Source organism: Perissodus microlepis, chromosome 19 (assembly GCF_051167445.1).
Source record: "Perissodus microlepis isolate ML-2025 ecotype Zambia chromosome 19, ASM5116744v1, whole genome shotgun sequence".
In the NCBI taxonomy this organism is placed as follows: domain Eukaryota; kingdom Metazoa; phylum Chordata; class Actinopteri; order Cichliformes; family Cichlidae; genus Perissodus; species Perissodus microlepis.
Window position 1 is genome coordinate 17,885,394 of NC_140479.1, and position 70,281 is coordinate 17,955,674.

The following is a 70,281-nucleotide window of genomic DNA, read 5'->3' on the forward strand; positions in this document are numbered from 1 at the left end:
CCACCCCAACGTGTTTCAGCCCTATTCTTGAAAAATGCAGTAGCCTTGGTAAATAGATTTTGTAGAAACTACATCCGTATCACTGTACAGATTTTATACTGTTTTATACAAAAACAAAAATCGACACAGAGAAGTCTCCTGTGATCTTCAAGAATTCTTTACAGGGAAATGCCAAACTCTTTCAAAACTCATGTGGGGAGCAAAGCAGGGATTGTAGAGGGGATTGGCAAAGGTTTTATGAGCCATTCCACAGTGCTCCGAACCTGTTTATCCAGACAGTGAAGCAGCTGGATTCCTGGTTGACTTTGAGTGGAGATGAACCAGTTTCAAATTATTAGAGATTTGATAGAGTTCTGGGATAGAGGGCTTGCCTTGTAAGTCAGGGTAAACAGTACTCTAGGCACACACACATAGGGTACATACATCAGCAGTGGGGTATGGTCAAACACAGAAAGTACGTTTATGTAACTTTGGGACCCATTTCTCAAAACAGCATGAGATGGGGAGAGAAGAGATCAAAGCATTAGTGTGAACCATGTGCTTTTATTGAAACTGCATGGGATTAACTGTGCCTGTGTGTGAAAAAGCTGAGTAAAAATATAGAGCTATCTTCAGCTTTTAGTGCCATACATACGGTAAGGGCGATATCACACTGTAAAAACACAAAAATGTTTATAAAAGTGAATCAGAGCTGCATCACCCTGGTACAAAACAAAGTCTAAAGGAGCACTAGTGGGTGTAAATGTTCATGTTAGATTAAAAACTACCCAGCTACGACTAATCTTATCATACAAGGCAACCACTATGCTGAAACAGGCTTTCAAGTTCAAAAAACTACCTAGTCTATGCAACAGACCATTTCAGTTGAGCCGACACAGATTTGCATCTAACCAATGAATAAATGAATAAATCAAAATCACCGAGACACATGGTAGTGTCAGGTGAGATGCTTACCTTAGATTTTTAAAGTGTGTTTCATCCATTAAAGCTGAAAAGTCAAGTTGAAGTTATGTTGCACTGGTTCTTTTATTCATAGAAGATCACATAAACACTGCTGGAAGTCCTTACAGGAATATTAAACATGGCACGGAGGCAGGCAGGCATAAAAAGATCAAAGAGCAAAAATCTCTTTATTAAAATGTATCAATAAATAATCTAGGAGGTGAAAAAGTGCTATCAGAAACTGAATGGCAATGGTTAAATGCAACACAACATTAATAAGTTGAAAATCACTTCCCAAACACCATCTCATCTTTGTATCTGGAAAAGAAATAACACCTGAAGTTTTTTAAACTACTGCAGATAAATATGACTTCTCCAACTTAAACATGTAAAAACAGTAAAGGTTTAGCATAATTAATTAGTATTAATAACTTTATATTTTGTATTTATTCATTTACAGATAATGTGACTTGTTTTAAAGTGTGTTATATATTACTTTTTATGTTTTTAGCATGTGGTAGTTGTGAAGTGTTTTTGAAAATAAGGAAAGTTTTACTGCAGGCTCCAGATTATGAAGTAAGGAAAGAACTGAGTGAAGGAACACTTTATCTAAGGATCTGAAGTCCATAAGAAGGTAATTGTTCTCCTTTTAGCTCCTCAGTCCTAAAACGTGAGAAACGGCAGGTAAGGTTTCTGTACAGCTGTGGTGTCTGAGTTTGTGTGTGCAGCCATCTTTGCAAAAATACAGTTAAAAGTACTACAATATAATGAAGTGACCATCTCTTCTTAAATTAATAGAGTATTTTCTTTTGTTAGGAAAAGCAGTGACTGTGGAGATGGTAATGTACATCAGTTGGCCTCCCATATTTCTCAACAAGTCTTGGATGGATTGCAATTTCATTTTGGACACATGTTCCTGAACCACAAAGGATAAGTCCTAATGACTTTGTTAATTCCCTGACTTTTTCTAGTCTGGCTCTGAGGCTGGATTAATTTTTCTTTGTATTTATTGAAGCAGATAATGAGACTAGAACAGAGACTGGACAACTAGAGGCATCAGCTTTCAATTCGAGACTTCATCTCTTATGTGCTATTTGGTGTCAGATGTTCGTGGGGGAAAATCTGTGATTTTGAGCTCTGCAGTGAGCCTTTCCACATTTGTAAGGAGCTGCGATTAATACTAGAAGGGCAAGGGAGTGTTTTTTCTTCAGGAATAGTTATGCTAACAGATGTGTTCATCTGAGAATCAAGCTCACAGCATGTACCTTCTATTTTAGCTGACACCCTTCTGTACACTCATACTGCTGAGAAGACCCATCTGTTTTTGAAAAAGAACAACTTCCATGGAAGAATTAGTCAGTGACTTCATACGCAAAATAATCACAGTAGTCTTGTTTTTATGGAATGAAAGATTGAATCTTTGTGTTTCTTCTCATCAATGGACTACAAGCACATGCTGTTCACAAACCACCAAAACAAATAAATGACTAAACACAAACTATTTTATTGTTCTTCTTATGCTCAAACTGTGATTGAACTTCCAGGACCTAGTAGGCCGCTCACAAGCTGTTTCTCAACTATAACACAACTCTCACCTGACAAAACTCGCACATATTCACAAGTGTAAAAACAAACATGCATCCAACAATTTCAAGATAGAAAAGGAAATTACACTAAATGGCATTACTTTCATTACATTGGCACATCCTCACATTATGCATAAGTATAGTAAATGCTAACAAAAAAGAGCCTCTGGCCTTCAACTTTTGGCAAAGTATATTCAGGTCTGGTGTCTCTCAGTGTGTTTACAATGTTTCTACATTTATTAGGAGAGACACAGTATACATATGGAAACAGATATACACATACTGTGTTAAATTGCTAAATAAATGCTAAGTTTTGAGAATTTATACATGCAGTGCGAAGATGTCTGTGAGCACTGAAATAAATATTTATTATGTACAAAATAACTAACCTAATGTACATTACATATAGTCAGTAGTTTTAGTATATATACATGCTTGCCTGCATGAACAGATATTTGGCATTGACATGCATTTGAAAGTGACAGGAAAGTTTGCTGTTAGGGTAGCAGTGAGAGGAAAAACAGATTTCCTTTGGTGTTTTGGTGTGTGTGTGTGTATGTGTGGTGGTCTGCAATGATTTTCTCTTCTTGTTTCCTGATTGTCTTTGCGCTAGTCATGAATGATGGACAAGTTCGTACCAATAATTGCTTCTGCAAACCTGACCCTGTATCCATCAATAACAACAATAACAAAATAAAAGCATATATGGATTTATGTGCAACAATTTTACAATTACGTGGGGTTACTTCAGAATAACAATAGAATTTCTGTTTTCTGCAATTCCTTTCTTTGGACGATTAGACTTTCAATATTCAGACTGCAGGCTTTAGAACTGTTTAAATGCAGTGTGTTGTTTCTGGCCACCTGCTCCCCTCTGGCACAGCTTTGAACTTCCTTGTGTGTGTGCAACCTACAAAGTATGTGTGTATATTTGTAAGGGCAGTTAGCAGACTAGTAGTAGGAATGTTGAAAGGTTTCGTCCAACATCTGGAGGTTGACTCCTGCAGCAAAGAAGAGTAGGTGGGTTGGGTGCGTCATTATTCAAACCAGATGAGAATAACTTTTCATAGCCGAAGAATAAAAACACTGCCTTTCTGTACATTAGGTTGAATTTATTTGAAGTATATTTATTTTCATTTTGACACCATTTACTTTATTACCAGATAATTCATTTTCAAGATTGTTTTTACATAATTTTGCATCTTTACCTTGCAGTACTTTGTATCCAGGGATCATTTTACTCAATTATATACTTTGAAGAGTCTAACACACAGAAATCTAAATCACCTTTTCAATATCAAAACTTACGTCTTGTTTTTTCATAACCTAGTATGAAAAGTTTTAGGGTAGGGGACATCCGTGTCTGTGTCCAGGGACGGAAGTCTCATAATCTGTATGTGACTGGGTTTTTTTAGATAAAAAACAGCAGCAATGTATTGATATAACATTATTCAAAGTTGCTGATTTGTTACTGTATGTATAATGTATTTTTGTTAAAGAACAAGATGTTTGTCTTCTAGTTTTATTTGTCCTACCACTAACAGGGTTACATAACTTAGCACCAAAGACATACCGGCTGTTCTTTCCTGCAAAATCTCTGATTTATTTTTCCCTTTAAAGGTTCTGGTTTCAGATTACTGGAATCAGCTGAATTTATGGGAAAAAAAAGCTGGTACACAACATGTGTCAAGGTGAAAATAATGCTGACTGTCAGCAACTTCTGTCTTAAATGTTTCTGTTTGTGCTATTACTCATTCTCAATTACTAAGGGAGATGGAGTAAAGGGATATTATGGGAGGCAGAAAAGAAATTAGGCGATGCTATCATACTAATAAACAGATGTCCATTCACTCTCCTCAAACTCTTATCAATCCCCAGGCCATAGCTAGAGCCACCACACAGCTGCTCATTGAGTATGTTATATAAGATGAAACTAACACAGCACCATGGTGACATCAATTGGAGTGGATGTCTGGCTATAAAGTGGTTTCAGAGATTGTCAAGTGACCAACGAGGCTTATGTTTGGCATAAAAATGCCAAGGTTGAGATTTTGAGAGGGGTACCATTATACTGGTATCTAGAAAAAAAGAAAAAATAATGATCCAAAGAAAGCAAAGATTGATATTTAAAGTGCATTGTCAGCTATGTGCTTCAAAGCTCTCATGTGGAGAGATAAGGGGCTTAAGATGTGTGTAATATTTGTTTGAACCAAAAATAAAGTGAACTTTGTGTCCTTAAATTGCTCCAACTTCTGTCTGAATGTATGAACGTTATCTGTTCACAGTGCCCTGGAAACAATCTCAAGGACATGCAGACAGAGCCACTTTGCCAGTATGTTGTGTTCCCTGCCGATGCAGATATCCTATCTCTTTTCATCGAAGTGACTAGCACTATATAGTGATCCACATATGCACACATCCACAGCAGCTGTGCATTGCACTGTTGCTGAACCGACTTGATACTGATGAAGAAACTTGATAATGCTATACAGACACACACATGCACATGGGTCTGTTATACAGTGCACTATTAAATATCTGCCTTATTAGCTTAAATTTCCTGGAATTAATAGCGGTTGACCCCAAAACACTAATGTAGCAAGAAAGTCTGTGAAGCTTTCCACATTTGTATGTTTGTAGACCCTGTCAATGTGAATGTGTGTGCATGAGTATGTAATGTGCTACATATGTTCTGTGGTTCTGTGTGTTTGTGGACTGAGGACTGGGAGTGGTTATGAAAACAGTGTTACCCAGAGTACAGTTCTCCTGGATCACAGGTTACAGCCCCAGGGGATTGTGGGATAGGCTGGGACACTGTAGGGAGCGGATAAACCTCTCAAAGAGTTAGTGTGTGTGAGTCCGTGCGTTTTTCAAACCCCCAAAAAGCGGGACGAGGAGACTGATGTAAGTGACATCATGCTAAAACAGAACAAGCTGTTTTCAGCTTAACGTTATATTCACCACTGACAGTCGGATGTGTATGTGCAGGTACGTGAGTGAGCGTGGTGTGTCCAAACCAAACCATATGTCACTGAAATGCATACCTAGGCAAAGCTGTAGTTGGAAATATGTCATTTAGAATTAGTAATAGTTTTAAGAATCTTAAGTATCCCATAACTGTCCCATTTTATTTAACAGCTATTCAACATGAGGTCACAATGAATTATAATAAAAATGTTCTGTTGACACTATAAGCCTAGAAAGTGCATGTGAACATCACTTATTGTAAATTTTAGAATAGTAGTCCTATCCAAGTAGATACAACTACAATGTTATAAAATGGTAGATATGCCGTCTTGTTTTCATACACCAGGTGGTGCCAAAGTGTCTAAGAAACAGGTAAAGATGTAGCACACCGCCACCCATCTGTTATTGTTTTAAAGTTAAAAGGGGAAGTTCTGAAATACTAACAGCATGAAAAAACACAAAAAGCACCACAACAACTATGAATGTCAATCTGTATATGCCGATTCATGCAACAAGCTGTATAATTGGAAAATAATAGGAAAACACCAGGAAAAATAGGTCATTTTTTTGTCATGAGTACACTTTGCAATACAATACAGAAATGTATTTTCCCTGCACTTTTGTGGAATTTACTTAGCTCGTGATTCACTCGGAAAATCCACAATATGCCCCCAAACTGACCTTTATGACTGAGCTTCCACCTGCAGTTTCACTTTTCTTTTTCTTCACCATACAAAACGTTTTGTCCTTATTTTCATAAATCCACTGTACTCTGCCTCATTGTTTCGCTTGTCTTCTGTTTTTTTTTTTTCCTTTTTTCTCCAAGACCTCTAGTAGAATCACAGTTCCTCACATCTGGGATGCACCTGTCACGGTGAGAAGTCAGTTTTCCCATGAGAATCCAGTTCTTGTGAAGTTAAAAATTCTACCAAGCCTACTTGGATGACTTATAATGATTAGGGTCTAGAGCTGTGGTTTCATTTCAGTCTTAGGTTTTTATTATCCCAGAAGAGAAAAATTGGTGTAGAACAGTGTGGACACATTTTATTTTGCTAAAAGGATATGAAAAGAAAAATAAACCCTTTCGCACAAAAGAATAAAACTATAACCCCTTCTATCCCATCCCTCAGCAGAATTTGTGGCTTTGATACATGAATGTAAACATTCAGTATGTAAGTCTCAGAAATATATAAAGCTTCACAATTCCAATTGGTGGTGCTTTTTCATTTTTTTGCGTCTGTTGTCAGAAGTCCAACTGCTGCTATATAAAACATTTGTAAGATGAGATCGGTTAAGGCAGGGATGTCAAGCTCATTTTATACTGTAGGCCACATACAGGCTACTTTGATCTTAAGGAAGCCAGACCAGTAAAACTTTCCCTTTTGTGTTTATAAAGAACTTTAACTACAAGTTTAATAAAAAAGAAGTAAAAAAAGAAGTAAAATTTAAACAATATGCCTCAGTTTTTTCTCCATGATAAAGAAATGCTGCTGTAGTAAACAAAAGATGCCAGTCAGCACAACTGTAAGAAATAACATTTCACTTGCTGGGCCCACGTCCTCTTTTTAGGTTTGACAGCATTTTAGTAGGTAAAGGTGAATGCTTGGACATGAACTGAGCTGCGGTTTGGGGAAGGCCTCGAATGGGACTGGCGACGGCTCCCGGGCCTGGCAGATCCCCATGTATTAAATAGAAGTGAAGAAGTTAAAGAATTGAGAACAAGGAGGGAGGGAGGGTGGGGCACGTAAACGAGAATGAACAGCTTGCAGAACTGGGGGAACCTATATAGATGACAACCGGAAGGAGCGTGTTTGGAGGCGTGGTCCCGCTCCTGAAATTCTGATACATAACCTCCAATATAAAACAGTCATTTCTATAGGAATCATTAAATTGTTTATCTACTACTTATTTACTTTGACGTAGTATGAATGGGCATGGGGAGGTCTTTATGTGTAAGAGAAGCCGCAAAATACAGTTAAAAGTCCAAGGTTTTCATCCTCCTTCTCATTTCTCTTGTTGAGCCAAATCTGACCTTATGATTGACACCCATGAATTAAGGACTTCTTATTTAAGAGAGCCCAATGTCTTGCAAAGCCATGCTCCCTACTACATGACCTTTTCTGCATTTGTGACTGTAAACAGCTGGCTACTTTATGGTTGGCACCAGCTTGTGGTCTTCAAGTTGAAGTGAGAGGAGATGTGAGCAACACTGGGAACTAGGAAATTCCCAAATGTTAGCAAGCATAAAATAGGAATGCAAAACTGAATTTCAGGTTTATAACTATACAGCCTTAGTCTGGTTATTTTTTTTTCCATGTGTATAATTGATAATTGTTGCTGTACATTTCTGCAGAATCGTCTGCGTTATGCTTCCCTCCGTATGGCATTATCATTACTATCGGCTTTGTATTTTTTTCTGTGTATCAGGTAAAATGATACACAGTGTGCAGTGAGTGTTTATAATGTATTCCAGCACATGTGGATGGGAGACTTGGCTGCTTTCTGTGTGTTAGGCTGGATCATCCTTAGAGCGGCTCAGAATCATTGTTTCCAAACCTGTTGCCGTGGCAGCAAGAAGACTTAGGGATCTGACCAACACAAGACCACATAAATCTGCACTTAAAAGGAAGCTGCCCCATGGCTCCTCTTTCTATGTAATTGTGTGTGTGCGCATATATGGGTTCAGAAACCAGCCTTAAATACAATGTCTACACTGTGTGAGTGGTGCCAGTGAACTGATAAAGAACCGTTTGTGTTCTTTATCAGTTCAAACTTCTTTTCATCTCAAATAATTTCATGGCATATAGCTTCAGAACATGCTGTAAATCTGACAACAATGAAAACAGAGTGGGTCAAATGGGGAGGGGCAGGTGCAACAACTTGTTTCTATTAAGTCAGGATTGGACCGTTGTTCTCTGAAAGGAAAGATCCAACACAAGATGCCATATTGATGAGCAAACTCTCCCATGTCCATTTTTTTCTTTGTGTGTGTGTTTGTTTGTAAGGGCATGTGTTTTTGTGCATGTGCTTGCATTCACCTGTGTCCTAATTAAAAAAAAAAAAAAGCAATACTCTGTGATCACAATGGAAAAGGTGGAAGTTACACATTGATTGAAAATGTGCTCTCTGCCCTCTCTATTGTCTAACTGCCAATCAGTCTGCATTTAATAATAAACACCAGAGTGTGTGTCTCTGGGTGAACTGGAGGTCATTAAGCAGCTTCTCCTCCTCGGTGTTCAATAATAAACATTAAAGAATGTGCTCTAACAATTCAAGACACAAAGACATGACACATGTTCAAAGTTCAGCGTTCTGTGCCATTTTGCCATTTTCCCACCACCCTCAGTGCTGGAAAACTGGAACTGGGACATGGTTGAACTCACTGAACAAACTGGATAAACATGCTTACATCATCATGACTATGTCAACAGTTTCATACTGTATCTTGTCCTTCAGGGTAAATGATGTCGTTTATGAACAACTTTGGCCCGACAGCATACATAAAGTATAGAGCTGGATTTCTGCTCACTTGTTGACCATGTGTCAAGCTTAAAATGGGACATGCTGAATGAATCTTCACAATCCTCAAGATGTTATTAGATGATGATGTGGAAAGGCCTACGGTTCAAAGGGGGAAATAGGAAGTGTGTTACAATGATGCCAAACTAATTTAATATTGTAGTTCCATAAAACTGGGATGCTCACAAGGGACAGATTTAAAAAACCTTGTAAAAATACAAATGAGAACAAAGGCCGTGTTTTTTTTTTCTCTGACAGAAAAACAGTTATTTAGTACATAGTTTTTCAAACAACGTATAAAAGACCAAATCAGTCTTTTCATTTTAAGAGGTTTCATATTTTGCAATATTTACCAATTTTGTAACCCAACAATAGTAAGGTATATGGGTTGAAATGCTGTCTGTAAAGAGGGACAGCTGCACATGAGGCCTTAAATATCAGTTCATGATCCTTGGCAACTTAAACAAGTTTATTCTGGATTTCTTTCTAATCCACACAGGGATAAAAGTGCATATACAGCCTTAAATATATGCATAAGTGGGTTAAATGTCCCTTAGCAAGTTGCACCTCGACCAGACAGTTTTGGCAGCAATCAACAAGCTTCTGACATAATCCTGTCTGGATATTTGACCATTCGTCTTGCCACACTTGGTAGATTTCATTTAAATGGGTTGGTTTCCTGGCATGGAGCCAGTTTTAAGTGTAAGCAACAGATTTTCAATTTTAGGTCGAGGGTTTGGGAAGGCCATTCTAGAAGCACAATGTTGGCCTGCTTCATTCATTTCATACCACACAATTTGAGAATCGGAGGTAGACATCCTCCAGTCAATATTCCAACTATTTTGTGCAATACCACTGTCAACTGGCTGCAACTTTACTCCTCAAAACATACGTCTTATAAATGTGACCAACAAATTCTAGTTTTGTCTTTTTTCACCACAAGGCTTTTGATTTGTCCACATGGGCCACAAATAACAGCAACAAATAGCACCAATCATTGGTGTTGATATTGCTTTTAATATAACTTGCATCATAAAACATTTTGCCCAGAGATTCACTCTTACATTTCCTTCTGAAATAGAAAGTGGGAAAGATATGCAATGCAGCTAGAAGAAACTGGATGAATTATAACAGCTCTTTCATGAGCTTGATCCTCTCATGGCTGCAGTTAATTTTTTTATCTTCTGCTTTGGAGGCATTTTCTCCTACTGTTCTAATGTTGGATCATCAAAGTGCTCACTGAATTTTACTGGGAGATGAGGCGTGAGAGAAGACCATATCCCAAACAATGTGAGGGATTTAGTATGACCAAGATAAAATGGGTAGGGCGGTGAAAGAGAGCGCTGAGACGTGAGAGTGGGAGTCTGAAGGATGAAAGAATGTCAAAGGGCTTGACTCGTGGTGTGTGAGAAACCTAATTGAGTTAATAGACATCAGACATATAAGAAGTAGAAATGCAAGAGACAATACCACTCACTTTCTGTTATGAGACTGCTCTACTTTTGAAAGATGGTACTTACAAAGTATACTCTTCAAAATGTAAATAAAGAAGGAATCTGATGGCTTGCAAATGTCACAAGTCCATAATAGTAAAATGTAAAATTCAAAACCTCATTTTGAATTTGATAGCAGTAACATGTCTAAGAAGAAAGTTGGGCAAGGGCAACAAAAGGCTGAAAAAATAAATGGTACTAAAAAGAAACAGCTCGGAGAACATTTTGCAGCTAATTGGGTTAACTGGCAAAAGGTCAGTAACATGATCGTTCATAGAAAGAACATCTTAGACAAGCAGGAATTTCAGTGTAATGAGTATTAATATCTCTTCATCTGCAGTACATAATATGATCAAAAATAATCTGAGAATCTGGAGAAACGCAAATGTGCAAATGACAAGGTCAGAAATCAAGACTGTATACCAGTGAGCTTCAGGCCCTCAAGACACATTAAAAAAACGAATTCTTCCATAAAATCCCTGCATGGACTCAGGAACTCAGAATTGTGAGCACAGTGTATGATGCCATCCATGAATGCAGTTTAAAGCTCTATCGTTCAAAGAATAAGCCTTATGTGAACAAGATTCAGAAACACTGCATTCTTCTCTGAGCCAAAGCGCATTTAAAATGGCAAAGTGGAAAAATCTTCTGTGATGAGAAAAATTGATATTTGAAATTTCTTTTGATAAAGCTACATCCCTGAGACTAAAGAGGAGAGGGCTTAGATAAAAAGGTTTCATCTTTGATCGTAGGGGAAACATTAGTGGTTATGGAATTGGTAGCTTGTGCATCTTCAATGGCACCATCAATGCTCAAAGGTACTATACACAGGTTTAAGAGCAACATATGTCTCATCCAGATGATATTTTTCAGGGAAGGCTTTGCATATTTCAGGATGATAATGTTAAGGTTTGATGCTAAACCACACATACAACAGCATAAATTCCTTTCCTTTCTTTTTCCAAAAGTCCAACAACTGGCCTCCTCAGTTCATAGATGATTACAGACTGTTGTAAAAGGAGAGGGAATGCTACAAAGTTTAAAGATGGCCCTTTTTTGTGGTGTGTTTCTCCCATCAAAGCTTTTTTACATCAGAATGGTATTATTATCTACATTTAAACATTTGATATGTTTTCTATGTTATATTATGAATAAATGATGGGTTAATGAGATTTGAAAATTATTGCATTCTGTTGCTTTTTTCATTTTACAGTGCATCCCAGCTTTTTTGGAATTGGGGTTGTATTTTTCACTAGGTGTAGCAATTAAATGCTAAATGATAGAATTTAGAGCAGGGATACATACTTTTTCTTTTCAAAGTATTTGCATTGCCAGGCACAGAGTCAAATATATCAACACTTTAACAGAAAAGCAGAAGATATGTTAGACTGATTAGATTTTTAAGTTTAAGTGGACATGTAGAAGAACTATAAAAACTGTGGACAAAACAAAGCAATTTGGCTGTAGACCATCACTAATATAAAAATGTTTTTGTTTGAAGAACAGCGCACTGCACCAGGATTTGGAGCCCTGCTCACAGCATCCATTTCAGGGATTTTATTTGTGGATCAGAGCTATCGCTGTGTGTGTATGTTAGTGGAACAGCGTGTACGTGCATGCGCATGTGTGCTTATCTTAACATTCTCACTATGAACATACTGTAACAATCCAAAACATGTTTTCCACTACTGTGTACAGGACACACAATAAAGACAGGGACAGAAAGCACACACTTTTGCACACTCCCACACACACGCACACACTATGGATGTTGGTTAGATCATAAACCAATAGTTCTGCTTACTTTGGCCCCCATGTCTTTTTCTCTCTCCATTCCTTCACTTGGTCCATCTTCTCTCTTTACCCAATGTCTTGCTGCATGATCAAAGACAGACCTCCTTCCTAAGAACACTCATTTTCTCACACCATTTTGCCACCAAACATTTGCAGGCAATTAGTCATAGAACACTCAATCCTTTATTTTGAGTATGTTTTGTAATGTACCGTCTAGCTCTACAGCTTCAATCAGCAGACAGAGTGATGATTCCCTGGAGAGTAAAAAATTGTCTTCAAATGATCATTTTTGTACTTTGTCCATCTTTTTTTCCAAGTAGCCAGCCTTGAGCTTAGACCTATGTCGGACTCACTATATGAAACCAAAACCTTTTGGCTAGTCAAATCCTCACCATCTGTTCTGCAATCCCTTCAAAATTTCCAACCTTGCCATGTTTCACTATCCCTGGTGATGTGATGAAAGTAGTGTACCACACTTGCACAATAACTAAGGATGTCTTTTCTGCAGTGCAGGCCTGTGAGGAAATATAAAGATGATTTAGTTCCTCACATTGCTGGTGCAGCTATAATTTTTAATCCAAGCGGCTGACACACAACACACAAAATTCAGACTTCAAAGTTAAAGCGTAAAATGTATCACTGGATTTTCTTCACACTGACACTTAGTCTGTGTTCCAGTGTGTCCACAAGGCCTTGCATATACACTAAATGCATATATGCATTAAAATGTTCTAATCAATATAACCTATTTAAGCTGATACTTTGGAGTCGTTTTGTCCATTTAATTAGTTTCAGCTTAAATGCTCTTAGCCACCTTGATTCAATGAAAGGATTAAAAACCTGCTGCCCTGAGCAGGTGGTATACAGGAAAGTGAATCCATTGCAGATCTCTATAGCTTAGTTTTAACACAGAACAAAATACCACCTACTCAGTGGTCATTCATCAAGTACATGCTATCCACTGCTCTGAATGTGTGAGCAGCAACATGAAACAGGGGCTGAATTTCTTGGAAAAACACCATAAAAACTGGTCAAATGTTATGTTTTATTGAGTAGATAGATAGATAGATAGATAGATAGATAGATAGATAGATAGATAGATAGATAGATAGATAGATGTGAAAGGATAAAGACATTCATAGGAATTTGGAGGAACATTAAAATACTAAAATTAGTTGAGCCCTATTAATCTAATTTAGTGTAATATTTTAAGTTGCTACAGGTCATAAGCCAGGGTACTTCTGGTGCAGTCAGGGTGAATAGCAGAGCAGGAGATTGATATCTAGCCCTGCTTTTCTTAAATTATTGTTTTCTTATTATTTGTGCTGTCCTATTATTAGCATGTCATTCATGTGTGAACCACTTTAAATTCCACTGAACTGCACAAACAGTGCTGTACAGGAAATGTTTTGTCCAGTTTTCCCAATGTGAGGCTTAGCACAGAAATCTGTTAAAGTCAAAATTCTAGTCTCATAACTACTGAAATAAATATTTTAAAAAAGCTATATTTGTATAATGTAAAAACCATGAAAAGAGGATATATACTTTAAATAAACCAAAAGATTGCAAAAAAATCAAGTTATGAGAATGGGTACATAGTTTTAAAGCAGTGTTTTTCAACAAAAAGCAGCTCAGATTCTTACTTATGTGCTACCAGATTGTCTTGCTTGGATGTGCACTTTGTCTATGAGACACAGTATATGAGTTTCCATAACCAGCACCTCTCCACAGTCCAGTATGTGCAGCTGCAGAAATGACTTTTCTTCTTAATCAGATACACTTCGTACCCGAGTTTAAATAAACCAACCACATTCTAATCAGACTGAGCAATCATAGCGCTGAGGCAGACAGGTATGTGCTAACACAGCAGTGAATCTGAGAAGACATGTAAAAGCGTATTCTCCCATAATTACTGCGTATCATTTTCATATGGTTAATGCACTCACTGCAGATGAAGAAATTAAGAAAAAAGCATGACACTCATGTTCACATGTACCTGCTTTAACTTGTGCTTGTGTTCTCTGCATGTTCCCTAAACACAACTGTGCTTTACTAGCTCTAAACCCAACGACAAAACTAAAATAAAGGACTACAGCTCCTTATTCCACTATCACGTAGTAAATGTTGGGTGGTTTCATAAGCTTTCTTTAGGGAAACTTCTGGTGAAACGTGCTGAAAGTTGAGACAGCTTGACTCGCGGCCAAGGTGTTACAAGAGCAGGAATAGTGAAGCGAACAATTTGAACTTAACACAGTAAATGATGCCATGATCCTGATAAGCAATCATGAGATCGAGTGCTTTGCTGCAGTTTAATAAAGCTCCTTTTGTCTGAAGCTTGTGTGTGAAGAATCTAGCACTCAGTAGCTGTGATAGCATCTAAACTTGGCAGTGTCTTTCTTGGTGTCATAGCCATGCAAGTGTAGTTTAATGATTTTTATCCATTTATATATTAGTCTAAGTGTGCATTTTGCTTCAGGAGACAGCATATAAATAATTCATGTCCCCCCCCCCCCCCTTTGGCATGTGGGTGTATGTGCATATCAAGTGTGTGTGGTTATGTTGGCAGGATGTGCGCTGTGCTAGTCTGGGCTCAGTGGTTTTACGATGTATATCAGGCAACTGCTTGGTCTAGCATCTAAAAGATCAAAAATAAAAGCTGTTAGTCTAGAAAAATGGCAACTGTGAGATACTATTTCACAATCGGACACCCACATAAATGTGGGTGTTGTACATACAAGTACACACCAGCGGTCGCTTCTGTTTCCAACCCCTTTTCCTGGCATTCCTAAGCCTGTGTTGACCTTTAAACTGGGAGGTCAGATAACATCTCAGGAGATGTACTCTACCGGCTGAATTGTTGACTTAGCAACAGTAATTGATTTGAATTGAACTTCATGGAGGCATTTCAGGGAAAGGTATTCACCACAGATATTTCTGGCTTTGAGGCTTGGGGGGATTTTACTTCCCCATATTTTGGATTTATTCACTGCCTCAGGCTTTCTAAAGGAGGAATAACATACCTTATATTCATGAAAATTTAGAATTAGTTATATGAAGTGTGTGATAAGTCCTGTGACCTAGGTCCGTCTGTTTGCTTTTAGAGATAAATTCAAATCAGTGGAGAACCCTTTTTTCTCCTTTATTTCTTTGAGGAAATAAACACATACTGTGAATTTTATCCAGAAAAAGCAATATTTTGCAAACAGGGCAAAGAGAGAGACACTCATACGTGGACACATTCACACTGGGCTGCAAGTCATGTCTCAATCAATGTAAGCTGATCCTTGTCATCTGGTTCTGGTTTAGATAGACCCCATTTCGAGACTGATTTGATCTAAGTTCACCCTCTGGTGTTTCTGTTCTTCCAAGTGACTCATTCAGTCATTGCTTTTCTAGCTGTACATCACACACATGCACACGCACAAGCACCCATACACACATTGCTTGCACCGGTAGTGAGAGAAAAAGATATTTCCTGCACAGTCTTCTCACTTGACCCTGTGTTCCAATATGTTAATCATTTCCTGCTGTATAATCCAATGAAACGGTTGAATCCACTGACTTATTAGATTAGTCAAACTGGTTTCTACATTGGAGAAGCAGCGGCATAACTGGATCTGGACTCACTTGAGTGTGATTTTATTACAAAGACTTTTTGTATGATTCATAAAACATAAAGCATTCTTTCTGCTGGCTTTAAAAATTCTGATGTACTGTTTTCAAATCTTTCCAAAGTGGTGTTATTGGTGTGGTGGTGTTTCTATTACAACATGATTAATATAAGATAACGGTAATGGTCCCAGTGAAGTGTATAGTCATAGTGAAAGAAAAACCCTAGTCATAGGAAATGAATGCATAAAAGGATTTTTTATAGCAATATTGAGACTAAAACTAGACAAAAATGTTGGGGATTTATAAGGAATGTAGCCCATGAGACAATCAAAATACTGAAAAACAAGAAAATACTGATGGTACAAAATTCAATGCAAAAAAATTCTATGGGGGGAGTAAAGAGTCCAACGTCAGCAGAGTAATGGAAACCTTCATATCCAAGTTCAGATGCTTCTAATTTAACTTTTGACCCCCAAAGCGCCTTCCTTTATCCACAGGAGCAGCCCTAAATGTCTTCCTCCTGTTCGCTTTGTTTAAACAGTAGGGGCCTGTAGTTCTGGTGACCCCTCTCTCAAGGCTACTTGATGGACATGTGGCCATAGTTTAACATTGCATGGCACAGCTGTTGTGAAATGCAGTTATCCTTCATGTTTCTTTAAATTGTTATACTGGAGAAGAAAATACAGACACCTCCCTTTTTCTAGGCAGTAAATGCCTGCTTTCATTTCCCTTTCCTTTTTTCTCTGACTTATGGTGTTTGACTTTAACTTCACTCCAGCTCCAGTTAAAATACTTCATGGCATAATTTATTCATGACCTGCTTGAAGCACTGGGAGGTGATTGGCTTGCTGTCATTTTGGGGGTCTGGTGGTTAAAGCTCTTTCCTAGGGCTGCATTTCTTTTCTATCTTTACTGTACTTTAAGTGCACGTCTTTTTGGAGTGATGTATCTGTGTATTTTGGTTATGAACAAACAGAGTTAAAGCAAATAAAAGAAAAAAAAAGTCAATCAGAAATGGCCAAAGCTAGGACTTAAATAAAACAGAACTAGAGAAATGGGGATTGCTATATAGCTCTTTCTCTTTGTAATCAGATCCTAACAGCTCTCTTTGTTCTTATGCTGGGGGCTATAAGTAGGCCGGAGAGACATGTGTTGAATGAGTCCATCCCTTTGTGTTATTACATGTCTGTGTGTGTTTAATCATTGAGCAGTGCTTTGAAAATGATGCTTCAAGCTTGTGACGTATTTTAAAACCTATGATAATGATACTGATAATGATATTGTAGGTCAGGGGTTAATAAAACAAGTGAGTATGTGTTAGGGCAGATGTGCATGTTTGCTCAAGTCTTAGACCTCTCATTAGCTCCCCATTGTGTGCTTTGAAAAACAAATATAAGCAACATGAACAGATGAAAATCACACAGCAGCGAGTAGATCAACATTTACTACTGTTATTCTTAGGAAAACAGAGGTCTTTTAAAATCAGGCGTTTTAAAATTAAAATGCTCATTTAAAATAGGAAGGTAACGAAAGGCCACTGACCCAACCTAAACCCCATGGCACCTGCACATTTCTGCAAACTGACTACATAGTCCCTCATAGAAGCTCTTTTATATACAGAGTTGGGAAAACTAACAATTTTACACTCGCCAGCCACTTTATTATGGACTCTTTATTAGTACCAGGTTGGAGGGATGGCTGTGGCAAGCAACAATAATCAGGTACGCTGTGACATTTAAAAGACACTCAATTGGTACTAAGGGGTCCAATCTGTGCCAAGAAAACAATATTCATAATATTACACCACTAGCAGCCTAAACCTAATATGATGTAGGATGAAGCCTTGCCTTCATATCATTTAGACAAAATTCTAACCCTACTATCTAAATGTCACAGCAGAGATTCTAACTCATTATGCCAGACAATATTTTTCCAGTCTTCCATTATTCAACCTTGATGAGCCCTTGCAAACTGGAGCCTCGGTTTCTGTTCTTAGCTGACAGGAATGACACCCAGTGTGGTTTTCTGTTGCTACAGGCCACCTGCTTCAAGCTTTGATATGCTGTCTTATGCTCTTCTGCATATACTGGTTTTAATAAGTGGTTATTTAAATCACTGATGCCTTTCTATACTCCTCTGACCTCTGGCATCAAAAGGCATTTTTGTCCAAAAAATTGTTAGTCCAAAAACTGGATATTTTCTCTTTTTTGGACCATTCTCAGAAGAACCTGTGTGGCACCAACAGCAATCACTTAAATGACCGTTTGTCTTATAAACCTATACTTTAGTCACAACAGAACAAAGAAGATATAAAAAGTTTAGAGTGAAAAAAATATACAATTTTAAGAAAAATAAGGACATGTTTGAATTTGATGACTGGAGTACATCTCAAAAAAGTTGAGAAGAGGGCCATGTTTACCACAGCGTACTGTCCCCTTTTCTTTTAACAAAAGTCCAAAAATATCTGGGAACTGAAGAGGAATCTTGTCCTCTTCTTGTATGACATAGGAGTTTAGTTGCTTAACAGTCCTTTGCTGCATTTTTCATGTCACCATGCATCAGATATTTTCAAATGGTGAATGTAGTGCCGCCTGAGGAACCAAAGACCACAGACATGCAGAACTGACCTCACTAGTCAAAAGAGGTTTCTCCAGAATCCAAGAATCCTTTGACGATTTTTGGATTGAAGATAATAAGATATTCAAAGTCTTCACAGTTTGTAGATGCCGATTTTGCAGAATGACGAACCTCTGACAGTCCTAATTTCTGAGAAACTCTGCCTCCCACAGATGTTCCTTTTTTATAGTCAGTCATGGTACTGGCCTGTTGCCAATTAACCTAATTAGCTGCAAAATGTCCCTCCAGCTGTTTCATTTCTTTTGTTGCCCCCATAGCAACTGTCTTTTTTTTTTTTTAACATGTGCAGATGCTATCAAATTCAAAATGAGCTAATAATTTTCATAGAATAGTAAAATGTATCTTTTCTATTCTATTGTGAAGCAAATCTGGATTTATGTGACTTGCAAAACATTGCACTCTGCTCATTTTACATTTGACTTTTGGGGTTGTAGCTTAAAACAGGTTATGCACAGTTTCTGATACATTTAAAGTAGCTAGAGATGTTTTGTGAAGCAAACATATTTGTAGAGATCTGCATATCCTCATCTTATGGTCACCAGGGTCATTGCATAATGCACAAATGAACTCATATTTACATTTTTTTCTGTTATTGCTGTGGAACTGAATAAAGGTCTTTCACATATGTCATGATTTGCTACACTGAAAATAATGAATTCCTCTACAATAAAACTACAAAGAAGTGCACATTTATGGATTATAAGCACTTAAATCCATTGGTTATGAGTCATATAGGATTTCAGACACAGACACACAACCTGCACACATTGTAGAGCTTCCATACAGGATATGAAACCAACTGATATAAGCAGACTTAACAGATAAAGTGGTACTGTCCCTCTGGCTAATGACAAAAGTAGGCATATGGTTCATCAACAAATATTAAATCACAAATATAATTTCTATATTAGTTGTTACACAGGGAAATTTTAATGGCATCATCAGTCCTAAAATATTCTTATCTAGCTACCAAAAGTTATCGGTAAAAGCATTTGGTAGACCAATAAAAAACATTTACTTATGAGGTTGTTGTCAGATTTTGCTATTTGGCTTTAAAGTGTTAAATGGTTAAATAATTTAGAGCTTTATTCTTTACAGAAAACATCTGCTCTTAGCTGGGAGCTTATTTTAGCAAGATTTGCACACTGCGGCACCAAAACTATGAGCTAACAGAGACTAAAAAGCTCTATAGTGCCTGTTGTTGACTGATAATTCTCTGTGGATTTGTCACAATGAGCAGTGCCTCTCGGAACGCATGATTTAGTTTTATAATAAATATTACCAAACAGCTGTGCTTTAGGTTAATTGCGACAGCAGCTGTGTAGTCTAACAATATCTATTGCTTCTATTAACACTGTGGCCCTTATGAATAAACATAGAATATGTGTGCAGTGTTTTAGTCTACTGCTCTCAGATGAGCTCAAGTATGTGTCTGGGATGTTTTGATCGAGGGATATATGCATTTGTGACTTTCACTTCAGGGTAAACGTAGATATAAGATTAATCCAGTGTTTGGTCAGGGTGTCAACCTATAAGCACCTAAAATAGCCCCAATTTTCTTATTACCACACACATCTAATTACTATACAATGGTGTATGTGTATACGCACATGATAGATGTAGAGGACATTGTGTCATCACCCAGGGTAAACACTGAATGAGTCATGCCTTGCCTCAGGTGGATTTCATTAATGGGTGAATAGCATCTATCTTTATCTTTATCTTCATCTTTATCTTTCACAATGAACACACCCGAAACTCTGGCTGATTGGGACCCACACCCAGTTTCACACCTTGGCTCAGGCGATTAGAGGATCATCAGGGGGTCCTTTTGTCCCTCTGTGGGGGGATACTCCCACTAGGTTTATATCTGGGACTCTCCACCATTTGACCTTAGAACTGAAGAAGCTTCTCGGATGAGAGGTGAAACGTCTTCAAGTAACTTAAAGAAGTCCAGACGCTTTTCTTTGCAAGCTCCTTTGACTACGATGACCTGGATGACTGAGAACCTTCACAGACCATCTATCTTTATCTTAACAATTTCTAAAACAAGATGCAGAGACAAGGAAGAAGAAGGATGAATGAAGCAAGGCTTACAGATAATATCAAATATGACAACGTGGCAACTGAAAATTGTGCAGACGCCGTAATGAAGACGTTATGAAAAAAGTGATAAAGGGAAAGATCCAAGAGATAATGAAAAGCTGGCATCAGGGGTGTTTTGTCCAGATTTTCATAAAACAGAACACCCCCTCCTTCCATCTTTCATCCCCATGGTGATGTGTTTATGTGTGTGGGCAGACACTGAGGAGAGAGAGGGCAAAGCTGAGGAAAACCATTAACGGAAGGAAATAAAGAGAGTGCAGAAGAGCAGACTGGTCAATTCCCCAAGGTAGGGGTGGTAAATTATTTTTTCCCCTCTCTGACAGAGCACTTATAACAATAGCAGTAGTAGATACACTGAATATCGTCTACCCCATACACAAAGACATACACACCCTGGAGATAGCTTATCATCTGCATTTTTATTTAATTACAACAACTTCTAGAGAAATGTTGGAATGCTTCACCCACCCTGATATTAAAAATGATATTCCTCTGAGCCATCTCTGTTTTTTCTCACTTGGCTGCGTTTACAAGGCTCAGTTTACAACCTAATTACATCTTGGTCTCCGTGAGATTACATGTGACAGGACATGCTCCACATGCGAGTCATACTTACCCATATGCTTGCAACAATTGCTCTCACAGTCAATCTCCCATGGACACTCATAAGCTGGAATGTAATTGAATCATTTATTGAATCCTGAAATGTTATATTTCCTGAGCCTGCATGTAGAGCTGCTATCTGTATGTTCATTCATTGATTGCAACCTAAGGAAACAATGATGAAAGGAACTAGGAGGACCAGCCATATTTTCTGTGTGGAAAGCAGAAAAGTAAACACCGCTGCAGAAACAGCCCATTATACATAACCGAAACATCTTTGTATCGATTTTCGAGATGACGGTGATTCAAATGCATTAAAGTAATTACAAGTAATAATTGTCATCTTCATTTTCATGATTAAAGTTGATTAATGAGTAATGTTTGCTTCTAATATATGTTTAGAAGCTTCTCGTGCTAAACAAACGTGCACACACGGTTGCCGTGGTTACCAAACACCACACAAGCATACATTAGTATAATTGCCTCGATAATAACACCCAAACCGAAATGTCAAGAACTCATCAGCATTAGAAAATGAGGCCATGGGCTTCATGGAGATACAAGGTTTTCTTTAATCCAGCAGCTCTGAGCTCATTTTAGAAACATGCAACTCACGAGCTACCTCTGTGACAAGAGATGTGAGATATCTTCACCTGGGAGATGTACAAAGCACATTGATAGTGTGAATGTGTGTGTGAGTGACATTGTGATATGTGGAAGATGAGGAGACAGGAGAAGGGAATTGCGAAGAATTTCATACAGTGAAACAATGGGATAAAATTATCATCCATTTCAAATATTCGATAACATTTTAGGTATGTCCTGTGCGTGCTTCTTTTAAAAAAGGACACTGGCCGGGATCTTTATATTTTCTAGCTATCCATGCATCAGGGCAAAAAAGATTGTCCCTTACACTTTAATGCTTGCTAGTGTTCTTGAAAATTGTGAACAGGTCGGCAGTTTCCTCGAATTAAGGACGGCTGTATTGGGAGACATTTGTCACAATAAATTGCGCTGTTGAAGCCAACTGAATGAAACCACAATATGCTGTTAATCATCGCTTAAATAAGTAATACGTGCACAGCCAAATAGGCATACAGCGCACAGACACCAATCGATACACATCCACAGTTATAAATCTAAACTTGGTGCACTGCACAATTAGGCTGGTTCAAGTCCAGCTACACAGAGTTGTTTGTCTATTCCTGCTGACTGCCGAAGCTGTTTATTAAGTGTGTGTTCTTTTTTGTGGGTGCATGTGCATTGTGAGTGCATGGCTGCTGGGTCGAAGCAGCCGGGGGAGGCCATCGATAATGACCCCATGTGTGGAGCTCACACCTGTGGGAACAGCCAACCTCAAAAGTGCTGTAAAGGATCATGGCACAGGAGCCGCCATGCCTCAAAGAGACTCCAGAAACCATGGCATTAACTGACAGCACTGCCAATTAGTGGTGTGAACCCTCTGGGTTTTGCCTTTTGCAGACCAAGTCTGTTTAAAATTGCATTTGCACAGAGATAACAAGGTTTGTTTAAGTGTTGGTTTAGAGGAGGTGACCATGTGGCACAACACAATGAAAAGCACACTCTTTAAGAAGTCATGGAAAAGGTATGTTAAGATTTTTGGTAATGACTTCTGCAGCAAAACTTTTTTTACTATCATATTCTGATCAAAAACCAAGCTGACTAATATGGGGAGCTCATCAGTTTGTCTATAATACCATCTGCATATGGTACTACTTAGAAATACATTTGTTTTAAAGTGCCACTGAAAGTGCCCTTAATGGAGTGTTAAACTTTTGGCCACTGTGCTTTGGAAACTTTTGCCTTCTTCAAAGAGCTAGTTTAAAAAAATACCTGCATGTTAAATATAGAGCTGGAGCAAGAGAACCATTACTTCTCTTAGTTCTAAACTTAATTAATTTAAGTTTAGAATATCATAAAGCTCAATTTTATCATATAGCTTATACTAATAACCTATTGTTGGTTTGGCCTGCTGTTTTCTGTCAAAGATCTCAAGTAATGTTTATTCAGCATCAGATTAGGAAGGTAGATTTTTATCATATTATCAGCTTTGTTGTGTTTCATTGTAGAATGAAAGACTAAATTTATCTCTATGTATTGAAATTCAATGAGGCGAACGTGGCTGGCTGCAGACTGAACACTCCAAAAAAGACAGGACTGCAGTGTCCTCAAAGCTTCTTCAAAGCCAAAGTGTTCAAAAATATATAAAAACATATCTGTTTAGTCTTTTCCTCCTTTTCAGCTCACCCACTCTGTCTGTGTTGCTCTCTTCATGGTGTATCCTCTCCTTTATATCTCTTATTCCTTCTGTTTTAGCTTTCTCAACTCATCACATTCCGTTCCTCTAATTTTCACTTCACTTTTTCACTCTTTAAGTTTTTTTTCTTGAATCCTCCCTCTTCTTAGCTCTCCTCCATCCAAAGGGAGTAAGAGGACTACTTCTCGAGAATTTGTTGAATAATACATGCCTGTTTGAGCACAGTAGAGCTGAGGAGGCTGACGTGGATGGAAGAGAGACTATTGAGCTGGATATAGAGTTTTTATAATGTGTGACTATGGAGCATTTATTATGTTGAGAAATGAGCAGACAGGTTCATTACAGGGTGGAATTATAAGATTTGATAAATCTTTTAGGTTCTTCCTGGCAAAAGGGAAAATGTGTAAAAGCACACGTTTATTTTTTAGATGTTTTTAATGAGCGTACAGACTTTTTCATAAACATGTTAACAGCCAGTTCAATGTGTTGATGGTTAAACCTCACTTCAAATATATATAAGCAAAGATATTGACTCTTATCTGAGATTTGAGGAAGCAGGACGTGTTTGTGGTCTGTCCATTCCTGCAGATTCAGATCTGTCAGACATAAAGGGTCACTCCTGCCCTGTAGCCCAGTGACCCCATCAGACAGTGTTGAATTATGGGTAGTGGCACTTAGGTCTCACAGCTGTCTCACCGCTTAGGGCACAGTGATAGTGAGTCATCTCTCTCTACCTCGCTCTCTTTCTCCCAAACACACACACACACACACACACACACACACACACACACACACACACACACACACACACACACACACACACACACAGCAGCTGGACTGCAGAGTCGCTGACATTTAAAAATGAAGGAAAAAGCAATGAGTGGGAGCTAGAAAAAACAGAGCTGCAGCCATGATGGTAACAAACACATCAGAGCACCAAAGACTAGAATAGTCATAGATGTGGCCTACTTGTGCTTAAAGCGAGTGTGTGCTTTTTGGCCTGTACTTATTCTCTTTGCTACAGCATGTTTTTTTTATGTCAATTTTCAAAACATTTACAAGAATTTTAGTCATTCAATCTGCTTTAGAGATTAAAACATCACACTAAATGAAAGCAAATTAAACAATTACACCTTAAAACGACATTTAAGGTGTATTAAAACAACGTTCCATTATTTACAGATACTCTTGAATTTTAGTGCAGTCTGGAAATGCCTGTGGGAATAAATATGATTTCACCTGAGATATGAAGATCAGTAGTGAAGCTGAAATGTCTGAGATGGCCTTTAGAGAAAGTTTGAAAGCCAGTTTGGATTGAAGACCTACTAAGAGCTGCTTCTCCACTGACATAAGCAAGTGATAAAAACAAATTAGGTCTAACAGATAAGCCATATTCAATCAATTCAAACACTCAAAAACAAGATTTTAGGTTGAGGTGGATATGATTTGCACACAGTCTCTTAGCCTAGAGCAGGGGTGGGCAACTCCAGGCCTCGAGGGCAGCTGTCCTGCAGGTTTTAGATGTGTCCTTGATCCAACACAGCTGATTCAAATGGCTAAATCACCTCCTCAACATGTCTTGAAGTTCTCCAGAGGCCTAGTAATGAACTAATCATTTGATTCAGTTGTGCTGACCCAGGGTGAGATCTAAAACCTGCAGGACACCGGCCCTCGGGGCCTGGAGTTGCCCACCCCTGGCCTAGAGGTTAGGTGGCAAGTCTCTTGCAATATATCTGCATTTTTATCTTGAACTGAAATAGGAATAACATTAGATATTTTAAACTAAAACCTAAACATGTGAGAAAACACTTACTTTCACTTAGAAACTAAAAAGATTGATGAATGGCTAGATTAGACTTGACCGCGCAGAAGCTAAAATTATACAGGAAATGTCTTCAGCTGTAATCTTGTAGTCAAGTAGGTCAAATGAATCGACATAACAAACAACAGGGGGCACTGGTGCGTATAATTCTTTGAGATGGAGTTGTTGACATGAGTGTGAGTTAATTGCCAGCACATATTTTTCTATTTTAATAGCTGTTCTCTAAACAGATCAAATCTTTAAAGATATTTTTTTTCTTTTCAGTTTTTAATCCTTGTCCTTTTATTGAGTCACCCAATTTTACTTTAAATTTATGTTTTGGGTGTTTTAGTTTATGTTTGAGTACTATTTTACATCTTAGCCTAATCAGCTCGGACTCTTCCTTTGTCAAAGGGTCTGTTATCTACCCTTCTGTTTTGCCTGGCTCATGGCGATGTTCTTTTTGGGGGATTTTGAACTCCCCCAAATCAACCACAATAAAGACTCTTTTCATTGGATCCTGTTCACGTCCATGTTATGATAGAAACTAATAAGCTATACAAAAACAAAAAAATGATTAAAAATCAAAAACTAAACTGAAATAAGGAAACTGACCTACTGTCTGAAATCTAAACAAGGCATTTTTAATACAACAGTGCAAATAACTAATGAAATTACAGTAATTTTACTCTTGTCTCTACGACGTTTGGTGCAACACCATTTTACACCACCACATCTATCTGTTTGCAAAATTGCTAAAAAATTACAAGTTATCTGGATCTGGATCCAGGAATATTTGCAAGTATTCTTTACTGTTGCGAGATGTTGCAAGATACATTTTATGAAAATATGTTTATTTTATTTATTTATTTTTCCTTTTTATTCTTTTAAGAGCAGTTTTTCCAGCTGAGAACAATCTCCAGACTAAAATATTTCTTAAAATCATGAGACTGTACTGTTTGTTTTTCAAGCCTTAAATAGTCTTGAACATGTATATTTTGTATCCATACAACATAAAGATTACTAAGACCTGCTTCCCACTCAGTATTGCCCACCTACCGTCAAAGCTCATTTCAAAACGGGGTTGTGCCTTTGCTGTTATTGCACCAAGACTCTGGAATAATCTCCCAAAGGATCTTAAATGAGCATCAACTGTGGCCACCTCTAAATTTAAGATAAAGTCTACCTTTTTTGTCAAGCTTTTGGAAGTGGCTCATTTCTGGAACTGTAGTTGGAGGACAGGTTGTTGCTGTATTATTTTATGCAAATTGTGCAATTATGTGTAGCATGAAGTTGAAGAAACCCTTTTATTTTTCATTTGTTATTAATTTTTTATTGTAAAGCACTTTCAGATACAAATAAAAATTACTTAATGTCCTGGCAGCAACAGAGAGCTTTGTTTGTTAGTTTTTTCTAAAAACATATATGTTGGCATATCTGTAAAGAAATATCGCTGATAAACAAGTGTTAAGGTCTGTGTCGGGTTAATGACTGCTGACATTGGTGAGTTGGAGAACAGGTTATTCACTGGCAATGTTGATGTTGCGCAGGAAGTCAAATATACAGCCTTTGTCTCTCTTTCTCCTCAACATACTCAAATACACACAATGACATAAACAGGCTATCTATGGCACACAACATAGCCATCTGTTGAATATTTGATCAGAGACCAGCGCAGCCTTAATAATTTAGCAACAGGCCTTTGCATGACTCTCACTGCTAGTGAATGTTGGGTCCACTTGGCACACTAGGAATCAATTCTGCCACTTGACTAGAAACTATTCAACAGCTGTCTAAATCTGATATCATTATATTTTACAGACATGCCTGAATACCACCTGCTTTACGTTATGGAAGATGATTTATTGCTGCAGATGTGTTTGGTAGTTTCATGATATACTGCTAATCCGCTCGATGAAATTATAAAGTACTAAAATGAAAATATTAAACCTATTTAAGCTCTCTGTACTAATTTTGGAACTAAAAAAAGGTCATTCCTGTAGTCTTAAAAGCAAATATTTTCTTAGTGAGTTGAAGTTTTTTCTTTCATACTAAGAGTTTTAATATTATGTACTGTAGTAGATTAAAACCCTATATCCTTTACGATTTACTTAAAAAAAATGTTATACCTAAACTATTCTTCAGTTGTTAATCTGGGATGCTCCTTTTACCCTTGTTTTGTGTTACTGTCCTTGACAAAACTTTTTTACTCTTTGAGCACATATGTTCACCATAAATGAACAGTAATAACGAATCTTCTCTATTTCATTTTGAATAATATACGAATATTAATTTGAGGCATATTGTGGGCGTACTGTAGTGATAATCCTTGTGTCATGGCTGGATCAGTTTAAGTCACGGGGGGGTACTGGACTGCAACGGTGATGTCCGGTCAGCTTGGTGTCTTGGCCGGTCAGGAAATAAACCGGATGAATAATACACAGTGTCGACGGTCACATGTCGTGCAGCGGGCTCCTGAATGATTTAAAGCTTTTTACATCATCAGCCTCACCCTCCCTCCCGCTCTGTCTGCCGCTGATGCACCGCGCAGCCCGGAGATGCTGCTGCTGATGCTGGTGACCGACTGCAGCATCCGACATGGGTATCCTCTAATCCGGCCGTGCCACAGTGAGTGTTTTTCCTTCGCTTTTCTCCCCTTTGTTCTCCTTGCCATCGTGTTATCTTAAACTTGATCACCTTCCACCCTCCTCCTTCGTTTATCACCTATCCACCCCTCCTCTTCACCCACCCTTTTTTGTTGTCTTCCTTTGTGCAGTTTTTTCACGAGTGATGGCGCATTATAACGTGGCGGAAACCGTACGTATTTCCTATAGAGAGTGTGTTTATGATTTCGCGGAGTGGACGGAATGGTCGGTCAATGGTCCCGTCCTGTCACCTTAACGGTGAGCGTTAGAAACAAGGGGGAAGGCAGAGTTTAGGGCGGGTATCGCTTCTCCCAGCGGACTAGAGCTGCAGGAGGCTATGCTTGGAGGGTCGAGAGGAGGACAGGGCAAGACAAAGTGGCGACTGGGACCCAAATGAAAGAGGGTGGGTTATTTAATTGAGAACATTTGCAGTTTTTAGTATGTATGCGGTTATTACCTAGACGGTTGGCTCAGTGGGTGTGTCGGAGAAAGAGAAGATTACATAATTAGAGTTAGACTTGATCTTTATGATCAGGGCAGGGTAGGAAAAATAAAGCTTTATAGATTTTATCCATGAACACTGTATCGTATGTGGACATTCTATCTATCTATCTATCTATCTATCTATCTATCTATCTATCTATCTATCTATCTATCTGTCTGTCTGTCTGTCTGTCTGTCTGTCTGTTTGTCCAGTAAAACAAACTACTATGTTACTTGATTCGTGTGTGTCTGTGAGGACAAGAGGACTAAAGCTTCAACCAGTTCAACTAGGCTAATCCCTAATGACATGGCCAGATCTCTCTCTCTCTCTTTCTCTCTCTCTCTCTCTTTCTCATTCTTTCTCTCTCATTTGCCATAAGGCCTTGTCTCCTTTTTCTGCTCTTAATTCTTTAAAAACACACACTTGTGGTGTCGTGCTGTCCATGGTGCTGAAAGCAGTCGTCTGCAGATGGCTTGCTAATACGCTGAAGCTTGATGGCCCTGTCATCGCTCAACAGGTGCCTTTTACTGCTACAGCTACACAGAAATAAGGGAAGTTGATTTCAGTTGTAACTCTGTCATTTAAAACGGGTGTTGTGATTGCATGCACTCTGAGTTTTTCTCTGAAATGGCATGCTCCTGACACAGAAGCAATTAATTTGCCAACATGGAATTATGCAATTCAAAGGGCAGTGGGCATTGCAAAATTACTGCTTTTTAACACACATTATTTTACAGATTTTTGGGTTTGTGATACTGCTCTGAATTTCAGGATGTATCAATAAGCAAAAAATCTTGGGATGATTACCATAGAATCAAGCAGTAAAAATGTATAAATATTAATATCTGATCAATATTAATGCTTAATAATAAAGTATTAATAATAATTAATACTTTATTATTTCAAACAGAAAAATCTATGCTGGCCAGGCAGTAAATGTTCAGAGGCTCCTAGCATTTAAGTCAAAAGCAGTCCATCCAAACCATTGAATGGACATCCGAGAGGAAAATGAAAACCATGGTGATGCTGATGCTGATGATTGAGTTGTTGAAAACAACAATAAGAAGTAGAAGCAGAATATTATATAACAGACCAATTTAGCAACTGCACTTTGTCTGTCTGCATATCCCTCACACACTCTGTCAAACAGCCTCCAGGATATCCAGGTCTCACATTGGAGGATGAAGTCACATGTAGAGACACACCATAAGCTTGAGGGGCAGTCGTTCCTTGCTTAAGGGCACTTTAGCAGTAACAAAGGTCAAGAATGGGGCATCTGCACCCCCCTCCTTTTATATTTCTTTTGCACTGGCTGAATATTATCATGTTGGAGAGATGTATTGAAATTGCAGCTGAATGAAGAGGATAAGGCACAACTCATTTGTTGGTGACGTTTATTGAGCATTTCTGTCTTTAGCTGTCTTCACAATTTAACTCCAGACAGTGTTAGAAGAATCACAGGACACAGCAGGAGGCTGTCTGCTTCAGATGTGTTCTCACTACTGGAAATAAAATGTTTAGGGTTGGGATGCACTTGCAGGAAGAAGGATATAAGATGGCTATTACTTGGCTCTGATTTCACTGGACTATTGTCTTCATCGATCTCATATTGGCACAATAAACTTGAAACAGATTTGTACTGGCGAGCTGACATGTCAAAGAGTGCTTGATTACTAATACGACTGCTCTGTTCATGTGCATTCTCATGCATACGTTGGATAATGTTTAGAGAAGTCGATATCTACAGTGCACGTGTGATAATAGCTTTTATTAGATAACAATAGTGGAGATGTGGCAAAGGAGGGGCAGAAAAATGGTTCCTTCAATGCAGTAAAGTAGTAAGTTTAATAAGTGTTTCAAATATTTTGTATATTATTAATTATTTATCTATTTATTTTGTCAGCCTTTAATGTATCTGCTTGTAGTAATGCTAATCTAATGAAAACACTTTTTTGATGCCACATCTTTAGGGTATCATTCATAAACTCATATGGGTTTTTTCATGTGTTACGATTTCTTCGTGTTACAAATTTTAAACAACTTTAAAACAATTTTAAACAGCATACATAAACTAACAATGCACTCTTAACCTAGACGATGCAATATTTGATTAATCTGCCATTTTCGGGTGCTGTAGCTGGGTTGAGCAGGCGACACATATGTCTTAAGGCCACTGCAGAGGCTCGTGGGTTCATATGTGCGCCGAGGCTATTTATTGCATGTCTCCCCACTGCTCTCTCCCAAGATTCTTGTCCTGCATCGACAAAGGCTAACAAATTGTCATTTTTTCAGTATCGATTAAATAAAACTAGCAAATGCTGAAACGTGTGGAAGTGCAAGTAAAAAAGGGATAACAAACTAAACGAACAGACTTAGTAATATCAGCTTGGCAGCAATATTAATCGAAAGCTTTCTGACTCTTGCCCCAGTGAGCAACTAGAGACTAGCTGGTTGTGTCAGATGTAGAAAGGCTTTAGCAATGAAACCCCTGAATCTGAATATTGCATTCACATAAATAATATATGTTTTATTTTCAATTTCAAAACCACACTGTCTTGCTCCTATTCAAGGCTTTAGATGCAGGCAGGAACTATGTTACTGCAGAGGTTATGAAATGCTACTGGCCTCTCATTCATTTTTATTAGCAATAATAGGCGCTGACAGAAGAGTTGTGAGTGTGTGTGTGTGTGTGTGATAGATACAAGACACATACGAAAAAGGGAATTGATATTTATTTTTAAAATCTTTATTTGCCTTCAACACAAAATATTTCTGGTATATTGCAAATAACTACTTTAGAATAGATTATGAGCAGCACAGTGATGCACTGTTAAGCACACAACAATAGAGTTCTGGGTTTGAATCCAGCAGCTAGCTGCGGCTTGTGTGGAGTCCCTGTGCTCTCACTTTGCTAGCCTGAGTATCCAGGTACTATGACTCATAGTCAATTCTTAACTGACCGTAGGTGCAGCTGTGAGTGTCTTTCTCTCTTTGCTGCAGTAGACAGACGACAGGTACAGGTACACCTGAATTGGATAAGAGATTAATTGATTGATTGAGATTGATTCTTTAGAATAGGTGATGTACTAATTTCTATACTGTAAAATATAGCTGTGACTAACCAAGAGAAAATCGGACACGTAAACATCAGCTCTTAATTTTATGAATGGCCAACTGGCCTCCATCACCCTTCCTCTATGAGATGCTGCTCAGCACTGACGTCAGTGAGTCTGCTTGCGCATAAAGGCTAATATAATCAGAACTTCACACACACACACACACACACACACACACGCACACACACACACACACACACACACACACACACACACACACACACAGAAAAAAGACTTGAAGGCCAGTATGTTATCTGATCTCTGTTATAATTTGAGAAAGTGACTGCTTATTTAGGAGCAGATTTGCATAAAAAAATTTTCTACTTTTCTTTTCACAGGCTTCACTTGCAATTTTGAGATCGTTCCTAAAAATGAGTATATGGAATCACACAAAGCTAAAAGCTGCCACTTAAGCATATGTTTCTAAGCCGGAGAAAAACACTTTGCTAAAATGTAGATGATGAATATAAATGGCTGGATGATGCAGCTTTTTAATCTGTATAAAAAAGTCTGCACACACTGATGTATTTGCCACTTTCAGACGCAGCACCCATTTCTTCCACTCAAGGTTTGCCTTTCAAAAAACAATTGGCTCCCATTATTTAAAAAATCAATAAAATAGTGAACCAAGGCATTCTGTTCCACTGACAAATGCAGTCAATGATTTTGGAACTTTACAAAGTAGCTTCAATCTGTGGAATTGGTTGTGTAGGAATGATTGGATGTCTCTGGGGCTCTGTCCTATTTCTACCCCGAACAGTCCTATTTCCCCTCATTTTCCCTTCATTTCAGTGTTGCCCAGGGCATATCGGAAAACAGCAACAAGAAACAGTTAACTAACCTAATATTTGCATCTTTACATCAAAGAGACAATAAAAGATCTCTGAAAATAGCTCCATATTATAAAACAATATTAATACAATGCTGTCAGAAATGTATTCCTCAATATGATGTATTTATGTCATAAATAAATGTTCACCCCAAAAACAAATGAAAGATCGTTAGTTAAATGCTTATAAATGTATTAATTTGACTCAGTTTGTCTCGCTTTTTTACAATTTCAAGTTAGTCACTCCTCAAAAATTGCATTGGTCTGTTCAAAACTGTCACCACTGACCATTAAGAAAAGTCAAAGAAAACAAAGCACAGAACATCATTCAGTCTTGTTTAACTTTGAATCTGGCATTTATTCGTGTGTTTACTTTAAAATGCAAGGTTTTTTTCCACTAATTCGGTCAATTCAATTTATCCATTTGCTTTCTTTGGGAAAGTACCCCAAGGCTTTCCTTTGAAAGAAGTCAGAGAAACACTGCCAGAGAGAGAAGGGGATGAAATACACCTGGGAGTGTGGAGTGGTCGAACGGGTGAAAGTGGAATCGAAATATAAAAGACTGTCAACTGGCAGAGGACTGTTTCGACATGGTGAGCAGTGCACACAACAGGCGCTACATTCATTTAGTGCTGAGCGGTATGAGATGACAAACAATTCTCTGCACTGTCAGAGCTGAAATGGGAATATATCAGAAAGGAAATGCGGAGATTAGAGAGGGTTGTGTTAAAGGCGTTGTTTACGATAGATGTATTGTCAGTGATATAGAATTCTGACTGAGGAACTACAGAGTGACAATCCTGGACACAGTTGGGAGAGGGATTAGCAAATTGGACATATAGTGACAATACTGTGAGGAAAAAGCATCATTTGGCTGCCACAGGCAATATTTCCTTTCCCATTGCTTCAGAGTGTTACCAGCGTTTCATGGTTTTGGAGTTATTTGTCAAAGAATTACTAAGCAGGGCATGCCTGAAGTCTGCCACAGAATCAACAAGCCAGTTTTAGGGCCAGGTCTTCAGTTGAAGTTTTAACATTAAGGGGTTAACTGGGGTAAGTCCCTGAGTGTGTCAGATGGCCCTGTTGTTTCTTTAGGGCTTTAGGCCACATTGACAGAGATGTCATTGATATGGCTGGTTAAGCACAGAGCCAGAGGGAATGACAGCACTGTTTTTGTTTATCTTGCAGTGTAGAAGCAGATCCATTTTGCTTTAGGCTCCAGGCCCCGACTGCGCTACATTAGGGGAAGATAGATGAGGATGTAGCATTGCAAACTGTGAGTGGAGCAGACCAGCTGACAGGTCAGTCATGCAGAGCAATTGGTCTGTACCTTTTTGGACTAGTGCCAGGAGATTCCACACTGTAAACTTTTGATAGATAGGCATTATATGTCTTAAGTTGACTGAGAAATGGAACATTTCCTCCCTGTGTTTACTGGTTTCTTAGAAATCTAGAATATGCCTCAACACTTTTAAGGTTAATGGTTAAAATTTGCAGCGATTATAGTCCAGGTAGTCATTAAAAGAGTAATCCTGTGAGACAGCCAAAAATTGATTCCAATACTCTAAAGGAATAGAAATTCCAGTAACGTGGATACTATATACATAACCTGGAAACCTCGAGACATTTAACCACTCATTGGTTTATAAAGTACATTAGTTGTGGTTTTTTTTGGCTTGTTTAAGAAAATCTTTGCCCAATCTACACTTGGACACAGATTTCTTGTGTTTTCCTGAATCTTAATTAAGGTTCAGCAGCATCTTCTACGAGCATGCTGTTTATTTACACTGTGAGCCGAGCCCATTTCAAGTTCCAAGGCCACACAGTCTGTCTTAATTCTGTCTTGTGCTCAATAATTATAACATTTTTATGAATTAATTAACATATTAAAAATCACAAGATTAGAATCAAAAGATAAGAAAATCATGAATAAGAGTTTTTCTGTAGTAACAGATGAGAAAAGCACGGTAGGTGGCTCTTTTCTTAGATGTGAATTCGATCTTAAACCAGACCTTGATGGGTGAGTCGTACTTATATTAACACTTAATACAACATGCTAAAAAACAAGCACCAAAAAATAGTTTTGATCTAAATGTAGTTTATCAGTTTCTACCATAAAGTCAAGCTAAATGTTTACTGTGGTTTTTCCAAGTAAACAAGACAGCAAAAATAAAGATAGCCTTAGGATAGTCCTGTTGTATGATATGTAGCTTTACATTTAGAGCTATATACATTTTATATGTGCTTCTACATATGAAATACCTTATAAAACATATCATAACAGCATGAACAAATAAAGATATGTACTTAAGTGGCTCTTGTGCACTGTGTGTGCACCATTACTTTACAATATGTTATTTACCCCTTGATGAATGATGACGCCTTTTCCCCAGGTAGTCTCATCCTGTGTTTAAGCAAAGAGACATTTTTCATGTGTCTTCATCTGAATGAAATAAACAGTAGGTCGGCAATTGTCTTATTATGAACTGAAAATTTAATTAGTAGATATCAATCCAACAAACATTGTTGGATCATGATCTCTACTGGGCCCCAAAACCATATAATTTCAACCAGTTGACCGATGGATTCACACACAGGACCTTCTCTCTGTGACGCAACATTGCTGAACATTGAACCAACAAGTTTAAGTGTCTTTAAAATAACCACGTTTATCTGCTCTTCATAAACCTTCAGTCAGTTTATTTTACAATATAAACCAGAGGAGCATAAATTGAGTGTTACCTAGTTATTTTAACGCATGTGTAATTTTCTTTGTCTTTGCTCATGAACTGACCATATTGACATGCTGTGTCTATTGCACTGGTAGTCATTTGATATTAGCATATTCCTGCTCGATGAAACTCCAGAAAATCAAAGTTCATGTATACAGTAAAAAACAGCCTTTGGTCGTACAGGGATAGGTACAGTGTGACTGATGAGCCAGACAACATAATCAACCTGGCAGGCGGCAATTTCTCTTTTATGTCAGATTCATTAGGCTTGTCAGACAGGGACACTGTGGCCAGTGAGCCAAGACACTAAATCAGCCACACTGCCACCAAGATCAGCCATGCAGAGGAAAATGAATTTAGGACTTCCACGTTAAAACCTTCAGTTACTGCTGATATTTATTGATCTGCTGACTGGGTCATTGTGCTTTTAGCACAATAGTTTTGCTCCCAGGTACATGACCTATAGGAACTCGTGAAAAATAGAGCTGGTTTATATAGACCAGAATATATTTAATAATAATGTATGCCTAAATGGAATTAGCTGTGATTAAATGAGAGGGTATTTGCTATTAGTCATAGTGATTGATAGTAATACATTATTGTGTTCAAGACTTGATGGGGCTCTAAGCACTGATGTGTAACACTCCACAGAGGCTAGCCTCATAACTCTTAATACTGAGAGGCACTAATATGGAGATACGCACATACACACATGAATTATGCATAATAATATTTTCTCTTTTACATAAGTTGTCTGTGTGTCCGTTTGTTAAGCTAAAATGAAATATAATTTAGCATTTTTATATACTGCTATTTGCTAATTGTGCTAAAACAAAAGCAATTGCAAAGTGACAGACTTGCTCACTTGTATTTTACATTAATTTCTCTTTCAATAAAACATCCAAATCATCAGTGACACTGACATCGAGTGTGTGATAAAACGGAAAACAAACTCACACAAAAATTGTAATTTCCCTGACTCAGGTGCTCTACCAAGAACTGCTTCCTGTTCTGTCTGCGGGATGTGAGAATGGGGCCAGGGCAGCATGCCAGGTCTAATTTTTGTGGAGGCCAGGGCCATGCATTGCAGACTGGTTTCCACGTCAGTGTTGAGTGAATTAGAAGGGCTCTCAACTTTATTAAACCACAGCAGCTCTTACTGTAAAGGCAATGAGAGCTCATTCAGGTTATTCATCCAGTTAATTCAGACACAGGCAGGGGCGGACACAGAAACAAGCTTAGTCATGGTTGATTAGTATAGATGTTCTGACAGCTCTCTTATCTGGAGAGGAAACACACTAATGTTAAGATGCTAGAGGTGGCTGTGGTGATTATGATGACAGGGATTTAACTATTGATCTTTATACATCTGCGCAAATGGGTGTTTGTTTAAGCGTGTAAAATTATGGAAGAAGCACAAAGAAGTGTCTAGTTCAAAAATTCATTACAGTGTCAAACAGTTCCTCCCATGCTGGGAGACGAAAGCGATGCTTTTAGCTCTTTGTGTTGTGCACATTACACATTTGTTGATACGTACGTGTTAATTTCCAAGATTTCTTCCCCTGCAGTTCTGTGACAGAAATAATTAGATCAACTGATGAAAAGATAGTTAAATAATAGACAAAAATATAAAATGTATTGCCTGCAACCACACTCTATTAAATAATTTAGTAGCCAGTGTCACCACTGGCATTTTAGCTTCTGCACTGTACTCCGAAGAACAGCAGTGTCTGTCTCTGTTAGAGGTGCTCGGTGCCTGTGTTGCAGATGTGTACCACCTTCTACATACACTGAGTAGGATTATTACTGCTGAGATTAGTGCTTACCTCTAACAAACATGTTGTTCAGATTTTCTTTTGGATGCTGTGATGATGCACTCATTACTAATGAGGGAGGTTTTGGTTTTCATTATATAGGGTGATCCAGAAATCTATTATTTGCCTCCTGGTTACAGACTCTCATTGATCCATTCATCATGCCACCTGCTAGAAAGCAAAGTGTATTTCTTTACCATAAAAAGGTCAAACAGAGAACATCAACAGGACACTTTATCACATACACCTTTAACCCAGGAACAACTATTAGCAAGATGAAGTCATTTTTCCAGAGCAGATGGAACACCTGCTGCCACGGGGCTTTGTGCGGCTCTGTTTTGTTGATCTAGAGTACGACTGTTCAAATAGCTCGCACTCAATGCAGGACAGGTGGTGGTCATCATCAATGAAAACTGGCCTAGAATATTTAAGTGAGCAGATGTTCTGAAAAGCAGAGCACTTGTATGATCTGATTAAAGATATAGACTGATGAAAGGTTGTATGTTTATGTATAGCACTTACTCTAGCACACATGAAATGGAGCGTATTTCTTCCTAATCTGCCACTTTTATGACATTTTTGAAACTGGCTGAATGTGATTGAATTCATGTATAGGTATCATTGTTTCAAATTTAAGGTAGTAAGGTCTGGCTGGCTTGTCTGGACACTCATGTTCTATACATGCACGCACACACACACACACACACACACACACTCATGAACCCGCACATACACACATATTGATTGACAAAGCAGAGCCAGGTGATCAAAGCTTAGTGCACTAATGAAACCAGATTTGCTGTTTTTCAGTCTGCTCACCCTCCTCATTCTTTTCTTCTAATGTGTTCATCTTCTTCTGTCTTCTGTACACGCACGCACACACGCACACACACACACACACACACACACTCACACACACACACACACACACACACACACACACGCACGCGCGCACACACACACACACACACACACACACACACACACACACACACACACACAAGCCCGTTCAGCTATCTTAGTGAGGACCTTCATTGACATAATGGTTTCCCTAGCCCCTAACCCTAACCATTAAAAATGAATGCCTGACCCTAACGCTTACCCTAAACCTAACCATAACCTAATTGTAACCCTGACACTAAAACCACATTTTGAGCCTCAAAAAGACCTTCAAACTTGTGAGGACCCGGTGAATGTGTCCTCACAAGTGACTGTTGGTTCTCACAAGTATAGTAGAATGCAGATTTCGGTCCTCACAAAGATAGCTAGACAGGAACACACACACTTGCATGCACATGTGTTTTCATATTCATATGTAAACATGGTACACACACACACAAGTATTGAGCAGTATTACGCTCAATTTCAATTTTCTTATTTCTTATTGATTGCTTCTATGAGATGACGGAAATAAAATCTTGTTTCCACAAATATCAGGTTGTTTGTCCAGTGATTGTCACACATAGCTCACTTGTGCGTCACATTTTGTGACTGCGTCATTCATTTAAGTACATTTTCATATAAAACATAAACGGCACTAGAATAAATGAGTTTTTATTGCAGTAATCTACAATAATTGAATAAGATGTCATCATTTTATGTCTGAAGAGCAATAAAACCTTTTGTTAGAATGTGTGTGCAAATACAGAATAGAAGCAGAATTTCATCTACATGCCCAGGAGTAAGAACTCTACTGATTAGATGCTCTTAAATGTAAATTATTATATATGGTTATGACTGGAAATTTCTGAATTTTAATTTCGGAAGGGTTCTGCACGTCATTTATAACTATAGGGCTTCATACCGGCTCCATTAAGGAAAATCCCTTTTGTCAGAATTTAAGAGGTACCGCCCTACCCAGAGCTAACCACCATGCTCAAACTGAATCACCTTTTAAGCTTTCTATACTGCTGCACATGTAATACACCCACTAAGTGCAGTGACAATAGCAGCCCCACTCTATCTGGTTAAACAGCTGAGTAATTGCAGTCATCATTAGAGTGGCTTATGTTATAGTTGAGGGCGCGCAGTATGGGTCTGCTGAATGTAAGTGTGTTTGTTCAGTAACTTGAATTTGTTGTTTAAAGTAGATGAATGGTGAGTGTTAGTTCATTGCTGTTAAGAGAGACAGAGGTGGACTCGGCTACAATTGATGGCTTTAATAGCTCTCTTTTCAACAGCATCTCTAATCTGTTACTCACTCGACTCAACTAATGCTTTGTTTAAACGTGGCAGAAAAGCCTGCATTACAGCAGCACTAGGAATTTACATAGTTGCATTTGAATTATTCCAATAATTTCTACTTATACTGAAAGGAAAAAAATATTCAGCCCCTATGATTGTTATGTTTGCATGGAATATTTTTTAGCTTGTTTTGAAGTAATGCATCATATAATATGGTATTTATTTATGTGAAAACACAGGCTAATAAATTAATAATAATTATGTAAAAAGCCCCCAGTATTATTTTCACATAAGAGTAAAATGTCAGATTTCTGTCTGTAAATAAACGTGTTAAAGATTTCATTCTGAAGATGGTGAAGATGTTGTAGTTGAAGTACATTGCCTCTGATTCTACAGTTATTTATCAGCAAACACAACAGAAGAGGTTTTGCCAAGGTTTAATATTGCTATCTCTCCCCCTTACAAACAAAATAAAATGTCATTAGTTGTAGGGCTGTCACTAATGAGCTTTGCTACTATAGCAACATGGCTTTGGGGAGAGGACTTCTAATTAGCTGTTTCCTCATTCAGGTATCAGAATCAGAATCAGAATCAGAATACTTTATTAATCCCGAAGGTACACCTCATTTGTGGGCAAACTTGTAACACATTTCCCCTTTTGAACTAATATGTCTTGGCATGCATACTCCAAAATAAGCATTGTGTCAGATGAATAATAGTAGGCAATGGGCTGTGAAATGCTGTAAAAATAAATTATCCCTCTTGTGTCTTTCAGATTACTTTCTCTCTCACTATGTGGGGAAAAACTGACGTGGCATTCTACTGAGCCTGAAAACAGAAGCGTGGACAGCAAGACAAAATCAGATTTTCTTCATTTATTTGGGTTAGGAATAATTCCTCTTCCAAAGTGCTCTGCACATCTTCTTGAAGAACTCATTCACAGAACTTAAGGAAAAACACTGGTCAAACAGTATCTTCCGCTACTCCCCATTGGCTTTCAATATGAGTGGTCTGGTAGGGAAGCTGGATCCTCGCAGGATACAGTGGGGGTCGACATGGAACACCTTTGCATCCCGTGTCCTCAGGACCAAGCCTGTGGAGTCCATGTTAGATTCAGCCATATCGGGTACAAGCTCACATGGAACCAGATTGGCCCGGGTTTTGTCTACGGTGGACCTAGTGTCGCTGGGTGTAGGCAGCTGCGTCGGGACGGGCATGTATGTGGTCTCTGGACTGGTCGCCAAGGAGATGGCTGGCCCTGGGGTCATTGTGTCCTTTATTATTGCTGCTGTTGCCTCCATTCTGTCAGGTGAGACTAGAGCTATGCACGCTCATTTATGCAAGGCTTCTTTAATCACATAAACACCAAGGGGACAGTAGCCGCAGTATAAAGGTTGCTGTCCTTCTTATTACCATTAAACCGGTAAGATATATTTGAAAAGCCTTTTAATACCTATGTAATTATTACAAGGGCAATGACATTATAGGGGCACAATGAAATAGGTTCAAGAGATAGTAAAATATATTTTAATGCTCATATCAATAGTTTCAATTCAGCCTTTCACTCTAGTGATAATGCAGTCAAATCACTGATATGTGTCTGAATTTATGTGTGTCTATATTGTACTCCTCTTCCTGTCTCCCCCACAGGAGTATGCTACGCAGAGTTTGGTGTCCGTGTGCCTAAGACCACAGGTTCAGCCTACACATACAGCTATGTGACAGTGGGGGAGTGTGTGGCTTTTTTCATCGGTTGGAACTTAATTCTGGAATATCTGATTGGCACAGCAGCGGGGGCGTCAGCTCTCAGCAGCATGGCGGACTCACTGGCCAATCACACCATCAGCAATTTTATGATTTCACACATTGGCACACTCAACGGCTTAGGTAAGTAGCACAAAGATGCAGTGCTATGACAGCTTTGATACATTTTCTTTCTGGTTCTAATTTTCTCAGGATTGGAATTCATTCAAGTATTGTGTAAAGTACTGCAGGTTTACTGTGAATGCTTTTTTTTCAGTGTTATATTTACATTATTTCAAGGAACTGAAGCCAAAGTGCTTCTTAGAAATCACCTGTGAGATAATTTTCTTCAAGGCACATTTTTAAAGGCATTAAGAAGCAGGGTAATTCATTTAGAATCTACGTCTTATCAGCAATCAGCTACAGTTAGTTGTTTTGGTTCAGCTGTCAAGCATGTTTGCTTTAATGGTAAAAACATGCATTGACCCAAGTGACTTTTGGAGAGATGTTGTCTTTTCCCCCCCTCCCCACTCTCCTCAAGAAGGTCAGACAGAGCTCTGTTCCTTTTGCTGTAGTTGTAGTTAAGACAAATACTTCCTCTTTGAGGTCTTGAACAGACTTTGACATTTAGACTTTGAGAAGTACATTTAATAAATCCAGCCTTTGCTCTTATTCCGTATTTGCACACTAACACGACTTGTTCCTAAGAGTCATGATTTACTTTATCAGTGTGGAATAGAAGCGCAGCACCATTTCTATCATACAAAGGATCTCCCATTGCCTTGATAATCACAACACATCTTTCAAATTTTAATAAAAACACCAATATAAAAATGCTTACATTATCTCAGAAACCATTCAAACCATACCAATTTATTTTCCCCAGGAACATCCAAAGAATATTATGCAGCTTATCTTGGAAGTCATACTGTCATGGAAAGTAAAAGCAGGCACATCATCTTGAATTCTATATAACACAGTTTTCCATAATCTTACCATGAGGAGGATGCCTGCTTATCGTGTGCAATGCTCTAGCTGATGTGTGTGCCAGCTATGTTTCTATCTGGCTGACACTGCCTCATCAGTTGCTTCCTGTTGGCCTTTGAAAAAGTGATGGTAGTGGTCACATGACAAGTGTCACGGCCAGCCGTTCCAAATGATCACGGAAAGCTGATGTTTCCTTTTCCTGTTGGAGAGAAATGATTGTTTCTCCACACCCAAGGGGAAAAAATATGAAATCTAACTAAAATATATCTGATTCATTTCCAAATACACACAGGCTGAGTTCTTGTGGAACATGTGCATCTAAAAATTTGTTGCCGTAATGGTCAACTGGGTGGGGTGTATCTAATTTAGGATTGCAGTACTTCACTATGACAACTTATCTTACAAAAATAGTTCAGTTGATGTGCCAAATCTAAAGGTGTTTCCAACTTTCTGTTGCCAAGAAATTAAACAGAGTTGGAAAGTTCAATTTTTTTATTAAACCATGGCTTTGGGTGTTTTATTGGACCATTGGGGAATGTCCTGTGAATTACACATGAATTCACTGGAATACCCTTGGACAATTATCTACACATACTCCAACATACTCTATGAGAGTGGCTGAAACTCTTGGAAACAACAAATTAGTCTGAGATTATTTATTCTGATTAATAGTTGTGGTCAAATGTTTACATAGAGTGATCATGGACATGATTTCATATCATGGAAATTTTGAGCATTTAATGATTACTTTGAACAGTTTCTGTCTATGTGGGTTCTCAGTAATCTCTTAGATGAGAGGTGAAACATCATTTAAAAAAACAAAAACAAATCCAAGTCACCTTCCTTTTAGCTCTTTAGACTTTGAACTGTTCTTTCTCTAGGTAAGAATAATTGTACGTCAAACATCTTTCATGACAGATTCCATGATCATCACTTCAAATAATTGTACATAAGTAAAAGTTATTCAGATGGGCCACCACTTTGTCAAAGTCTGAAAAAAAGGTCCAAACTGTCACCCTTAGATGAGAGAAAATTGGTTAAGACATTTGGAGCAAGCCAGGAACCACTGAGGCTTAAGCCTGCCATGAACTGGAAACTGCTGGAATACCAGGGTAACAGTTACATCGCCATGGACTGAGATGGTGATGACCTTGAAAAGACCCTTTTCCAAAGTTGACACCTTTAGGCTCAACTTAAAATTTCAGCTGCCCACACCGATAAGCTAAATTTCTTATAGAGAAAGGTTTGATGGTCAGGCGAGACAAAGATTGAACTATTTGGCCACAATGACAAGAGTTATGTTTGGAGGAGTAAATATGAGGCTTTCAAACCTATGAACTGTATCTCTGCCACTATTGTATTGGTACAATGCACTAAATGGATGGAATGATACAGAAGGAAGAAGCTTCTTTATGCTTCTCCTCAAAATCCATCAACTTCACCTCAGATCAATAGCTAGATGACACAAATGGGTGTTCCAACAGATAGATCAAAACTGGTTTTGGAATGGATAAAGCAGGCTAATGTTAAGCTTCTGGAATGACCTTCCCAAAGCCCCAGTCTCAGCCCTTCTGAAAATTTGTGTGCTATGCTTAAAAGCCGGGCCGGTGCCAGGAAACCAATTCTGCCAAGAAGAGTAGTTAAATATCCAGCCAGAATTATGCCAGAGGCTTGTCGATTGGTACTAAAAGTGTCGGGTTGAGGTGAAGTGTGGTACATTTGAAGTTGTATGTTTGACCCTGTGTGGATTACAGAAAATCCAAAATGAATTCGAAATGTTGAACCCAGTTCTTGATTTTAGATGTATGTCGTACAATTATTCCACCCGGGAAAAAGAAAAATTCAGAGAAATTATTAAAAGACCAAATTTGCATTGACATTTATCCCATTAATGATTGTACTTTATGTGTACTTCTGATAAAAAACTATATTTAGTTAAACTGATTTGACAGAGCTGTAGAACTAGCACCAATAATGTGAGGATTTTCTACTTTTCTTTTTAATTTGGGGTTAATCAGACAAAATAAGAAATTGAAAAACATTTCTCTGAGAAACCTGCTTAACTGTGAGAGGACTTGTTCTGACAATTTAGTATTTTCTTGAAAAAATAACAAAGCAATTACTCAAACAGTTTTATGCCAAACACACAGGAAAATGGATATATTCATCTTCAGCACCACAGTGACTGGGTGACAGCACTTTTATGTCTTTCTGTGTATTCAAGCATGTGTGTTTCCTCTCCAGGTAAAGGAGAACAGTCCTACCCAGACCTGCTGGCACTGCTGATAGCACTGCTGGTGACAGTGATAGTGGCTTTGGGAGTGAAGAACTCTGTTGGTTTCAACAACGCATTGAACGTCATCAACCTTATAGTGTGGGTGTTCATGATGATCGCTGGCCTGTTCTTTGTAAATGGGGAGAACTGGGACGAGGGGAGATTTCTGCCTTTCGGCTGGTCAGGGGTATGCATCCGAATGTATATATAAACACACAGAATAAATAACAAACAAACAAACAGAAACCCCCCTACCATCAGCAGGGTATCTGTGCTGTTTGGTTGTTTTCTTTAGGACATCCATCAGCTCTGTTTCCTCTGTGTTGCAGGTGATGCAGGGTGCAGCCACCTGCTTCTATGCCTTTATTGGATTTGACATCATTGCTACAACAGGAGAAGAGGCCAAGAGTCCCAACACCTCCATCCCCTATGCTATCACCGCCTCACTCATCACCTGCCTCACTGCCTATGTCTCTGTGAGTTAGCTTTATAACATATTGCATAAACAAACATGACCACTCTATTCTTTATATATCTATTGTTAAGTAATCGACAAGTCTATTGTTATTTACACTAATAGTTTTGTGCATAACAAAGTAGAGCGTCATTCATGTTATGGTGGTTTCCGTTGATATATTTTGTAAAATGACTTAATTTAATTATAAACCTAAAGAATATTGATCACTTATCATGTGCTGAAATTCAGCTTTAGCTTCAGCTGTCTGCTCTCCCCCAAATGTTGACAAGTTTCCAATACATGGAATGAATAAATATGAAGATGTTGTATTTCAAATTTGTGGGTGTGTATCTAATCTCTGATCTCCACCTTTACAGCCCGTACAGCTTTCCTGATTACATAATGTGTGCTGGATGGTTGTTGCTATGGGTGCTGTGGAACAGCAGCCTATCAGATATAAGACGTTTTTCAGCATTTTGTGTGGCAAAGATTGCATCAACTTCAAAAACTCGAGTGCTTCTTTTTGAAATCCTTGTCTCTCTCTTTCACAGTCACATCTATTCCTCCACATCATCGCTCTCCTATGCACCAGCCTCTCTCTAATCTCCACCTTTCTTTGATCTCACTCACTGTAGGCTGCTTGGAATAACTTTTCTGCTGCTGTGAGGATCCCGTGGTTGCTGCTGTTCAATCTTCAGAAATCAGCTTAAACACATTACCTGTCACATCTTTTTTTTCTGTGTGTGTGTGACATTGGTTTTTGCAGTACATTTAAATCAAAGAGTTTGCAAGGCAAACTTATGCTTGTTTGTCAGCTTCTGAGCTTTTCATTCACTGTTAGTGCCTTGCAATACTGTGCTCCTCAGTTTAGGTTGGGGCAATGAGCAGCAGGGGAGAGAATTGTGTTGATTCTTTTTTCTGGGAAGTCCTTTGCTCTGGAGATGGGTAATATGAATTTGCCAACTAAACTTAGCCGACTGTGAGCTGAAGGGGACACTGAAAAATACATTTTGGGATCAGATTTGTGCTCTAAGCAAATATGTTGTTGTAGATTTGTTTTAGATTACTTTATCCCCCTTGCAACTGGTTCACACACAGTGTTAGCCAGTCTTTTCATACAGTAAATAATGGATGTTAACTTCCTTTCTGTAAGGGGTTAGTGCTTTTTATTATTATTACTCCCCTTCTGTAATTCGTTGATGCAAATCTATCTGATTAGCAGCACAGCATTTGTGACAGATGGCTCTGCATGATATCACACATCAGACACAGGGACACACATATTGAGCGAGGCACGAGTAATGACCACTTTGCATGTGATGGAGCATGCTGTGTGCTGAGCATATTAGCTAAGCAAAACTAAGCTCTAAGGATGTAGCTCAACTCTTTTTAGTATCTAGGGTCTAAATGTTGATGTGACTATAGGCTCTACAGAGTTGCTCTGAGAAGAGCCTCTACAAGAAGTCGAATTAGTCTCTTTTCTGCAGCATCATCCCGTTCTTCTTGTTTTTTTTCTTTGTTTGTTCTTTTTGTCGCTGTGTGGGTGTCTGTTTAATACACTATAATTCTGGCAGCAAAAATATTTCTCCTTGTTAACACTGGTATTAAAGTTTCTCTATACTTTAATAGATTCATGATGAGATTTTGATTTTATGGTGAGAACTGCAGTAAAGATTTCTTAGTAATAATCAACACTATGTTTGTTTTTTTTTATTCCAGGTTTCTGTGATTCTGACACTGATGGTACCATACAATGAAATTGATGAGGATGCACCACTGATGGAGATGTTTGCCATGCATGGTTGTATGTTCGCAAAGTACATAGTGGCGGTAGGCTCTATAGCTGGACTGACTGTATCCCTCCTGGGTTCGCTGTTCCCCATGCCCAGGGTCATCTATGCCATGGCAGGAGATGGCCTGCTCTTTAAGTTAGTTCGCACAGTACTTGCATTTTGATTTATATGTCAGTCTTAATGATGTTTGCATATGAGTCTCATCTCATGTCTTTTTTATAGGTTCCTGGCCCATGTGTCTTCCTACACAGAGACCCCTGTTGTAGCCTGTGTGGTTTCAGGCTTTCTGGCTTCCTTGCTGTCCCTCCTGGTCAGCCTTAGAGACCTCATAGAGATGATGTCCATAGGAACGCTTTTGGCCTATACCCTGGTGAGTGTTGGATAATAATAATGGAAACATGTACATCACGAAGCTTACTCTCAATATTATTTAGATCAATTTTCTTTAAAGAAGTTTTTCCTTCCACATTGAGGGGCATCTGATTGTCTTTACCTTACAATATAAAGTGCCTTGAGGCAACTGTTGCTACTTGGTGCTATATAAATAAAATTGAATTGAACTGAATTGAACTGAATGCATTTAATATATCTGGATAAAGCCCTTGAGATGTATTTAAGGATGTCTAAACAAACATACTAGCAACAACTGCTAAGCAGAACAATGCAAAGCCACAATCTCACTGTATTACCCTGCCTTACAGAGATTCACAGTATTTTGTAACCAGGGAGCATCCATAATCCAGCAACAATTGTTTTAAAAGTGAAGATGTGTTGCTCAGGTTTCATCTCAAGTCTAAGAAATTTATAGCCTGAAAACAGAAAGATTGGTTTTTCTTCTCCTAAGTAGCTATACATTCAGATTTGACAAAAAAAGCACTGCTCTTTAAAGGAGCTATGAAATACTGGACACAATAACAGATACCTTGCTAGGAAAAATAATCTCTCCAGTGCATGATTTCCTATGATAACAGGATAGCTGTATGTGTTCATAGACAACAAATCTTAACAGAGTCACCAGTATGTACAAGACATGTGGGCATGTGTTTATCAGGCTCTAAAGATTACCTTCTACCCATGGCTGCACAATACTAGTTAGATGGTAAGCAGTTAACTAAGATAATAATGAGTCACTGATTTATGAACCAGTCAGTTTTTGTAAAAACTAATTATTGAGCTAAATTATTGTTTTGAAATAAAACATCCACACAGTTCCTGTGGAATGGGAATGTCACTACTAAAAATGGTTTTGTGATGGAGCTCCTGTTTATAAATGACATGTGTTTTGCAGGTGAGTCTCTGTGTGCTTCTCTTACGCTACCAACCTGAGGGAGACATCCATGGTTTCGTGAACTTTCTCTCTGAGGAGCAGAATAAAAAGAGGAAGGAAGGCGTTCTGGCTGAGTGTGAGAAAGACGCCTGCTCACCAACCAGCGAGGCCGATGAGTATGGCGGTCCGCCCACTAACACCTGCGGAGCTAAAAACCTGCCTTCGCTGGGTGACAATGAGATGCTGATTGGCAAACCAGATAAAAATGCATACACGGCCAATCACCCTAACTATGGTACAGTGGATATGACTACTGGTATTGAAGCAGAAGAATCAGAAGGTGGCCTGTCCCGGCGGTTAAAGAAGCTGATTGGACCACGCTACTATACCTTGAGGATCCGACTGGGCCTACCAGGAAAAATGGATAGACCGACTCCAGCGACGGGGAAAACTGTCACTGTGTGTGTTCTGCTGCTCTTCATCTTCATTTTTGCTTTCTGCTCCTTCATAATTTTTGGTGAGCACAAGTTAACAAACTCACACTCACATCTGTATGATTCAGGCACAAATTGGTCAACAAATAATAAATGCGTTGAACTGAATTGAATGAATTATTTCTTCCTTTCAGGAGCTAGCACTATTGGGGAGGGTCGTTGGTGGGCCTTGCTGCTATTGATCGTCTTCATCATTATCATTGCCCTACTAGTCATCATCATCCTGCAACAACCAGAGAATCCTAAGCGACTTCCCTACATGGCACCCTGTGTGCCCTTCGTACCTGCTTCAGCCATGCTGGTTAATATCTACCTCATGCTCAAACTGTCTGCAATCACCTGGATACGATTTTCAATCTGGTGCCTCGTGGGTAAGTAAATGATGTTTTATTTGTTCGCTTTTAAATTAACTTTAAAACATTCGGAAAGAAAAAAGATAATGCTTTTATTTAGTCAGTTCCACACCTGTCAGTCATGTAGAAGGACAAGCAGGAACTTAATGAGACTTTTTTTTTTAGTTTTGTCGTGTTTAATCACTATGCAGGTTTTTTGCTAAATTATTTCCATGTTGTATGCATGAAAATAATTCAATATAATTATAGAATGTAATGTATATATGTTTGGCAATGGTTTATATGAAAACTGGCTGCTTCCATCTCAATATAGCAGTGAAACAAAAAAGCCAACCAAAATATTGCACTGTAAGCAATGACTCATGACAGTTGATACGTAGTATAACGACTGAGTAATTAAAAATAACTATTTTTTTAATTGAAATTTTGTGACCAATAAAGAATTGACTGTGTGTGACTTCTTGTTTGTTTTATTGTGGAAGACCTGGGGCATCTAACTTTCCTTTTCCTTCCTGCCTCAGTTGTATCTATCTGAGCACCTATTTTTGACTTGCCTTTATAGCTGCAAGAGTGAAAGGGAAGGTTTACAAGAAGGTAGTGAGACCTGCTTTGATATGTGGTTTGTAAACAGTGGCACTGACAAAACATCAGGAGCCTAAGATAAAGTGGCAGGGATGAAGATGCTAAGATTTTCTTTGGGAGTGACCAGGATGGACAAGATTAACAATGAGGACATCAGAGGGACAGCTCATGTCGCAATAGCAAGGCTGAAATAGCTTGGGCATGTACACAGTACATGGTGGGTATACTGGACAAAGGATTTTGAAGATGAAGCTACCAGGCAAGAGGAAAGGAGAAAGACCAAAGGCAAGATTCATGGATGTAATGAAGGAGGACATGCAGATGATTGTTGTTACAGAAAATGATTCTAGGGACAAGGTGAGATGGAGGCAAATGATCTGCTGTGGCAACCTCCAAAGGGATCAGCTGAGAGGAAAAGAAGGAGAGTCCAACAGAGCTTTTAGGTTGATGGAGATTTTCCTTTTTTTCTGTATTTTTATTTAAGCAACTAAAATCATGCCCCAAGGTCTAATAAACATGATCCACTGGATTATGTATGTGCGAAAAATATTAACATGTTCTGTTCTTGTAGGTGTGCTCATATACTTTGGCTATGGCATGTGGAATAGTACTCTGGAAATCACAGCCAGAGAGAATGAGGTGCATGCTTCCACCTACCAGCGCTACGATCAAGGTGTTGACGAAGGCTTCTGCGGCTTCGAAGATGATTTCTACCCACCTACCACTGACGCCTGGGGTGCGCCAGACGGGGCATCAGGGCTAACCTCGCCCCCTGTGGCAAAACCTGAAAATGATGGGATGCCATCGAAAAGTGGAGGCAGAACCATTGCCAATCATGGCCTCGCGGAGGAGGATCCAATGGATTTCTAAGGGACTGACTCTGTGTTACCCTGAATGTACTGCCTTGTCTGCTGCCTGGGGGATGGGAGGGGAAGAATATGTGAGTGCACGAATGACTGTGTGTGTGTGTGTGTGTGTGTGTGTGTGTGTGTGTGTGTGTGTGTGTGTGTGTACATGCCAGCATGTGTGTTTTTTTGTGTGTCCAACTCTTGGGCTAGATTGTTTGTTGGCAGGGGAACTACTTTTCTATCAATTTATTCCACCGTGCCTGGCTCCCCCGCTTCCACAGAAATTTAGATGTCAAGGTCGTGAGTGTCTTGACTCATTTGCTTGTTATTACTTACTGGAATCCACATGCCACACAAAGAAAGGCCAGACAGAAAAAGTGCAGATGTAGCAAGAGATAAAATATAATGTGGCTCTTTGAACTCTGAACCAAATGAGAGTGTCTGTTAAGCAATTTTTTTAACTGTTTATTTCTCGGAATTACGAGATACAATAGAGGAGAAGGCAACGAGATGGGGCAGATGAATCAGCATGTCCCATCCTGTTTTAACAGACAGGCAGGAAGGTTAGATGACAGCACGGCAAGCCCAAATGACTTCCTGTGGACAGCTCTGGTTTTCTCCGTTCATTCGGAATTTTCAACAGAAAGAAAAAGTGCTGCGCATACCCTCAAAATAATAATAAAAAAACGTTAACCCTCAGTGTTATTTCTTGCTTTAAATGTTTCCCTGACCCCAAACATCTAGCCCAAGTGATTCTGAGGTGAATGTGGGAAAGGGTGTCGATGTTTTCTGTCACAAATATTACTTGGACTTTGCTTGCAATAGTGCCTTCATCTACTGTATGTGTACGTGAGTTTCTGATTATGTCGGTTTTCTACTTTAATTTTGCCTGCGTGTGTATTCGAGGGTGTACCTCATGTACACTCAAAATCCACCTTTACATGGGTTATTATATTTGTGTTCGTATAAAGTGTGTTCTTCAGATTGTTTTACTCTGTGTGTATAGATATATTTTCCCACTCTTCCCCAGCATGAAGCTCAGCGTGAATTCACTTGCAACAAATCAACTCATCAGTATATTGGAAAATAGGAGAGAGTAGTCGATATAAAAGCAAAAGAGAATGAGCTGAATCCTAACTGGTAACCACTATGGTTACTCTGAAGAAAGTCATATTTTCTCCTGATTTTTTTTTGCATGATAAGTTTACGATTTTATTTAAAATTCATTCAGAATGTTTTTTGACTTATGATCATCTGTTCTTTTTGCTTTCTTTTTTACCAAATGAAATGAAATCTAATCCTTCCTCTTCCTCCTTTCCTTTGCTTTTCTTTCTTCAATTCCTTCTTCTTCTTTGCATTTTATAAGGTTCCACAATTCCTTTCTTCTTCCAAACTAACTCTACCTTCCTCTCTCTGCCACCTCACCCTCGGCTTGATATCCATCGGTCCATGTCATCCACTTTAAGCCACAAGTGATAGAGCCAGGATTGGTTTTCAGTCAGGATTTGTAACAGCAATCTGTTCATGGCCTGTCGATCTATTAGCTCCTGTTTCACTTAAGGGTGTCCGCTATCGCTTTTCTGATTTGTCACTGGAGCATTTACTACACTCCCTGTGGTCCTGCTCCCACTTAGGCTCAAGCTGGTATGAGTGAACCTCACTATTTGGCCCTACTTTGTTTTTAAAGCATGTAGCTTGTGCTGAAGTCCCACTCTTCACATGGTACCTACATCGCTGGTGCACTCTGAAGAGCTTGTGAAAATCAGCTGGATCAGATAATGAGCCGGTGTGGTTTAATATGTAGGACAAGTAAGCTACAGCCAAGGTTAGGGGTTGGATTTCATAATTAGTATGTACTGCAAAGCATGTTTAAGAGTAAAACACTTTTAAACAAGAGAATACAAAGTGCTTTACATTGAAGGGATTGTGCAATGTATCCATTCATGGCACTATAACTGATTTTGGCATCAACCAAAGCACCCCCCACCCTTATAGGTGGGGTGTGCTTCTTCTATATAGCTGCTGCTGCTGTCTGCCCTGATTGTCCTACTTGTACCTTTTGCCCCTGTTGCTGCATCAGTCCCTTCCAGGGAAGCCTTATTTGTCTAATGCACTAAATCTAAGGATGCCACGCTATACCCCCACCCCACCTCTGCCCCCTCACAACCATCCACATTCAAAAAAACAAGAAAACAAAAATAAAACAAACCAAAAATTAAAAAATAAATTAAAATAATTATTATATAAACAGGCCATTTGGTGATGTCCATTGAAGAGATTATACCAACTCCATATACACAGGGATTTATGTTCATATTGAATGATTCTGCAGGTAGCCAGCGCACGGAGCAGTATGCTGTGCAGGCAAGTGGAAGTTTAGGGAGTTGGAATTTAGTTGCGGTTGAGCGTGAAGCCTATGTAGTCTGCCAAGGTCATGACTTTAGTATCTTTTATGGAAATGTGACTGGGTTATTGACTTGAGAGGGGGGGGATCATATTTTACGACCACAATATTACATTAAACCACACTGTAAGTTCCAGCCATGGATGTTAGAAGAACTGATATTTTATAGCAGTTTTTTTACGGTTGGCACAGGAAAAAATAATAGAAAGTTTTGCAGAATTGTCCAATATAAACATTATTCTAGGTGATACAGTTGGAAAAGCATTTGCACATTAAATCTCGCACACATCTAAACATATTTTCATTTTGTACTTTTGAGCCAAAATACCCACTCAGATCACTTCCTAACTCAGCCAAAAGAATCCAACAGCTTTGCATTCATAGCTCAGCCAAAACAAAAAAGTAAATTCAGGCGATGCCATTCTTCTCACACTGGACTGTACAGCCGACTTTCTATATTATCTGATCTGCGTGTGTGTATAAAAACTGTGCGAATGCATGTGCTGTATGTGTGTGCGATGTGCGTTTGTGGTCTACGCCTGCGCCTCAGTGTGATCGTCTGGTGAATGTGTAGCATGCTGTCATGCACGAGGCCCAGACTATACATGTTGTACTTGCATGCGGTGACTGATCGCAATGACCTGTAATGGAACACTAAACCAAACCAAATGCAGGCTTAATTCTTATACCTGGGAACGTTGGCCTCTCTGCTCTGGAAGGACTAATGTTTAACAATTTAATAGGTTAAATAAAACCACTATCCTACAGGATGATTTTGTGCATTTGTTGCACTTTGCTGCATTTTCTATTCTGATGGGAACCCAGAATTTTACTTTATAACTCAATAGCATGTTAAATGAAAGAGCTAAAGGAATATTATATACGATATTCAAATCACGTACTCTTTTCCTCAGTAATCTCCTTGCCCAGGTATGAGAACCAGGACTCCATTTGAAAAAGAAGGAGTACATGTAGCAAACACACTGATGTGGGTTGCTCTTCTCACATCCTTCCTCAAGCACTTACAATATGCCTACTTCCTCTTTGTCCATCTTCTCAACCACAACCTCTGCAAGCCAAAGTCCACAATGTTTGTTTACTTTTCATGTACAGAAGGCTGTAGTTTCTTCAGAGTGAAGACCTGAGAAAAAAACAGAGCTAATTTTTTTCTTCTCTTCTAATAAGCTACTTTATCACAAGCAGACAGATTTTTCTTTTATTAAAGTGACTTTGGTCATTGGTATAAAGGATAATTTCTGAATTTTTGCTAGTATTTCGTTAATATTTAAAGTATTAGTGTAGACTCCGATGCATCTGTTCTGCAACGACACGATGCAGTGAAAAGTACAACACTATAGGAGGAGTGAACTAAAAGAAAGGTATTTTTCTACAGCTGTTTCCCATTCACGGATCCTCCTCGGGAAGGTGTACACAGCAGAGTTGGGTGGAGTTATCAGTCTTCACTGTCTGTGGTTTTGTTTAATCACAAGGAGGCCTGGGAGAAACTGCTAAAATATATTTTTAACAGCCATAGTCTCTCTAGAATGAAAAGGCTCATTTATAAACGTTAATCTTTTCCTTTGAAGGTTTTTCAAATGGTTGTTCAAGACGTCAATACGACTATAGGTGGTTTAGGAGTAAGAATATTAATAACTAATAAGAGAAAACACGCAGAAACTATTTTAATACGATTCTATAAATGGTAAACTACACACAAAATCAAAGATTGCCTCTGTTGCTTTTAAAGTCAGTTACTGTTTGTTTATTTAGTCTTGGAGAAGGCGTGCCATGTTCTTCCTGTGCTCTGTGTTCACTGTGGCCAAGCATCCAGTCAGTGTGTGTTGGACTTGTTGAGATTGGCTTCTCTTGCAACAGCAGATTTTATTCCTTTTCACTTCTGTATATTTTGGCACAAAACTGTATAATGTAATTGTTTTTAATTTTTGTTTTTTAAAGGTTTCTTCCATATGTGTGGTTAATTTGCTCCTGGGTGCACTGTTTTTGCTGAGTTGTTGATATTGCTTCCATGCAACAATGAAAGTTAGTTATTGCAATTACAAAACAGTGGCTCGCTCGTTTATTCGCACATTTATTCACACATTAGGTGAATGCACATGCATACACAGATGTTTTCCGTGTCTTTTCCCTCTAAAACTAAAAATTTAAAATAAATATATTTTTATTTTTTATTACATACAAATTCTTATGTCTGTGCAAAAGTATGCAGTTAAAGGTTTTGGCTGCAATGCAGGAAGCAAGCTATTTTATGTTATATTGTATTTTTAACCGTTATCAGAAGTGAGATACAAATTTACTTCTATTGACCATTTTAAAAAGGCATACGGATTGATTTCTCAAAATATAAAACTGTTGTTTTAGCATTTTGTCATCAGTATAAGATGTCTCACTGTTGCCGTGTCTACAGTGGAGGACAGCTGGACCCCTACAATGGGGGACCCAGACCATACTGAGTATATTTCATGTTTCCACAGTATGATCGGCTTTATTTGTTTTGAAATACTAGTATTTAGTATGTAAAAATAGACTTGTCCTGTTTTTTTAGTGCCCTCACAGCTATATGATAAAAAAAATTCTCATAATTAGCAGAACAGAAAACATAAAACATGCTAATTGCACACTAGTCTGTGTATTCAAAGCACTGGAAGGAAACCCTTGCACATGTGTTTCCTGCACTGACTGAAATGGCAGCTCAGGTGCATTTATAAATTTATGATCCCCTTGAACTCCTCTTTTGATCTGTTTTAATTTTAGTTAGCTCTCAGTTAATTTATTCTCAGTTATCATAGAATACATCTCAGAATAAATTGTAGGCACTTGCACCTGCAGGCACAGCTTTCATGTCTGTGTCAAAACAGCCTCTGACCCCTATATAACATCTGCTCCTTATATCCAGGTCACTCCTGTGCGATTTTACTATTTCACTGTTTTGAGATTCTCCCATGAACCCTCAAAAACCATGTACTTGTCTCTGCAGGAACCTGGGCAAACACAGACAGTCGTCATGACAATGTCAAGGTTCCCCTCATCATTGTCCAATAAAACATAATTTCAACTTTTAGGTTAAAAGAATGACATTTTAACCTAAAAGTTGAAATCTGGTACGTTTATTGCCAGATGTTGAAATGGTTCAAATTTGACTTGAACAGCATATAAGGGTTAAATGTACTTAAAATCTGGTATTATTTATAGTCTTTTACAGTATGAAAATACAGTGAGGGACATTCTGCATCAGTGATGAAGAAACTGTGAGAAATCCATTACATAACAGGCAGAAATAACAATGAAACACCCAAATCAGCAGTGTAGATTCAGTAAACTGCAACACCACTGTGTTGTGGTTAAGGGAAATCAAACATTACTATGATTTTCTTCACAGCTGAAGAAAAATTAATGGATGTTTACATAGTGGATTTGAACTGGATTCGGGACTGAAATGGAAATAGACAAGCTAGGTTGAATGATGGCGCAAACACGAGAAGAGAAAATTAAATACTAGGTCAGAAAATAAAGATTGGTATATAAGAATGTCCCAGGAGAGATTAAAAAAACCCACAATTAGTTTATTCTTTGCTATAAACTGCCAACTGTGACTCCCATGATGTACCTACGTTGTAAGCATCATTAGGAACTGGTAAGTACTTTTAGCTACTGAAAATGATACAACATGGTAAATGGGAGCCATATTACCTTCAAACTTCTTAGTCAGTTCTTTCCCTGATGGACAGCAGCTAACTGGTAGCAATATTTATGTATAGGATATCATAACGCTACAAGTCTTTTTCAGTAATACAGGACAGCTTGTATGCTTGCTATCCTCCCACTGGCCTCCTGTTGACTGGATGGCTTTATGCCTAGAACAGCATCACATTTCAGGGAATACACACACCGACATGATCACACACCTGCACTCACAGGCGTGCCAGGAAATTCACATGCAGAGCGACAATGATATGCAGAAATACAGTAACACAGTGGAAATCTGTACGCACACTATAGATGGTTGCATGTGTGCTAGGAGATAAGCTCAGGACAAAGAGATAGCACATTTTGTTTTCAAAGTGTCATGTCATATCTGTGGTATGACTAAGTGACCTCGATATGGGCATAGAAGTGCACACGAAGGAAACAATTATCTTTCTTAGTTGCATATTATTTGTGTGGTTGAAACAGGCTTTCATTTACTGATTCAACTCAAGGTCACTGAGTCACATTTTATCGCAGTGCATAATGTTTTCTCATGGTCTTCAGTTCAGATTTGTAAAAAATACAGACTCATGCACAAACACGCCAATAATAGTTTGTCTTTTTAACTAATGTGCAACAAAAATCAACACAGCTTGTTACATTGCAGTATATCTCACACATCCACACCACATGCTTTCTCCAGTTCTTTCCACCCATAAATAGAAAAAAAAGAAGATAAAAAATACCCTTCCAGCATTATTCATTTCACTACTTTGGCTTTATTGCTGAAAATAAAACAACACATCAGTAAAAACAATAAATAGTCATTGCCGACGCTGCTTATGTACAGAGTTGCTTGAAAGTATCAGGCTCCATCTGTGTTATATTCTTTCACGAGAAGTTAATCGACACAATGCTGCTTTTTTGCACACACAAGTTAAACATACTTTTAGCTGTAGACAATTTTCAAGAGCTAATATGTGAGAAAATTTAACTGATATTTTGTGGGAAAATTTACAACACCTGAAGTTACATTTTGCCAGAAAGTCATTATTCAAACATTAAACTAGAGCAAAAGAAGGGACTAAGAAATACTGCTATCAGATGACATAGTTCAAAGTTGTATTCTACAGTAAGGTTTTTCAGTGCAAAAAGTGAGACTTTAATGAAGTCTGTAACACTGGTAAAGCTCTCCTGTAAAATTTATGACCTCATAGTTCTACCATCATTCAGTGGGGACTAGAACAGAAAGCAGTGGTACATCATTTTAATCAAGTCTATCACTCAAGAGGCTAGAGAGTTGTATAACACTGTCAAAGAAAATCAATGTGCATAAACAATGAACATGCTTTTAATACCAAGAACAATACTGTCATACCCTGCGAAAATCAAAGCAATAGGTCATGATGTTATTCAGTTTAAAAAACACATTCATTAACAAAGGCACTCAAAGGATTTCATCTTTGGGTACACAATAGAAAAAATAGATTACAGAATAGAATACAATGTCTGAATGACACAAGGCCTCATCTGACTATGACCTCAGGTGACTGCGCATCAGTTGCTCAGAGATTCTACAATTATGCAACATTTGGGAACGTTTGCACCGCACCCAAGATGAGGAGGCTGGAAGACACAAAAACAGTCCACTGGTGGGAAAACGACTCCACCATAACAGTCTTTTATGTTTGGATTTTTGTGTATGCATATGCGCGCATTCAAAAATGTGAAATTTCCATTTCATGAATGGGTGTGAGAATGTGTTGCCTTCTCTTCTGGGACATGTAAAGATTACTGCAATAAACGGGGATATATTAACACTTGTGGATAGGTCTCTATGTACAAACCACTGCTATCAACAATCCACATGGGCTTAATCTCCAATCTTAGACGTGGGCGCTTTTGGCATGATTGGTGGAGGGCGCAGCTGGTGGGTTGCTGCCTCCCTGTTTGGAGTAATAAAAATGGTTGTTCTCCTGGTAGGAGCGAGACGAGGAGGAATCGGATGAGCAGGTGACGATGGATCCACCGAGCAGGCTGAAAATAGTGCCCACCCACCCAGAATAGAGGGAGAAGCCAAATGACATGAGGCCATACTCATGATGGGCCCCAATGGGAAACCAAATAGTGGACACCAAACCGCAGATTGCTGAGGAGAAAGAGACAGACAAAATGTTCAGTTAGAAACAGGAAATTAATTTAAAAAACCATATGATTAGATTTTATGAGAACCGAATCTTGAATTTAAACTCATCCCAAAAGGCCTGTGTAAAACAAACAATGTCTAAATGTAAAAAATGACATTTAAATAGTGCACTTAAATCCATCCTATATCCAGTATCATTACATACAAGAACAAATTCTAAGTAAACACGGTCAAGGATATATAAATAATACGGCTACTTATGTAAAGAAGTAAGCACAGATGTAAAGATAAAATGTGGATTATAGTTTTACAGACAACAGAATACAGATACTGTACAGTTACAATAAGGCAACATGCCCACTGAATTTTAATTATGCTATCCAATAAGTATTTAAAAACATGCATACCCATATATGTTCCTGATAGCTAAAGAAAACTTTTTACTAGCTTCATTAAATCTGAGCTTCATGGTGAAAGAAAATTTGTCATGAGAAAAATGGGCAGTAGAAATATGAAATGATTTGGTCACAAGGGTTGAAATTTCATTTCAGGGACACAGGCGCTGGAAATGCTAAAGCACCAGTGAAATAATTATAAGCACAGAGTTCATGTTGTTCAGGACAAAGACAGGGTGTGGACGAGTAGGTGGAGGAGAGGAATGTGATGGAACCTTGGGGGTGGGTTCAATGGAACAGGAACATATAGGAGTGCATGTGTACCCCAGGGAGGAAAACAGTCAAATTCAACATCCTGTGCTCGCCACAGCTTGTAAGCATCTGGTGCACGTATAAAAGTGGTCAGAATCAGGAAGGTTCAAAGAGATGTTGACGTGTATATTAACTAATCTCTTACCAACTATGAGTATAAGCACTCCTCCCAGGATGGCACGCTTGTTCTTGGAGCTCTGGGGTTCATTCCCAAGGTTGATGCAGGGCATGGACATGAGGAGCATAACCACTGCTGGGAAACCGAGGATTGAACCTGTGATCATCAGGGCACGAGTAGTCTGGATGTAGGCTATAGAAGCAGAAAAGGAAAGTTATGCGAGGAATGTACACGGCATAAAAAATAATGCAGTTTTTTTGACAATCAACTCATGAATCAATAGATGAAAAAAAATGAAATTATAAAGAACTTGTAGTTAGATAACGGGAAATAAAATAATTAGTGTCAAAAATATGGTGTAACAAACCGCATGAGCTCAAGTGAAGAGAATAACTCAGCGTGTATAAACAAACACTGTGCTGTTCAGACAACGTAGACGGAGCAGTGTCTACCTGGCAGATCCAGGATCTGTGTAAGGGAGACGCAGTGGTAGAGCCCTGTAGAGATGACACAATGCGCCCATGGTCCCCTGGCCTCCAGCTCATCCATCTTCTTACAGGTGTTTAAACCGTATTTACAAATATTCACCCAGTCAGTGGTGGATGTGGCGATCACTATACCTAGCCACCCGAGGAAGCTGAGGAGAAACCCGCCCAGTTGGAGACAAGAGTTTGCCATGATGAAAACTGCGAGTAAAGACCACTTGTCCCGAGTTCAGAAACCGTAAGAATCCCTAAAACTAAAGCTGAGTAAATTGACAAAACAGAAATTTAAGTGATAAAGCGTTAAAGCAGTTCCACCACACAAGATAATCCGGCGCTAAATGTCCACGTCCAATTGAATAATTCCATCAAATGAGATCTGTTGCGTACTTCAAAAGAATGGTTTAATATGACGATACCTTTTATAAGGGGAAGTTCAGTAAAGAAAAAAAAACTAGCCTAAAACTTTCAGCCAATCAGAAAATCACGTTTGCTATTTCCAAAAAACAAGATGTGCACTCCCCTTTACTTTACCGGATCAAGTGATGCAGACTGTGTAGGTGGCTGAGATTGAAGCACAGAATGTTTAACAAGAGGCCTGCTGCCATCTACTGGTCATTCTGCATTCTCTTCAAACGGACTGGCAGAAAGGTGCATCGTCTCCAACGAAACAATCCCTTAATAAAAAGTTGGAAAAGAATAAAAGAAGACCCAAGTTAAGGTACACATTCCTCACTCAGACTATATCGCTACGTTTATTTTCCGCACTTCTATTATTGTGTGATACGTTGCGGGATAATAAAGTTAGTTGAAATCCACAATTTTTATGTACGTTAACTAACTTTTTATATATAATTTTCTGTCTATGACCGTCGTGTTATTTCCCTTAAAATAACAAAAGTAGCTTGGTTATTTTATTATATATTACTATTGGTTTACTTATTTTTTGGGGGGGGTTGTTGTGGGGTTTTTTTGCTTAAAAAAAAGACTCTTCCTGGCGTAAATTTTACCATTTTTTGTTTTGGTAAATCTTTTTCTATCGTTGCTGGAACTAAGCCCTACATGACAAGTAATCTTCTTTATATAGATGCTAATTAAGGAAAGAGGACAAGCTCAGCATCTTAATTTATTGGGCAAACAGACACAAGGCATGATTAAGACCGCTAGCACAATCAACACTGTGAAATAACCTTGAATGTCTATCTGTGACAGCAGTCCAATTTATCAGCACTACATGTTCAGCATCACCCAAGAACAGTCAGTAATAATTTTATATGTTGTGCAGTGGTTCACACATTCAGCTAACAAGCAAAGGATCGATTCTAGAAGTAGACACAAATCCATTGGGGGCTGTGTCAGTAAGGAAATCCACCTTAAAAATATGTCAAATCAAATATATGGAGCTACCTGCTGTGCAACTCCTCTCCTTCTTCCTTTTTTTGACATATACAGGCTGTGGCTGAAAATGAGCATTTTATGTTTGGTGGTCTTGTTTACCACCTAAACGCCAGCTTCCTCTGCTGTCCCTTGGAAAGTGTTGCCTGCCTGTAAAGCGACTTAGTTGTCTTGGGGTGTAAGGTAAACTGATTAATTTTGTCATGTGATGACGCAGGGTGGGAGATCAGAACCAATACTCAGTGTTCAGCTGAAGGAGCCCATCTATGTATCAACATACAACATGATAGCCCACAGGAATTGGGGGCTCTACCTAACAAATGATGATGATCTCAGTAGATTAAAATTGTTCAGTCATCGCAGATTAAATATTATAGCTGTTTATTTTTCTCCTGGATTGTCTGCTCTAATTTATTGTCCACATGTATATACAGTGCCTTTTCCTTAAAGCAAATTGGAGTAGATTTGTTTATTTGGCTGCTGTACCAGGGTGTGTTAGGAAGTATTTCCAGTCACTTTACTCTTTTGTTTCCTTTGTTTCTGTGCCTGCATCTTTTCTCTTTTTTGCCTGTTTTTTTTAACTCTCTGTCACCTCTCCCATATAATGTACTACAAGCCTGGGAGAAATTTACTGTGTCCTCCTGTAGTTCACGAACAGGTGAAATTAGCTTCATTTTTTCATACCTATGAATGCCCACTTTTGATCTACACCCACATTCAGTATGATTTCTGCTGGTTACTCTGTGCTGTTACATGTAGACACAGTTTGGGACTTCTAACATCATGGTAAAGATCCCTCAATCTTGGAGCCATTAATTAATGATCCAAATCATCAACAGGGGGCGATAAAGCACAGCATTGGTCCACCGTTTACATTCAGGTGTTGTATGACAAGGTGTTTCCTTCCACCCGTCCTTGCTGGATGGAGTTAAGTAAGTCCTCCATCACTCACATCACTCAGTGACGTGGCAGCAGCATAGCAATCATTCTGAGAGGAAGACTGAAACCGACTGAGACTTTTCAGATACCCCAAGGTCACTGACTGTAATGGCATCTTTGGGCTACATCCTTATTGTGTGTTTTGCCCATTGCTCTTTGCCACAGATGCACAAATCTCCGATTTTATTTATTTCAGCACATCTCATCAGATCAGGTATGATCGGAATATCTAAACAGAAAAGGCCTCTCATCAGGTAGGCCTACGCTGTTTTCAGCCTGAAAGAAAACGCTTCTCAACAAGTATCCTGAAAGCAGTGTTACTTTGAATGTATCTGTCATAGCTTCCAGATCAATGGATTTTACTTTGAGAAAATTTTGACATCAGAGATGTGGGCTCGATAGTATTACCTCACCCTGCATATCAAAATTTAACACAGGCTGCATACTTTTTTTTAAAAAACTCCACCAGGTACTGTGGGAAAAAAACAGTAAGGAAAGACTAAGACTTAAATGTATCAGCAGGACAAAAAGCTGCTGAAAAGCCAAAGTTGCAGGTATCAGATTATTCTTTTTTTGGGTAATAGTACTGTATCTTGTTAATGCAGTTTCAATATTTCTTTCAGCTGCTTCAAAGAAAACCTTCCACTGAAGATAATCATTTATGGCTTTCACTTGGGTCCACCAGAGCTATTGAGTTATAGTCATTCAGTGTAGCTTTGTTATATTTTAAAAGAGACTACTTTGTTTCAGATCAATATTTATACTTTGTTCCCTTCAAGACAGCAAAGGGGTTTGCTGCATGCACTTGGTGTTGTTAGACTATTAAAAATGTCTTTACCATTACACCATCTGCAGCTGACACCACTGACTTTTTTGTAGTCTTTTGTTTTAGTGTGGATTACTTTGCTTTTACTGGGTTAATCTTATATCCAAAATTTATTAATGGATGCACAGGCAGTGTGTTTAGTGGTGAGAAAATGAAAGGAATGAAAGAAAAGAAGGAAAAACACAAACGTATATCTTCAGATAGTATCTCCAACCTTATGAGACACAGTCTGTGTGCATCACATTAGTGTAAAAGTGGTGGGATAAAAACACATTAGATAAACACATAGATCATTGGGGTAAGTGGTTTAAGCCAGTCAGCCATATAAGAAGTGTTACACTTCATCTCTCCCACCATTTAACTACTCTGTGTGTCATTCATATCGCTCTCTGTCTCTCCCCTCAACTCTCCAGCTCAACTGCCTAATAGAAATGGATGAATGCATAGATAGAAAGATGGATGGATATAGATAGATTGCTCTTAGTAACTAAATCAAAGATGGAAAAAAGTGAGGGAGTATCCATGCATGAATGGGGGAAACCAAATGGAAAAAAGAGTCAAAAAATAAGAAATGTCCTGAACATGGGAAGAGAAAATCCCACTATGATTCCCTGAGCAGTTTGTAAGATACTGGTTGAGTCAGGCGGCAAGGGGATGGGAATATTATGCTAATGGACTAAGGACTGCAACAGTGACACTGACACAGAGGGATGATGGGATTCTATCCCTCCTAGGGAGAGAAAGAGGGGAGGGGGCAGTGCATGCAGCATGTTTGTGTGTGTGCCTGTGGACAGGGCATCTGAACACAGAAGACAGGAAGCACAAGAGAGTAACTTCTCTCTAACCCCTCATGCTGTCAGAGCTGTCAGTCAGTCAGCTGGAAGAGATGAAGACCAATGACATGCTCTTTGTCTCTGAAAACCCGGACTAGTCGTCCAGTTCAGAGGTGGAGTTGCATTGGAAGAGAATGAGTTATGAGTGGGGAGGTGAAGAGAAGCAATGATAAAGTGATTGGAAGAAGAAGGTTACCGTTTTAGGCCAGCCCACTGTGATGGAGTGGCAGCCATATTGGATGAGTCATCCCCAGCCTAAGGGAATGATGGGTACTTTTTCAAATAGATGTCAAGTCACATTCTGTGATTAACAGGAGCCAGAAGCGGAGGAGAAGACGATCATTCCAACAGTGACGTGACTTGCACTGATGAGATTTCAATCAAAGTGCTTCACAGTTGATGTGTTGAGGAAAAAACGAGTATGCATCATTTAAATGTTAAACACAAAGCATCTGCTCGGCAAAAGCGTTATCAAGAACATAAAGTATCAACTTGACTTTTTATAATGTTGGATCATTTATTAACTATATTTTAATTACTGCAGTTATGTTTTTCTGCACAGTGACAGTCTCTGTTGTGCCATTATGCATCTCTTGGTCATTTGACAGAACTATGCAAAGAAGTTTATATTTTGATATTAAGTTGAGAAACAAGGGCAGCAATTTATTTACACATTTGCAAACATACATAAAAAAATAAACCATATAAGTCTTTAAAAAAAGGGGTTTTATACAATTCCAGTGAACTTGAAAGTCAATATTGTTACGGATACCTTTGTTCTTCAACACCTCCTGAACTCTCTTTGGCAAGCCTTCTTTGAATATACATAAGCAGTCTTTAAAAAGGCTTTTTGGAAGGACATTTCAAAGCTTTTTTTAAATTGTCTTTTATGTGTGAACACAACACCCCTTGAGTTATGTGTTTTTTATGCTTGAATAAGTCAAAGATCATTGTTAAATGGCTTAAAAAACAAAATCCCAGCCCAGACCTCCTTCTCCCCAACCACCTCCTCCAGCCTTTCTGGGGGAACACCAACAAGGCGTTCCCAGGCCAGCTGAGCTATATAATCTCTCCTGCGTGAATCCAAAATATATATTATATATAAATATATGTATGTAGTGGACTGAAAGTTACTGAAAAAGTAGCCAATAAACCAAAGAAAATCTTTGCTCAACACCACTTAAAAAATAAAAATGATAGGAAAGTGTGGCTCTTTGGAAGCTAGATATACAGAAATAAGAGCTGGGTCAAGAATTTTGCACAGTACTGTATTTCTCAAAGCAATGTTTAAATTACATAAATTATGGTGAAGTTTGGTTAAGTAAAACTAAAGGATGTATTTTAGAACATAGGCACACTTTTGCTGACATTTCCTTATGCAATTATAAGGCATTAAACGGAAAGATCCTTTCTTTCAAATAGACTTTAGTGCAGAGTTTCCAAATTTAAGTTGCTGCTTAGTTGTACTTTTGAAAATTGTTATACATCCCTGGATTTATGCCTGGTGTGAACATGCATCTCTTGTTGGGATATTGCACAGACACTATTAAGATGGATTACACTTACATCTTCTATTCTCTTCCACTGTGTACATCCATCATTCACATCACTTCCTGTAATAATGTTGCTGAGTTATTAGATCATTTGATTGACATACTACTGCAATTTCCATTTTGTTTTTTGATTTTTTTATATGAACGTTTGCACAACACCTTCACTTCTTTGGTATTGTGCTTTTTTAAATGTCTTTTTTGTCAAATTGCTTTGGTGGCTCATAATTTTTCTCATTAAAATGGGTTTCCAGTAATTAACTTTACTTGAACACTAGTTAATGTTAGCCTTTGGCTGTCAGGAAGTGGATCTCACTGTGACTAAAGTCTTCAGTAAACCCACTAGTGAAGTAAGTGGCTGAGTGCTACTTTATGGTCTCACACACATATCTCTTTGATTTGACTGCACTCTAGATGGCAGAGCAGTTGGAGCATGTTGCTGCAGTTGGAGCAGAGTTGGCCATGTGTTTGCAGTGTAGCAGCCATCACTCACCACTAACTGTGTTAGCCATTAGTATCAATTAATCTCAGCAAATGCTGTTGGCCATTACACTCAATACATCACCACTGGCTCTGCTAACTACATACCACACAGAACATAACAGAGTGGTAGAACCCCGTCGCTCTCTGGGAGAAGATGAGAGATACATGTGTCGTTCCCCATATGGCTGAAGAGAGGGAAGAAAGTTACAGCTAGAGAACAAGCAAGGATAAAGAGGGAGGGAGAGACAAATGGAAACAAAGGTGATATATAATTCATCCTGACCCTCTGGGACCGAGGAGTGCAGATTCTGTCAACACAGTAAATGCACTCACAGGATTTGTCATAATATTTCATTAATGCTGGGAAGAGATTTACGTAGCTACAAGGGGTTAGGAGGGTGGATTAAGAAAGGGGTGTTTTCCAAAATACATGTTCTGAAACTCTTGTATACAAACATATTTTGAAGCTACCTGTCAGCTGGCACATGAACTTGTTTCTATACCTGAGCTCCGTCTTTCCCATCTCGTCCTATTCCTTTCATACAGCTCCTCTCTCCGGCATTTTCAAACTGCTTAAATTAGCCTCCTCATCATTCTGCTCTTTATAATCCTCCTCTTCCCCTCCCCTCTCCCCTGTTGTCACCAGGAATAGAATAATCTATTGCTCTTTACACGGTGGGCTGTGCATTATCTAATATAGGAGATGGGAATGTGTTGGGCAGTGAGACAGAAAGAGAGAGAGATGGAGAGATATAGGGAGAAGGAGCCATGTTGTGACTCGTAAATCATTTTGATGAGAGGCTCTGCAGTAGTGGACTGAGTTGAAGTTGGGCCATATGTGAACCACAGGATTACGTTAGACCAGTTAAAGGGATAGTTCGACTCTGTGTGTTAAATGAGGTCCAGAAGTCAGGACATGTCTGACTTAGTCCGAGCAACAATTTGTGACTGCAGGCAGGTTTTAAGCATGGCATATATATCTGTACTGTGTGCAGATAAACAGAAGCATGATGGTAACACTCCTGGCAAAATTATTGTGATGACAGACTGTTGGAATAGTGCCATAAAAAGTCCTATCTGTCACTCGTTAAGAAATTGTTCCAGCATATACAGTAAGTTTCCCCAGAACCTTAAATCATCTAAATGAGCTAAAGCACTTACATTTTCCTACTTTCAAGGAAGCTGCAGGCAGAGCCATGCTAGCTGCCTGTCCTGCTTTCATTCTTTAAGTTGAGCTAGCTTACGCACCAGCTCAGTGAATGTATGGGTGACTGAATTCACAAATCAAGTAAGCCCAGATTTATATCTTCTAAAATGGAAAATTACAGTTTTTCTCAAATGTTAAAACACAAAAGCCAATCCTGTAACCCAAATGACCAGTAGTCTAAACACATTTACTAAATGTAGCCACCATATTCCAGTACCATAAACACATGTCACATGAAGACACAATTCACAAAACACAACCCTCTGTACTCATAAATCTAAACACATTTTTCCTTGCTAAAACACATGTTGCAAAACAACTCTGCTCATATTCTCAAATGAAAGCCCATGTGATGCAAAATGCTTGCCACAGTCACCAATCTTTGAACACAGGGAACACACCTAGCGTCAGTCACTACACACAACGACTCAAAATTGAAGACACCTGTTGCTAATGATGTGACCCCACCTATAAAAGCATAGTTTGGTGAAGATGCCAAACAATCACAATGGATGAAGGCATTCGAGCGTGCGGAAGGAGAAGAGCTGCAGGCCAAAGAGGAAGAGGTGTTGAGATCAGAGGAGGAAGAGGTGAAGGCCTAAGAAGAAGAGGAGTTCGGAGTAGAGGAGGAAGAGAAGGAGGCCAACAAGAGAGAGGAGAAGGTCCAGGTGGGAGAAGAAGACAACCTCGCACCATCATAACAGATGATATGCGAGCAACAGTAATTGATCATGTCATTGGCCATGGCATGACAATGGCTGAAGCGGGACGAAGAGTACATCCAAACCTGAGTAGGTTCACCGTGGCCACCATTATCAAGGCATTTAGACAACACAACAGGTATAGTACGCTATTGCTTTCTTTGTCACACTACAGTTTTACAGGCCTGTGAAAGTGGTCTGTTACTTTACATGTAGTTTTACATATAAATCAGTCAATTGACAACACATGTTTCTTTCTTTAGAGCTGAAAGGATGCCACATAGAGGTGGGAGGGTTGCCATATTCACAGCGGCACAAGAAACCCTCATTGCAGATATGGTCCGTGAGAACAACTGCATTAGACTCCGAGAGATCAGAGACAAAGTCATTGCAGATAATGTAAACTTTGAGAACATTGATGCTGTCAGCGTGTCCACAATAGACCGAGTTCTCTGGCGCCAACAGATGAGGATGAAACAGGTCTACAGGGTTCCCTTTGAGCGCAACTCTGCGCGACACATAGAACAACGTTACGAGTATGTGCAAGTACGTATACATCCATGTGCACAGTACAGTTAGTGGACATACTGTGTTGCTTAGTGGCCTACAATACTGTGCTACCTGATTGACCGTTCTGAACACCTGTACGCTTTTCCATGTTCACAGAGGATAATGCAGTTGGACGCGATGGCCAGACCCCATGAGTACCTCTTCCTGGATGAGGCTGGCTTCAACCTCCAGAAACGAAGGCGAAGAGGCCGTAACATCATTGGCCAAAGAGCCATCACTGAGGTTCCTGGCCAACGGGGGGGTAATATTACTCTTTGTGCAGCTATGGGTACGGAGGGGCTTGTCCACCGGCATGCTGTCCTTGGGTCTTACAACACCCAACGTCTCCTCACCTTCCTAGAGGAGCTAAAAGACATCCTCCTGGACCGTCAACAACACCATCCTAGGCTAGCACATCACATGTATGTGATCATTTGGGACAACGTCCGCTTCCACAAAACACACCAAATCAGAGAGTGGTTCACCACCAACAGTGACCACTTTTTAAACGTCTGTCTGCCACCCTACTCCCCTTTCCTGAACCCTATAGAGGAGTTCTTCTCATCATGGAGATGGAAGGTGTATGACAGACAGCCATACACAAGAGAGAACCTCGTACGGGCAATGAAGCTGGCCTGTGCTGACATCCCAGTGGAGGCCTTCCAGGGATGGATTCGCCATTCCAGGGCGTTTTTCCCGCGGTGCCTAGCAAGGGACAATATAGCCTGTGATGTGGATGAGGTGATGTGGCCCAATGCAGCTCGGCGACATGATGCCGCACAGTGACTGTGTGTAATACTGTAAAAAGACCGTGTAGACAATAAAAAAAGACTTCACACCCTGATCATGTTTCCGAGAGTACTGTTGTGTGCGATAGATTCTGTTTTTGCATTGAGTTGTGTTACAGTAGTGTACGTACACGCAGGATGTTTTTATAGATTTATAGTCTTCATGTGAAACTCTCAAATCTAAATGCCTAATCCTCTGCAGGGTTCTATGACGATCCGTTACTGTACAGTTTATAAAAATATGCATTGGCAGTTATGAACCAAAGAACCTTCTCACAAATTGAGCATTGTGTTTTCAATTGTTTTGCTGTAGTGTGTAATGCTGTGTATAGTGTTTACAGTTTTGACAGCTTCGAGCTGCTCTCTTGGTGTGGGAGTTTGAGTTTTGCAGTGGGAAGGTGTAGTTGTGTTTATGTAGCTTTAGAGAAGGGTGTTGTGTTTGGACATTGGGGGACCTGGTGGTAACGTTTGTGACATGTGTTTTAGCATTTGAGAAAAACTGTAATCAAAAATAATCGTACAGTGAATTCCGGCTAACATTTGCGTGTCATTAACTAATTTCTTTGGTGTTATATCCCTAAACATTACTTTTCTCACTGCTCTCATAACCCTTTTCCCAGAACAGCAGTTGGCTGTTTTCCACCATATACTACATGCCCTGCACCAAATGACAGTTAGCACACTGACCATTTAACTTTATGGACCATTTAGTAGCTAAAGATTTTTTCCTGTGCTGTGAGGCACCAAAACTAATCTAAAAGGAGAGCTTCATTCGATCGGTTTAAACACAAAACTCCAAATGCCTGCTAATGTCACATTTTCCATTTTAGAAGTATAGCAATATGATTATTAACAAACAAAATTGGAAGAAAAAATTGTGTAAAAAATCTAGATTGAGGTTTGGATAAGTAATTAAAGTTCTTTGTTTTCATGAGGAGACCTCTACAACTTAACACCTCTACCTTTATTTTAAATATCTCAGCGACAGAAAGGTATACCGGAAAAGACCGTTGGAGTAGTTAAGAAATTGTGCAATCATAAGCAGTTTGTCCATTATAGTAAGATAACCAGATGCTGACAGTGAGACAAGCAATGTGTTCATGGGAAATCTGCATCAACAACGGTGGACTATTATATTGGTATATATTTCTAGGAGTTTTTCTGAATATTTCAATCCTGAAAAAAAAAATGGTATTGACATTACCCATAAAATTCAGTATCAGACAGGCTTTATATAAAGCACCTGTGTCCTTCACACAGCTGCTTTATATTTTTGGTGTCCTTCAAACAGGCAGGAATTGACACTTTTTAGTATGAGTGCTGACGCATTGTCAAGAGTACTGATCCACTTCAGTGTGGCCTCATAGGTGAATTTCATTATTTATTTTTCAGATAAGATTAACTATAATGGACGGAGGTCAATGACCCAAGAAGATCATTACTTATCCACTGACTCAGGCACCGGCCTATACTTTGCTATTCCTCAATTACCAGCTGACAGACAGGA

At 38.8% G+C, this 70,281-nt stretch overlaps 3 protein-coding genes across 5 annotated transcripts; 2 read left to right on the forward strand and 1 right to left on the reverse strand.

Moving 5' to 3' along the window:
• Positions 1-27,706: 27,706 nt before the first annotated feature.
• Positions 27,707-54,407, forward strand: slc7a14a (solute carrier family 7 member 14a). 3 transcript variants are annotated; one of them, XM_084914440.1, is made up of 10 exons: positions 27,707-27,966; positions 39,918-40,451; positions 40,793-41,029; positions 44,117-44,334; positions 44,477-44,623; positions 46,324-46,532; positions 46,620-46,767; positions 47,686-48,181; positions 48,293-48,529; positions 49,665-54,407. In XM_084914440.1, the coding sequence occupies exons 2-10, from the start codon at positions 40,145-40,147 to the stop codon at positions 49,961-49,963; spliced, it is 2,298 nt and encodes a 765-aa protein (XP_084770566.1). In that variant the 5' UTR covers positions 27,707-27,966; positions 39,918-40,144; the 3' UTR covers positions 49,964-54,407. The 3 variants fall into 3 exon arrangements, with proteins under 3 accessions (XP_084770566.1, XP_084770568.1, XP_084770567.1); XM_084914442.1 differs by lacking the exon at positions 27,707-27,966 and adding an exon at positions 28,100-28,386; XM_084914441.1 differs by lacking the exon at positions 27,707-27,966 and adding an exon at positions 33,618-33,713.
• Positions 54,408-56,806: 2,399 nt separating this feature from the next.
• cldn11a (claudin 11a) lies at positions 56,807-60,018 on the reverse strand. The gene is made up of 3 exons (XM_084914444.1): positions 59,474-60,018; positions 59,049-59,213; positions 56,807-58,199 (listed from the first exon to the last, which is right to left on the reverse strand). Exons 1-3 carry the CDS (start codon positions 59,697-59,699, stop codon positions 57,937-57,939), a joined length of 654 nt encoding a protein of 217 aa, XP_084770570.1. The 5' UTR covers positions 59,700-60,018; the 3' UTR covers positions 56,807-57,936.
• A 7,176-nt stretch (positions 60,019-67,194) lies between these two features.
• On the forward strand, positions 67,195-69,261 carry LOC146365806 (uncharacterized). Its single transcript, XM_084915350.1, has 2 exons — positions 67,195-67,983; positions 68,104-69,261. Exons 1-2 carry the CDS (start codon positions 67,711-67,713, stop codon positions 68,770-68,772), a joined length of 942 nt encoding a protein of 313 aa, XP_084771476.1. The 5' UTR covers positions 67,195-67,710; the 3' UTR covers positions 68,773-69,261.
• The last annotated feature ends 1,020 nt before the right edge of the window (positions 69,262-70,281 follow it).

What these genes read in the sequence shown, in the direction of transcription:
- slc7a14a (XM_084914440.1), top strand. Translation starts at nt 40,145, where the DNA reads ATGAGTGGTCTGGTAGGGAAGCTGGATCCTCGCAGGATACAGTGGGGG. An exon ending in TGGCACACTCAACGGCTTAG is followed by an intron (nt 41,030 to 44,116) that starts GTAAGTAGCACA and finishes TTTCCTCTCCAG; the next exon opens with GTAAAGGAGAACAGTCCTAC. An exon ending in GCCTCACTGCCTATGTCTCT is followed by an intron (nt 44,624 to 46,323) that starts GTGAGTTAGCTT and finishes TTTTTATTCCAG; the next exon opens with GTTTCTGTGATTCTGACACT.
- cldn11a (XM_084914444.1), bottom strand. Translation starts at nt 59,699, where the DNA reads ATGGCAAACTCTTGTCTCCAACTGGGCGGGTTTCTCCTCAGCTTCCTC. An exon ending in ACAGATCCTGGATCTGCCAG is followed by an intron (nt 59,214 to 59,473) that starts GTAGACACTGCT and finishes CTGCTTCTATAG; the next exon opens with CCTACATCCAGACTACTCGT. An exon ending in AGTGCTTATACTCATAGTTG is followed by an intron (nt 58,200 to 59,048) that starts GTAAGAGATTAG and finishes CTTTCTCCTCAG; the next exon opens with CAATCTGCGGTTTGGTGTCC.
- LOC146365806 (XM_084915350.1), top strand. Translation starts at nt 67,711, where the DNA reads ATGCCACATAGAGGTGGGAGGGTTGCCATATTCACAGCGGCACAAGAA. An exon ending in AACGTTACGAGTATGTGCAA is followed by an intron (nt 67,984 to 68,103) that starts GTACGTATACAT and finishes CCATGTTCACAG; the next exon opens with AGGATAATGCAGTTGGACGC.